Source organism: Larus michahellis, chromosome 8 (assembly GCF_964199755.1).
Source record: "Larus michahellis chromosome 8, bLarMic1.1, whole genome shotgun sequence".
Classification (NCBI taxonomy): domain Eukaryota; kingdom Metazoa; phylum Chordata; class Aves; order Charadriiformes; family Laridae; genus Larus; species Larus michahellis.
This window is the reverse complement of record NC_133903.1, coordinates 13,222,616-13,294,704: the sequence shown is the minus strand read 5'-3', so window position 1 is coordinate 13,294,704 and position 72,089 is coordinate 13,222,616.

The window sequence follows — 72,089 nt, the reverse complement described above, 5'->3', positions numbered from 1 at the left end:
TGCTTTATAAAAAAAGCGCCACTCATAGCTCCTCTGTGGTGTGTCTGAGAGCAACACAGGCAGAGGCTCAGGATGAAGCAGGACCAGCTCCAGGGACCTTGGCACCGAGCACAGCTACCGACGGGAATAAGGATTTTCCTCACAGGTCATTGCAGCGTGCTCACTAGTGAGGGACGGATTTATGGGCAAAAAAAGTCAGCGATGGATTTGATTTGGCAAGAAGGCAGGCAGTGGGATGCAGCTGTGTCTCCTGAGCCCCCAGGTTCTGCTCTGAAAAGGGGTTATTGGTGCTGAGTGACAAAAGATTTATCACAGCTGCATATTTTCTGTTCTTTTCCATTATGTATTAAAAAGCTTTTGGATTTTTACCTGTATATTTTGCATATCACTCTTCTTAGATCTCTGAAGCAATAATATCAATATTAATAGCAAATAATTGCATTCTTGTCTGTTGAAGGCAGGAAGTTCCTCTGTGCTTTTTTTAGGGATTCCTGAGCATTAATTAACATTTATGTAGCACCAGTTAAATTATTCTAATTCTATTGTAAAGGGTAGTTGCTGCACAGCAAATAACATTACAAAATTTTGTCCAAAGATAAGCAAGGTGAACTCCCACTCAATGAAAAGTGTTACATGATGTACAGTAACATTTCAGTGGGAAGCCCTCAAACAGTAAATTACATAGCACTCATATCTCTTCTACAAAATGTACTTTTCAGTACTCAGGAATTTTCACAGTGGATACATAAATTCAAGCAACCTTTAAATTCCTTCTTCCTGTACTCATGTAGGTGTGAAAAGTCAGGATGGGAATTTCTTTTGCAATCATGTCAAGTGAGGAAGGAAAGTTGATACATATTTATATGCATACGCATGCATAAACACCATTTAGCTGTTTCAATTTGCACTTCAGTAAAAAATTCTGACTATGAAAACTTTGTTTTCACTGCCTCAGAATGAAATCTGTCTTAGGAAATCATCGATCTGTAGGGAATCAGCTATCTGCCATTTATCTTTGAAGGCTCCTCAATGCCATTATAGACCTGATCTCTTAGTGACTGTCTTTCTCTACACACCTAAACCCACCGCTCAGAACCACTGCTACTGGTAAAGTAGCTTTTCTTGCAGCCTTCAGCACCCATCCTTCCCACTTAATGCTTCATTTCTTTTATCATCCTCATAAAAGAGGATTTCTACTGAGTGCTACAAAGTTTCCTCAGTGCTTCTCTTTGCAAATTTCTCTGTCTGTGGTCTAATCCAAGGCATTAGGTCACCCGCCATCAATCCTAACAGTGTAATTGGCTCTTCTGGTGCTGCTCAGTATCGTTTTCCTTCCTACTTAGCGGTGAAAGAAAACCCCGAGGGCCTGCAGCTCCTCTCTCAGGCGTAAGCACATCAAGTGCATGGACTCTGGAGACTGGGCCACCTGGGGATGCCTCACCTGAGATGTTCCCTGTCAAGCCATAATCCTGAATGCAAATGTCCTCAGGCAAGCCTGAAACACCTTCTAACTGTTCTGTCCCTGAGGACGAGAAGGTTTTAGACATGGGAAGAATTAAAAGTTTGAATTAACTCCACCTGAGGTCAAGCCACCATTGGAGTGAAAGAGAAGAATTGTTTTTCATTGCTAGTCACAGGTGCTACATGCCTGATGATTAAACTCAAAGAACTGGAACAGGCCATTTATGAATATATATTTGACCTTTCTGCTGCTGGAACCCAAAAGGTTCACGTGACTCGAACGTGCAAAGCAGTTCTGATAACTTGGGGAGCACCAGCTGGGTAAAAACAAGCAGGCAGCGCATGCTAGAACAAAATTTGCATTAACCATCTATGAGTCAGACAACACTGAAGCACACGGTTCACAGGCCCAAGGAGTAATACGCAAGATCAGGTATTAGCTGGTGTCTGCTAAGGACAGGCAAATCACACAAGAATCGAACATCAGCTCCTTCCCCACCTGTCTGTAACGGAGCTCTCAGGCGGACTGCTGAGTGAGTGGCAGCTGCTGGAGGACTCACATCACAATACTTAAATGTCAGAACATTTTGAAATCATAAATGACATTTTGTAACTCCGAAAGTGTTGTTGCCAGCATGGGGAGTGCTACGTCGGCAGCTAAAGGAGTGACCATGCGGTTGGAAGTGTAAAAAGTGCAAGAGAGTATGACTGCATTACATTCATCATATACCATGAGAAAAAATCCTGACCCAACCATCTCTACACCTCTGAAACGGGCAGTGTCACCAACCTGAAAGCCGTTATGAATTGAGTCATCTGCGAGAAGGAACTGAAATAGAGTGAAGTGTGATTGAGAACTGAGCGCTGTTTAGAGACATTTTATTTGATGTCTAAAAAGCCAAAAATTCACAGTAGGGATGAAAAAGTGTGTAACTTCAACAAAAGCAAGCTGAGATCATAGAGGAAGTAAGACAAAAAAACAGCAGTGAAACTGTAACAGATGGAAAGCAGGCGACTGTGAAAATTGTTAGTATATATTAGCAGCTAGGAGCTATCTATGAGAAGGAGAGAGGCTAAATGACACTAGCAGGAAGTTTTGAACAGCTGAGCTATAGGAACCGATAAAAATGACAGATATCCTGGCAATGGTACATTATTGCATGAAGTCAGGAGAGCCGTCAGTGGCGATGCGGTGAAGATGAAGCTGAGCTGTCAAGAGAAGCTTTGGGTCCTGCCTCTCGTCCCAGGGTGGTTTCTGGGTTTTACCTAACAGCTCTTTAATGTAACGCATGTAAGCAGTGTTCCCAGCCCTGACCTCACTTCTCCTTGGGTAGCACTGACTGCTAAGCCACAGACTGTGCCTCCTCAGAAGTCTCCCCTGTGAGTCTCTTCTGCCCTATGAGTCCTTAAACTTTTTCTTCTTGCCCTAAGAATGTTGCATTTTCTTCAGTCCATGGCAGCAAAACATTGATGTGATGAACAACTACTTGCTTCAAGAGAGCCTGCTGTGTGGCTTGGGAGGTCGGGTTGAGGGGGGAGCTGGGTTTGAGCCTCTGCGCCTGAGGAGGAGCTGTGCCACCTCCCATCCACTACACCAGCTGGGTCACAGAAGATGGATGCTGGTGCCATCTCCTCCTCTTGCAGCTACGCTTTACAATAAAGCAGAAACAAATCCCATTGCTGCATCTTGGGCATGATTTGAACGGGGGTTAGGTTGGAGCCAGGCTTGTAGCTGCTCAAGCTGACCTATGTGCAAGGCTGGCAGCATGAGAGCAAAGGGAGAGCTGGGGTTTGGGGTGAGAGAGGCTCTGTCATACCCAGCTACTGGGGCATCAGTCCTGAGCACAGTCAGCTCCGTCTTGGCTGGAGTCAGGCTGTAAATGGGAACGGTGTATCAAGTGTATGTTTCCTTGAGAGGAAATTTTTCAGAATGAGAACAATCAGCCATTAGAATAATCTCCCCAGGGAAGTGGTGGATTAACCAACATTGGACACTTTCAGGAAAGGGTGCTGGGCCGTCTTGTCTAGACTGTGCTTTTGCCAAGAAAGGCTGGGCCAGGTGATCCTTGAGGTCCCTTCCGACCTGGTATTCTATGATTCTACGAGTGTTTGCCAGTAGTCTTTAACAAGTCAGGTAAATCTCATTTTGACTGCACACAGCTATATGCATGTATATAAGTATATACGTGCATGTGGGTGTAACTGTAGAAAAGCATGAACATACCCAGATAGCAAGCGTATATACACACGCACTCAGAATCATCATAGGCTCTTTTTTGATTGGTAAATAAAGGACACACATACAAAGTCTGAGAATTCAAGTAAATTAAGTCTTTAGGCAGTCTTCTATGCAATAGACGCAAGAACAGGAGAAAACAAAATCTGGAAGGAAAAACACAAAATAATTACACATCCGTTATGAAGTCACAGAAGCTGGCTCTATTTAAATACATATGGCTGGCACTAATCTAGCAGTACAGGCATAGATAGAGAAGATGCACGGTTAGTTTAAGTAGAGACAGTAAATACAGAAAACCGCCGTTCAAGAGGCACCCCAGTCCTATCAGCAGTCCCAGGGCTAGTGGCTTTTTCTATTTTAAGCATAGAGGGAATTTCACAGGAGAGGGCATAATCAGATGAAAGTGTAAGCCCTCCAGACAATAAACAAGGTAAAGATATAAATCTGGTCCTGCTGTCCTACTGAAGCAGAGCTCCCATTCTTCCAGTGTAAATTGGTCTAAGTGGAGCAGCCTTACTGAAGAATTACCATGGCGAAGAAATTATTTCTCAAAAAAATGCAGCATTCAACAGAGGGGGCTAACTCAATTTCTGCCTTAAGTCCGAAATCTGTTTCGGAGTTCTGCCTGCCCAAGAGCTCAACGCCCCGTTCTGCTGCAGCTCTGTCTGAGGGCACGGCTGGCGATGCTCAACCATCCTCTCTTTGTAGCACAGCTGCAATCAGACTCCTAAGAGAGGTTTAGCTCACTGATTGAATTATTAGTTTCTGACTGTTTAACAGTAGTCCCCACTTCCAGCCACCCTCAGGACATCCTCAGGACATCCCAGGTGAGCTGGGTGTCTCTGGCTCTCCTCTCTTGCTGGATACCTGTGGCTGCGCCGGAGATTGCTATTTACTGCTATTCATTCAGAAGACCTGCCCACGCAAATAGTGCATAAGATAATAAAAAATTCAGTAAGCTTTCAGAAAGAGAACATTATTCATCTGCTCAGAAACATCTGGACATTTCAGGAGTCCTGCTAAATTTAGGGACTCTACTCAACAAATCTAAGTTTTTACTCAGGGGTAAATAAGCCATTCTGGGGGCTTTGCCAGGCATCTTCTCTCCCGCTCTTGTCTCTGTACACTATGAATAATGCATCTTCACAGCGCACAAACCAGCAGCATTAGCTCCTTGTTTCCTTTCATATATTTTTAGGAGCTCCCGCTCTCTGCTCCCAGTTACAGAGGGGCCGATGGCGATGCGGCACTCGCAGCCAAGTGGGCTACAGGCCCAGCAGCCCAGCTCTCCTCCAACTGGGGAAGGGACCCCGGTCCCGCAGGCAAGAACCTTGGGCTGCCAAAAATAGCATAGCTGCGCTGATTGCTGGGGAGGTGCTGCTGGGTACACGAGGTTGGCCATGGAGAGGCAGCTGAAGTCTGAAATGTAGGACACCGGCCGGGGATGAAGTTTGTTCTTATTTAAAACTACTGATGTCAAGAGAGAAACAGAAATCACAGTCCATCTGAGAAGAGTTTAAAAGCTGAGCCAAATCCCCTGTAACAAAAGGAGGTTGGAAGTATATGCCAGGATCTGAAGTAGCTCCATAAACACTTCCTCACAGGAAAAGGAGAAGAAAAAAGAAAAAGATTATTTGAATCCCTTTTTGTAAGTATTCTCTCCAAGAAAGAATCTACACCTAAAAAAGTGAAAATGTCACATAACATTTATTGAATCAGTATGGAGAGGTCGTCCTTTCCTTCCTTTCCCCCTTCACCTCAGATCCCTTTCTGGATTTAACCCTAACAGACCAGGGATATTTTGGCTCTGTCTTTTCTTTATGAACACTGCTGTTATGAAGTCATTTCTCAGACTGTCTTCACTTTTTACAGTATTTTATTCTTCAATTATATTCTTCATCATCTTTTTATGCAGGAAACAACTAGCAAATCCACTGGGGTTTTAAGAAGTGCTCAGAATTGGCTTCGCTTTGTTAGCGTTGGTAGGATTAGAGATGCTTTAAAGCCCACTGCTTCTGAAAAATGCGCTGCTCACTCTGCTTTATGTATTGTACAAGTGACCCAGGCCTTACACTCTGCTCTTTGAAAAGCAGTCCCTGAAAAGAGTAAAGCAGCTGGGCTTTGCTAAAGAAGAAATGTTCTTATCATTTATGTTACAATGATGAGACACAGGATACAGGCAGATTAAAATATTTTTTCCTGACTAGTTTTTGGCAATCAAGGACAAAAACACAGAGTCGTATCCTGTCATACTGCCTTTGCTTTGGTGCGAACACCGCCTAAACCCACATAGTGATTAATAGACTATGAATGCATGGGTTTAACTGGTAATTATACATATTATTTGCATAGTATACTTCAGCCCATGTTTATCTTTCTTGCCTTTAATATTTACTTCAAGTAGAGACAGTAGGTAATTAGTCTTATAAAACTTCTCTGTCTGGGCAGATTAAATTATAATGGATCAAAAAATACTGAATTCAGCTTTGAGTTTGAGTATCTTTAAAGCAAAATGATAACATCTCTTTTAAGAACCAGTCAGTCTTCATTAAGGACTAACAGATATTTCCGAGCTCTGCTTGCTCAGAGTTTCAGCTCTGATTTTTCTGCCCGTCACAAATGATGCACTTACAGCAGCATGAAGTTTGGAGGGCCTGGCGCAGAAAGTGGGGTTGGAGTATTAAGGGTTGTCCCATTCCTGTTATTAGCCTGTGCCCTGCTCTCTGCAGTTACAGAGAGGATTTGTTTTCCAAGTCGTGATCTAGACTAGAATACAATTTTTCTGAAACACCAGCAGCGTTAGGTCAGTCCCGTCTTTGAGCGAGAGCACACAGACTCCTGTGAAGCAGCAAAGGATGTCTGCTTCTCTTCTAGGAATACTGGTCGTGAGGCATCAGTAGATTTAATAAATTCCTTTCCTGCAGCACGACTGATCCCATTGTGTCAGAGCAGCAAGTTTGGAATGGTGACAGGGAGGCATTCAGAGGGGTTCAGAGGCGTCGGGAGCGGGTGGCTCAGAGCCATACGGCACTTCCAGCCAGCCCCTCTCTTGGAGTGCTCTGGGAGCAGGCACCAGAGTGGTGTGGTCCATCTTACCACTGCCTCTTCATGCTGCATGTGGGATTTTTCCATGCTGGATCCCTCGGCTTAGTATGTTTTACCTTTCTGATGAGCTGAGAGTTGGGCTGGGTGACAGCACACCTTCTGCACAGTCACAAAACTGAAGTCAAATCCTAGTTAGCAAGGAGCTGATTTCAAAGAAAGAATAAAATGAAGCAAAGACCCCCTTCTGCTAGAGATAGCGCAGGATGTTTTTATTCCTGAAAGACTTCAGGTGCCCAAATCCTGCTTTGAGGAACATGCTCATGAAAGACTTGGAGCAAGCCATCAGAGAGGGGGGTGACTGTCTTTTAACCTGCAAATGGGTGCAGCTGCTGCCATTTGCAAGAGAGAGACGTGCAACACATCTGATTGCAGCTGCCTTAGAAAATGGGGCATCTGCATGAATGTGATAATTTTCTCTTTTCAGGAGAAAAGAGAGGAAAAACACAGGCTGGGAGTAGAATGACTGGTATTTACCTGAGCCCTGCATTCATGGCTCAGTTCCTAGTCTGTGCATACTATTCTGTTTCTAAGCGGTAGAGCTGCTAGGAAAATAGAACAGCTAAAAGAATGAAGTCCAGTTAGATTTAATTTCCCCTTTGAATGAAAATTTGTGCTTTTTGCGAAGAAGGAATGTGGATTTGAGTGCTTTTGTAAGCAAAGGGCATGCCTACTCCCTTTCCTGTCCTCAATGGGTAGATAAAAAGACAGACAGACAGATAGATAGATGGATGGATGGATGATTATCAACAGTTCTTTGCCACATGGGACATAAATATTTCCCTCTTGGAAGCTGGAAGGTGTTTTAGCAGCTGTGAAGATGGATAGCAATTCGCTGGGGGAGAGCAGCTCTCAGGCATACACTGACTGTTACTAAATGACTATTCCCAAATCCCTCCCACAGCCACCACTGACGTCCAGGCAGCTCTCGCAGCGGGTGAGGGCTAAAGCACCTTTGAGGGGCTGTATTCTCATTGGAAGTGCTGCGGTATCTCAAAGTCACTGGGACTTTTGTATCATACGCTGCACACCAGTCACTAGTCTTCCCCCAGCAAATAGTCTTACAAGGAGGGTTTTTCATCATAACGGCTTGAAATAGCACGGCTTCCTCCATTACAGCGCAAGTATTGTCTTTAGAAACACTGTGGTTTGATTTTAAGGGAACATGGGAGGGGGGCAAGGGGAACAGACTACTTTTCCACTGCTAATACAAGACTCCTCTGTCTTCCTGTCTGATTGGGTTTGGTTTTGCTTCAGTGACATTTTGTTTTATTCAGAAGTGTTTTTTTCAGGGGAGGGGAGATGTAGGTGCATCGATGCATCTGTGCTTCACTGCTAGAAAACAGCAGATGCTTTCAAATCCCAGAAGAAGGAAGGCAGCGTGACAAATTCAAACTGGAAAACATCCTTATGAACAACCATTAGAAAAAAAATTAAGTGGTATTCAGGCTTGAAGTTAAAGAAAGTTTTCTAATCCTATTGTCCTTTTAGGCAGGTTTTTATAATATCAGTCCAGACTACAGGAAAGTTATAATAAGTTCAAAAAGAAAAAAAAAAAAAGAGAAAGAATTCAGTGGATTCTCAGAGATGTCATGCCTGAGTGGGCTATAAACTTTCAAAAGTTGAGTTTCTTCATGGAAAGATGTCATCAAAAGCAAAGGTACTAGCAAGCCTGTTCCCGAAGATAAGGATAAGCTTATTTCATAAACATTTACCCTATGAAGAAGGTGCAGCAAAGTGAAGTCCTGAAATGATAAGGGACCCCTGATTTTATGCATGCCTGTCATCAAAATTGAAAATAGTTTTTGGGTCTTGTTGTTCAAAAAAGAATTTAATGCTCACAAATATGAGGGTTATCAGGCTTTTTTGAAAAATCTTTCTGTACCCAAGAGGGGATTTATTTTCCTGTTCATTATAACACTGACACAAAAGATACCTTGTGAGCAAAAGTCCCGAGAAATTACTTTTAGGGCAAAGTAAATAAAAAGGGCCTTTCTAGAGTTTGCTATGAGCAGGACAAAGTTGATGCTCAGAGGAGGGGGGGAAGTGAACCTCTGCAGCCGAGTGAGAGGCTTTCTGCAGAGGAAGGAGAAAGCAAACAGGACAAAGACGAACCCCCACATATTAATTTTTAAGCCATGTACCTCTTTCATCTCATTTAAGAAAAATGGTGGAAATCCTCTTCATCCAAAAGGGGAGAAATCCCTTCCTCTCGTATTTCAGAGATACTGAAATCCGCCTGGAGGTCCGTGACTCCCAGAGAGAGGTGGGAGAGGAGGGCAACGGCAGAGCTGCTTACCCCCATCCTCCTGCCCTCAGAGGGTATTTGTATACTGCCGGTCACCATCAAGGGCAGAGAGTGCTGGCCCAGGAGCTCCTGGTAGGGAAACTCCCCCGCCTGCATGCAAAAATTGGAGCTGAGACCACCCAGGTCTCCATACGTTTGGTCCTTCTCCTGCACGTCCTGCCCCTCAGCTGCAGCAGGGTCTGGCAGCCCTGACAGAGAGAACCCAGCTGCGAGCCCCCCTCGGGCTGCCCTGCTCGAACCGCTGGGGCAGAGGCAGCAGCAGCGTGTCCGTGCCTGGCATTGAGCATCCTGGAGCCCCCAGCCCTGAACAGCCTTTGCACGGTGTCCCCCTTAGGGTCATGAATGGCAGTTTTGCCTGGAGAGAAGCACTGGGAAAAATGTTTTGATTGCAATTAAGAACAATAACTCTGGCCCAAAGCTATGAATTGATAATTGGCAGTCCAAAATCACCATTGTGTTTTCTCAATAGCAGTGCCTTTGTCCTCCTCATTTTAGGTGGTTGCTCTCTGACTCTACCAGTGCCATTCCCAGGTCGATATTTGGCATGATCTAAATCAAAAGAGCAAACAGAAATTTCATTCAATCCATTGTATTGCTAACATTTTACAGGCTGACACGACCTGCCCATGATGTCACTAACCAAGAAAAGGACTTTAACAGCACCGTGCTCCAGTGGCATCACACTTCTCCGCTGCCAAGCTGCTTTTGGAAGCAGCAGATGTGCACTTGCAAAATGTTTTAGGTGCAGGCAGGTAAGGTGCATCGATTGATCTTTAAATTTTTCAGCCTCAGCTAAATTCCGGTCTTTGTACTTACCATACAACACAATCCAGGGAGGGACTGGCATCTTTTTTTTGTTTAAACATTTTCTTCTGAAAAGTCCAAGACTCCCTGGACTCTCCAGGGACTTTGAATGTTCTCAAGCCTTGAAAGTGATATGATTAAGTCTTGAGACAAGAGTATGTGCACAGAGCTAGTTTTTCCCTTTTTCTTTTTTTTCTCTCTCGTAAGCTGTAGATGTCATGTGTGGCCTGCCCTCATTGCTCCAGCATTTCTAGCCCTCCTTGCGCTCTGCTGGCCTCTTGAATTCACTGTTACCTGGTCACAGGCAGTATCAGAGCTAAAATGTTATGGTGAAAAGAAGTATTTGGTTTACTTGGTTTTAATATGGCATTTATGTGGTTATTTAATATTAATAAACACAAAAAAAAAAAAAAACAGAAAACCAACACCCCAAAACCCAATGAACTGAAACTTTCGGTTTATCTTCTCTACAATATTCACTTCTGTCATTCCCCATCCTTCTCCAATAAACATCATATTTTAAGGTATTCCCTGTGAATCTCAGATTTCCATTGTCCATCCTGGAAGGAGGAAGGTAGAGAGGACCAGTGTTTCATTTCCGGATGGGTCATTACCCTTCATTCATTTAATCGATTTACCACCTAAGATTTTACGTGACTGTTTTGGTGTGCCAGAGCAAAGCTCTTCAATGATCAAGAAAAACCACGCTGGAGAAGAATGCTAATACTACTCTGCCCTTGATAGGGTGGTGACTGGCAGTATATAAATACCCCCGACAGAATGACAGAAATCGCTCTTCTATATTTACCAGGAGCCCTGGGCCAACGCGCACAGTGGTGGGAACCCATCTGCTCTGCTGCAGTCATTTTATCAACACATTACTATTTAACAGCTGAGGCTTTTGTATTTTTTTAGCTTGGCGTGTGCAGTGAACAGGAATGCCTTTAATAGCAGTATGACAAAACCACAATAAATCAGAAAGGTGAATTGTAAATTAAAAGGTCTAGTGATTCATCTGATGAATCATATAAAGGAACAAATTAATTTAGGTATTACTTGACCGTTCAGGTTTCCTACTACAAGCCTGACATCATTAGCTGTGTGTTAATGAGTCCTCTCCTCTAGTGCGTGCAGCAAACGCCGTTGAGGAGAGGAGCAGGGCCCTGGGCAACTCCTGATTTGGGGGGCTCGGGGCTCTGGCTGGGGCACGGGGAGGGTTTAGACCAGAAACGGGGTTGGCTCCAGAAGACACTGTACAGCCCCAGCTCCTCTGGGTGCACGCGGGCCCCGCGGGGGGTGGCGGCTGTCAGAGGGATCTGCTGTAGCTGACGTTTCTAGTCACTGCATTTCGGATTTTATTTATAATTATTATTTATACGTACCAGAAATTATTACACACTATACTGCTGAGCAGCTGCCTTTTCCAGCCTTTTGGCTTTGTTTCCCATGACACTGCTTCATTTTTCTTTTGGATATTTGCTCACATAAACATTCTCTCCTGTTCCTAGAAGTGCTACTTTTTAACCCAGTGTTCAAAATTGGCTGTCAGAGCACTGGAGACAACAGCTGATCCCATATGTCCCAGAATTCAAGAGGTAAATCCGCCGTGCACCTAAGTTTGAAATACAGGTCAAACGTCAGAATTTATTTCTGTCTAAAACTTCACCTGAGGGCAGTGCCTATGTGAGTATGTAGGTTGATGAGAAAATGCAGACTTACCTTTTATTTTCAAACCAAACTTCTCATGCTTCCCATTGCTCCAGACACCTTTGCCTAACACCACCTCAACACAGAAAGGCCCTAAATACTTAACTTCAAGCATATGTCTAAATTCACCAGTGTCTATTGAAGAATTTAAGTTTAGTTCTATTAACAGAGCAGGGCATTAATCTCCATTATTAGTAAAATGTTAATTGCACTCAAGGCACCAATGTTTTAGACTCTGTGTAGCTGCATGAGAGTCTGGAAGTGTTTTATCTGCAGGCAGAGTATCAGGATGGACCGACAGCAGAAATGGAAGCTCTTTCATCCTTTCCATAAAGGCAGTAGTATCTCCCCCCTCCAAATTTTATGCATTAGGTCCAAAAAAAAGAGGCATAAACACGTTGTAAAAAGACAGCTGCTTTAAAAGCCTGTTTCCCCAAAGATAGTTCGTGAAATATATTGGTATGAATTCGTAATGTCTGAGCAGTCTCAGCAGAATGAAAGACTGAAAAGAAGACTATAGCAGCGAAATATAATTTCAGAATTCAAGTTAGCCAAACGAGGCAATTCAAGGTTTAAGTGGTACTTTATGTTCTCAACATTTTCCAGAGCAACTTTCAAAAACACAAAGGTAAGATAATCACTGTTGCAGAACCACAGCTTTCTCTCAGGGAAACGGCTTCATTCAGTCCAAAATTCAAGTCTATCTGGGTATTTTTGTACAGCTGTGGCTTTTTCTCCCCCTTTGGAAGACAGCAAAATAAAGTACTGCTGGATGAGTCTGCAAGCAATTTTATGATTTTTTTATAATCCCAATAGTAATTTATTTCAAAAATGAAAAATGTAATGAGCATGTAATGACCTTAAATTAATGTTCATTTTAAAACTCAAAGAAAATACAACCTTTATCAATGAGGTGATATCACTGTTCCATACTTCTATGCTTCCTGGAAATTAATTTACTGGAATCAGCTGGGTTTGATTTTGACAGAATGAGCTGGAAAATGCTTTGAGTGCCGCAAAATTAAAATTTCTATAAAAATGCCTACAGAAATGATGCAACAATAGCTCATTTGCAGTTCAGTTGTCCAATATATGTGAAGCCTTTGATGGGAAAAGGGGGTGGAAGTAGAAAGAGAGTCTAGTTTAACAAGTTTTCCAAGCTGTCTCTGCTAAATTCATGTGCCCTACCAAAACCAGAGAATCAGTGTATAAACTGTGAGATCCTTTTAAATCAACTACCAACCCAGAACAGCAGACCTGTTCCAGGGTATAAGTGTCTGATTTTAATTAGCTGACACAACATTTTCCCCCCAATTCATCACGGTCATGTTCCATGTGTCCTCAGCTTTTACTGGGTTTCTCAAAGGTGAGAATGATTATCCCTGATGAGAAGTTTCATTTATGTGTTAGGATGGTCCCTTTGAGACAGCCCGCAGCAGGACATTGCCCACCGATGTGCTTGTGAAAACACAGATCTGGAGTACGAGGGCATTGCTGAAGTCTAGTAAAAGTAATTTTGTCCTGGATAAAAATTCTCCTTGCTAACTGTAAAAAATGTGTATTAAACACAAGGTAAGAGACACCTTGGAATAAAAAATACAAGCATGAAGGTAATTTTCTGGGTGTTACGTGAGACCCAGGTGAAAGGAGCAGCAGGGAAAGGGTGCCCTGGAGACGGCAGTGGAGCAGCCCACGGGGTGCGATGCTCAGCTGGCTGCTGAGGACAGGGCTGCACCCACCGTCCCAAGAGAAGCAGCAGCGATGGGGGATGTCACAAAACCTAGAGCAGCAGCACTCCTTCCCCGTGGCTGATAGGGCCAGGGAGCTGTGAGTCCTCTCCGCACTTCAGAGAAGTTCCTTAACCTTGGATATTTTTTTTATTTTTTTCCTTTCAGGAGAGTCAGCATTATTTCCTTCATGGTCACTGCTGAGCACTACATAAATCCATATCCACACTGTGATTAATGGCTCTTTAGTACCAAAGGAAGGGGTTAGATAATGCTTTTAATCACTGTCAAACTTCATAATTTTCCCACTTTCTTTTCCTGTCTCCTGTGAAGCTTCTTCATGGCAAAACCTAATGAAAGCTGCCACTACATGTTGGATGGACTTGCAATGAACTTCAGATGATACATATCATACCTTTAGCCCATCCTTCTCATGGAGCTACTGAAAACTGGGATTCTCTGTAAAAGTGTGAGGAATCAGCTTCTGCCTGTTTCTGTTCCTTGGCCAGGGAAAAAATACAACACAGAAATAGAAAGTCAATAATGGCCTAATGGCATAGATAGTGAAGGTCTTCTTCGACAGCTGACAGCAACAGCAGCGCTTGATGTCTTCTTTGGCTTCTTTTCACTCATATGTGGCAATCAGCTCAGGATGGAGTTTAGGTTTCATAAAGTATGAAAATGAAAGAACTTGCAGATAGTCACAGGGCTGAGTTTTCACAGACTGGCTGAGTCTCTCATGTCTCGAGATCAGGGAGAAGCAGCGTCAGACACAGCCGCGGGCACAGTCCTGCTGTGACAGACTGGGAGAAAGCCCCACGTGCCCCGGGCCACCCTGCCAGTGGCCACCCATTGCGGATGGCCAGCAGCCACCCCGGGGTGGGCACAGCCTTGCGTGCAATGCCGCTGCGGATCAGGCATCGGACCCGCACCCTCAAACACAGCCAGACATGGATTTATCCTGCCTGACTTTAGGCTCCCCGCTGGGATGCCAAAATCACCCTCTGGTCACTGCAGCGGGGAGAGCTGTGTCTGCAGCGAGCAGCTCCAAGCAATTTATTTTGCTGGCTTTTTTTTTCTATTGATGTGGACAACATCAGGATGCCAAAGACAGATGGGTCTCAGGAGGGCTGGCTGGGCGCTTACAGGAGTGTGTACCTTTGGAAATGGTGCCCTTCTGGCTTTCACCTCTCACCCTCCACTTGGCTCCTTAGAGGCATAGGATGGTGGCCGTTATTCCCTTAGCCTTTCACTCGGCATCCAATGCCACGCTCAGGGGCACCAAGGATGCTGCAGCGCAATTATTTAATTTGGAGCTTGGCCAGGCCTTCTGCCCAGCCAGGCAATGGGAAGACAGGCTCTCACTCCCACTAACAAATAACTAGCAATCAGTTACTTCTTAGTTTTTCAAGGGAAGGCAGTGTAGAAAGGGTCCCACTTTTTAGCAGTTTTGTTGTGAAATTACTGGTCCCGTTTTAATTTTTGCATTTGCCACCATTGGCCTTGTGTTTTCAGGGAGAGACCCAGAAGCATAACTGTCGTATGTCGCAGACTGAACTCATTCCTTTCAAAATAATTTCTTTTTGATTAAATGTCAGTGGCAGAATGTTTGCAGAGTCTTGTGAAACCCCTAGGTTGTTTTTTTTTAAATATAAAGACATGATTTCTATCACTGGGAAAATATTTGCTAAACCCCAAATTTTTGACTAAAAACCTTCCCCATTCTCAAGCAATTCTTCATTTTCAAAAGCACGTCTGAATGGCTGAAAGTGGAAAGCCATTCCTAAACTTATAAAAATTTGTAATAACTCTAATTGCATTTTAATATTTGATACGCTTTATAATTGCAGAGAAAGCATTGACACCGATGCTGAGCCCGATATAACTCTGCCATCTTTTACAATACATGAACTGCCCTACAAGAGCATTTGTATGACGACAATGATCGTTGTAATTACCCCTGATCTGAGATGGGCAGTAGTGACATGTTTTATTCAGGCAACATGAATCATTAGTGCCTTCGCAACAGCCTGTAGAGAATGAGAATATTTATTAACTGTAAAAGACTAATGTCTGCTCTCACAGGCTTTCATTGGTGCCAGCTCAGGTCAAATCTGTGTATGGACTGCAAGGAGACACAGCCAGTCAGGGAAAAATATAGCGAAAGCTAAAGTAAGGCCTAGAGCAGTGTATCAATAGACCATGCACGCTTTAAATTCAGCCTCGTTGTCTTGGAGCTTCTTAACGATATTCACCAAGTACTGTGTGCGTATGCATGTATGTATATATATATATATATATACTGAATACAAATATCCTGAACACTTTCTGCAGACAGTTTTTAACCTTCACATGTCCTCACCTAGTTAAAAAAGATATTTGATATTCCAGCTTTAAACAGCACTGATGGCTGATGTTTTCTGTCTGGACACATAGGGTGAAGAGGGTTATTTCTGTTCCCCACCTGATGTATGCAGTGACTGGTGTCCAGGTTAGTGCAAGGGTAATTTTCCAGAAAAAAGAGCTTCAGGTAGGTGTCTAAATACAGTCCTGCTCTGAAAACCTGGTGGATAAAATAAATACCTTCTCAGGCAGCGTATGTGTGGTGCACACATCCATCTCCCCCGGCTCTGTGCCAGGCTGGCTCCCCGGCGCAGGCCGGCAGGACCCGGCAGCCTGCCCTCAGCCCGGGGAGCGCAGAGCCCCAGGACACTGGTGTGGGACCAGCACAGGATCCCTGCCGCTCACGATGCTCCACCAGACCCCTGCGTGACGGATACGAGCACTCCATCGGCTGACTCAGGTTTTCTAATCATTCAAAGGCAAACAGTTAAGATTGATCTATATAACTCTCCTAAGATATTTTTGCATTTATGTTTGCATAAAAAAACAGTGGTGGAGTACAGTGCATTATACCTGTGCCCCATCCCATGCTGCAGAGACGCTGGCTGATGAATCGTGCTTGCAGAAACCATTAACATTTTTTCCAGTGTGAGAATTTTGTCCATAATACTATCTTCTATTTTATGAAAGGCTATTTTGCGAGATTACAAGACAGCGTTTTTCCTGTATGCCTGAGGTGGATGAAGTGCACCCACATCCATGAGCCTCTTAGCATGATATCGGAGAGCTCCTGTGACTGTGGGTGCTCCTTGTCAGGATGAAGTGGCCTCTCTCAGTAAACATTTTTAGCGAGAAGATGTGTATGTGACTAGAAACCGTGTGTCCCCAGGCAGCCACAGGGCATCTTGATGCCACCACTGTGGGACCAGTCCAGGGATGGCACAAAGGAACCGTCCCCCAGACGCTGCTGCGTGTTGGGCCGGCCTGGCATTACCTTCTACTGTTTCGAACTGAGCGGCTGACAAGGGTGACATGTGGAAATTTTTGCCTTCAGTTCAATGTGGTTCAGGTCAAAGGTAAGAAAAAGTCGAGACTCTGCGCGCTTTGCTGGGTGGCTGAGTGTCCATTAACATCTCAGCCTTTCGGATGCCTCGGGCATCTCTGCCAGCAGAAGGACAGACTTAGTCTGGAAAACAACTCTCTGCTCACCTCAAGAGGCAGGTTCTCCCAGCTGTCCAATCTCCCTCAATACACAGAGACGCAGTTGTTCACGGGGACGTGGTCAAGCTGCGCTGGCCATGCTGCCCTGCATGGTGCCTGCAGCAGAAAGGACGTCACCTCCTATGTCACCCAAACCCACTTGTGCTATGGGCAGGAGCTGTACGTGTGTTCAAATGGCCTCTAGCGGCTGCAGCAAGACCCTGCTGGCAGCTGGAGGAAAATCTGGTGGCCTGATTGCACTCAGCAGCCATAACCGTGAACGTGTGGTGTCCTTGAAGGCTGCAGTGAAGCAGCACCAAACTTGGAGCAAAGGGGCAGCCCCAATAATCTCCTTTCAGACCTTTTCTGTGGAGTTCCATGGGCTTAGGACCGAATACATAAACTGTATGGCTTTGGCTCTGTGTTTGTAGCCAAAAAAAGGCAGCATTGATCTGGTAAGTGGGCTGGGGGCTGCAAGGGACCCCCACGTAGGCAGCTGGAAGCACCTCTCCTTTCCCCACTTTGAATCCTGCCCCGTCCTGCAGCCCCAGCAATGCCCGTTCGTGCTGGGTGATGCTCCGCACAGGCTTTGCCTTGCCGAGGAAGAGGAGGCTCATGGAGTGTCTTTGAAGACAGGATCAAAGCAGTGAGGAGCCATACCTCTTTTGATTCCTTAATGGGCATTTTTCATGTCAGCTCCCCTCCTCCCTGGCTGTCACGCCGTGGAGCACACATGCTGCAAAAACATTTCTGGCTTCAAAGCCCCCCATCTTTGGCAGCCTGTTTTCTTTTTCTCCCACTGAGCTGGGAGAAAATTACTCCCTGGTAATGGAGGGACCATTAGGGCTGCTTACCTGAGCCATCCGCCGGCAGCACCATACAACGCTCCTGTTCATCCCAGGTACAGGCAGGGTCGGGATGGGGGGGCAGCGGGGACCCCTGTATGGTCCGGCCTCATACCGACCCTTCCCATCCCAGTGCTTTGGGGAGCACAAATGGTCTCTCTTGGCTTAGAAACCTCTTGAAACATACAGAGGAACCCATCTTCCTTGTCACAGGTCGAGGAACCATTCTTCCTTCTGTGGCAGTTCTTGGACCTGTGTGGGGAAAAAAGAAGAGACAGTTCACGTTCACTGGTGAGCAGCCTCTTCTGGGTGCTTTGGGGTCTCTGGTATCTAACGTCTTTTTAAGGGGATCATTTCTTTGCCATTAACATTGTGTGGGGAACTTCCCTGGGGGAAAGAAACTGCTTTAAATGCAAACAAACAAAAAAAAAAACCCACCCCACCTGATATTATAAATTGAAAATTCAGATCAGTTGGCTATTTTTATCAAAATGATTTTCCACTGGAAGTTGCTATTTTAATTCTTCTCTTTTTTTTCTTTTTTTTCTCTAGAACTCGCAATGGAAAAAAAGAGTCCTACAAAGTGAAAAGCATTGAAACACAAGTTTCTGCATGTAAAGTACTCAGAATATTCAGCTTTTTAATGCAGGAGTTGCCCTTTCGAAGTATCTTAATTTCATTTTCAAATGCATTTCATTTTTTATGTATGATAATTGCGCATTATTTACCTGTTAGCAATGACATACTATGACCTTATACTGGATTTTGATAAAGAAATAGATCTAAAAAATTCACTGATGATTGGAAGTAAGAAAAAAAATCTGTTGTAAAGCATATTTTTGAAACAAATTTTGAAAATGTGAGGGTCTAAGTTTGAAATTCAAAGTCAGTTTGAATGACTAACACAGTCCAACATTTTCGCAGCACAGCTTTCTTCCTTTCAGCAACGGGAACAGGCGCTGCAGCTGACAGGAGAGGAAAGTAGAAAATTCTCCAAAGAATAATATTGTAATTCATCCTGAAATAAACGTTGAGGGTCTGTGACTGATTCCTGTAATGGTAGCACAAAAAAATAACACAGGTAAGTAGAAGCAGTTGAAGTAATCCATTTGAATGCATCATGATGCTGTTAGTAAGTATTGATATCTGCCAATCAGCAAAATAAAAATTCCTATTATGAGAAAATTGCAAATGTCATAATAGAGCTATATTTTCTGCCTTGTTTCTTGGAGGAAAAAAAAAAATGTATAAATTTTAGAACTATAAAAAACCCCTTACAAACTCGGGATCTGTATAAAATTCTGATTAGCTGCAAATGTGAAATGAAGCAAGTGTCCCTGACGATACCAGCAGACACCGAGTTGTGCACAGGATCAGCTCCTTGCCTGGAAACCCCTCTCTCAAAGGGGAAACGGGAGGAGAGATGTGCTCCGTCTGAGCAGGCTGGGTCACCAAGAAGCCTGTAGTACTTGGAGACAACATCAACTCTTATTGTCCGCTGTGAAATAAAGCCCGTGGGGATACCCATAACTGTCCTCCACAGGTATGTTTTTAACAGCGGCTGCTCACTGCACGGGAGGAAAGGGCTCTGATACCCCCCAAAAATAGTTCGAGTAGTTCTTCCAGTGAAGGCAACCAGAGCAGAAACCACTGAGATTTCCTGGCTCTGCTCTGGGTTAGGACACCTTCCCTGAAGGCTGGGAGGGGAGCTGAGAGCCACGCCATTTCTCTGGGGTCAGTCTTGAGGCTCGCCTGGGGTTTGGGGGCTGAGCAGTACATTTTAATGCATAGAATTTTTTTCCTTTTTGAAAGAGCAAACAATTTCGATGTACTGATAAGTCATCTGTTGAGTCAACATCGCACCACTTTGTGATGGCCCAGAGAGCCATGGGTGCACTATTTTGCTAAAAATTAAACTCCTAATCAATCCTGTTTATTAAGAAGAATTACGCATCCTGGTCGGAGCACTGCACGTCACCTTTGGGAAAACTGTAAGGAAAGTCAGCGTTTTCTCTCTCAGACAACCAGCTCTTTTGTAGCTGTGGTAGGTGGAAAGTGATGAACTATCAGCTCTTGGCTCTACCTTGCTTAGTGACTGCTTTTGAAACTTTGTGTCAAAACCTTAATGTCATTTGAACAGAATTTTCTGAATTTAATTGACACAAACACAATATAGAAGAGTTCAAACATGCAGGAGGAGACAGGAGGAACGACAGGTAGCCCTTGATGGACTGCAAACCCATTAAGGCGTTGTGCTGAGTAGCAAGAATATCCCTCAAGAGCGACGGTCGTTGCCAAAGGACCCTTTCAGGGCTGCCTTCCCTCAACGTCCTGCTTTGTGTGGAGGTGCAGAATAGCAACAACGCAGCATCATAAAATAAATAGCTTTGTAAGTGTATTGTGAATAGAGGATGACATGCTAGGGCTGTGCAGTCATAAAAACGATTTAACGCTTTCTTTCTCATGAAAGAAAGGTTTTTAGGGTTCAATTCATTGCTGAGCTTATGGCTAACCAGATGCTCAAGCACATGTCTGCCTTTTTTTTTTTGTCAGGAGATCGGATACGCGTGTCCTCAAACCCTGCTCGTACGGGTAAGCAGCAGCATCGCCCGGAGCAGGTACTTCAGGTTGGCAAAACTGTTCTTCCTGAAGAAATAGCTTTGGTGGTGCACAGCCACCACCTTTCTCACAATTAAAAGCAGAAACGCTCAAATGGCTCTTTAAGCAATGCAAGTCTCCATCGCCCCTGGTTTGTGTAAAAACCTTATCACAGACAGAGGGGCGGGAGCAGGTGAAACTGGGATCCCTTTCTGATTCAGCCCCTACCCCTGGCTTCCCTGCTGCTCCCATCTGCCGGCTGCTGGAAGCACCCCTCAGCCCAGACCTCTTCTCATTACATGAAATTTCCCCCCCGAAAGTTTGACAGCATCCCTTGGCTTCTGAAAAGCCACCACTCTCCACTCAGGCTGACCCAGGCTCTGTGATCTGTACGCGGTCAGTGGTGGCAGAGCCAGGATCCCCAGGGAGGGCTACTGAAATCGTTACGCTAAAGCCAGCGGCAGCAAAGGGCTGTCCATGTAAGCCTCTCTTCTTTTTACAGTACTTATAGCCTTATATACCTATATATAGATACATGTATATATATATATATATCCTAGCCATTGATTTTTAATAATTTAAATTACGCTGTAGAAAAGTAAAAAAATACAAATTGGCATATCTAATATTACTTTCACTTGCTGGTATCTTCCACTAAAATGACGCAAATAATGGATTTTGTTTCAGTGGGCCATACTTGTGTCTAAACAGTTTCAGAACTACCTAATGTTTTCATTTGACCTGAACAGAGTATTTCAGTCCACTTGCATAGTATTTAGTTCTTTTTAACCATCTTATTAACATTTAGGTAAATTTCAAGCTGTTTTATGCTTAATAAGTTGCAGAATTTAAATCATTCACTTTGAAAATACATAAATAGAACATGTAAACATTTCCAAAAAATATGAATGACTATTATTTCCACTGAACCTATCCACTGAATACTTCCTGACCTGGGCAGTTAGTTCAAATCCCTTCACCTCCCCCCCCTCGCCCCCCCTCCACCTTTTTTTTTTAGGAAAGAAATCAGAGTCCTCAAATTCATCAAAGTCATCAAATTATATTCACTGCCCTGCTTCTGTATGTATAATTCATTTTTCCAGAGATGATTTCTTTTTCTCGTAGTTTTACCTAAAAACTCAAATACTGAGGAGAATGTATTCAGAGGATCTTCTGACGCTGCTGTCTGGGGCTGCTGCTGCCTGATGGACCTCTAAGCCCTGGCCCTGGCAAAGCTCTACTGAATGCGCTTTCCTGGGGAGAAGCGTGATTGTCGATACGCTTAACATTGAGCATATGCTTAAGTGCCTTTCTGAGTTGCTGCCAAACGTCTGCGATGCTCTTATCACTCTGCATTGTCCAAGTTCAGAATTTAAAAGAATAATTTAATGGTCGGCACATCGCTCGGCTTTGAAGGCTGCACAGCTTGTCGTCAGCCTGTGACAGGTTCCCAGCCAGCCACTTGCTCCCGCTGCTCCAGGAGCTCTGTGTATGGCCAGATCATCAAAGCCAGCGGCTGCCAGGCCATTTCCCAGCCCCTGATGCGAGATCGGTCTCAGCCAGGAGACGTGAGCACAAGGGGGCCTCTGCCAGGGGCAGGCAACAGGCACCCCTGGCAGTAGCTGATGCTCTTGCACCTCCCCAAAGGTCTGGCCCTATGGCCCCATGGTCTGGCCTTTCTCCTCACTCCCCCTCATTTTCTGGATGGGTAAGAACTGTCACACATGCAAGAAAAAATCAATTGCCTCCTCGTAAATTTGCAGAAGTACCTCTTTCTGCCAGCACAGATCCCACCACGTCAGGATTTCTCTTCACCTCCTTCCACCTTGAGGATGCAGGTCATGGCTGGAGGCATCACCTGGTTGTCTGCTCTGGGCCAGGTGAAACTGTGCACCATCTAAACGCCACCACTCAACCCCCTTTTTTGTGTACTCTCTGTCTTAGCAGGTCTCTGTCCCTCCAAAGCATTTCCTGAAAAAGCACGTGCTTGGGGGCGCAGCCAGGCGCTGGGGACATGGGCTGGCCTGGCTTGGTGGGCTGGGCAGGACATGGGGAACCACTGCACGCTACGGGATGAGTCACCCAACTCAAAAGGTAAGTGAGGAGTGATGAAAGGTCCACGGAGGGCTGTCTGGAGAAGGCATGTCTGGACTTCACAGGTGGTTTAGGGGGAGCTATGTGAGAAACAGCCAAAGTGCACAGGCAACTGACGGGAGCACTGGGGACTTCTTGGTCTGTGTGACCTTGCAAGGGCACAGCACCAAGCTGCCCATGTCAGTGATGCTACGTAAGGCTGAGGTTACCTAGGGGACAGTGTTAGAAACACCAGGTTTGGGTACGGATGTAGCAGGACAGGGACCAATGGGGAAAAAGTAATCTGGGGTCATTTGTAAGGAAACTGGGATGAAGGGAAATAAGGCGTGCAGCTCATCGGTTTGATGCAGTTTTGAGGTCCCTGCCAGGTACGGTCACTACTGCAGCCTAAATGAGGAGGACAGACACAGCCTGTGGTCACACCCACACCGTGTGTCACACCTGCTTCTGTGGTCACGGACCAGGGACGGGGAGTGCTGCCCAGGGAGCCACCAGCTTGTCCATCCTGTGACCCCCCCGCCAGCGCCTTCTCCAGCCCAGGCAGCATCCACATACCCACCACTGCTTCAGGGCAGGTAATTTACATCTGCTTCCTGAAAAAGTCTTTACTGTAACTTCTGACTTGTTTTTTTAAAGAATTGTAGCTTGACAGAAAATAGAAAAAAGAAATGAAAATTCAGGATCTGTCTCATTCATATTTGCTTGCAAATAATAAGCGCTGCGGAAACACTACCCAGGCAGAACAGAGATTTATTTTCAAGCGTGTGAGCAGTTTAAGGTCATTTGCTTAAAATTAAATGCAAGAAACAACAGTGATGCTTCTGCATTACTCTCTCCCTTTAATGCCACTCTGCGTTTAATCCGTCTTACTGTTCAATAGAAATAGCTTACTCCTACGTCTGAGGAACTGATTGGGTTAGAGCCTGCATCTCAAACACCATCCTGTCACCAGCAATGAATGCCATTTTTAGATCTCTCATTCCAAAGAAAGGTCAGTCACTATTTTGAATAATAGAAGGAGAAAATAGTCAGTCCAATGTTCACTTTACCCTTTCTCCATCTTTTAAAGGGGAAAAACCAATCATCAGTGTGCCAAGGTAATTTCTAATGTTTTAATATAGTCACACAGAATCAACAGAATCTGGCAATAAGGTTTTTTTCTCAAGATGTGATTACACATTTCTGACAATAGCACAGTAGCGTTGTGAAGGACATCAGATAAGAAATGCAGCCAGTTGAAAGCTTCTGAATTGCAAGTTCCTTACAATATTTTTCAGAAGAAAAAAAAAACTTTCTGCAGAAAATAAGAACAATAAAAAACACAACTACTGAGCGTTAACATAAAGCTACCAAGTATACTCAGCTTTGACTTCATAGGGATTCATCTCGTTTAAGGGGAAGTGTCCTTCAGGGTCTGGTATATTTAATTAGAAAAGACAAGCCCCCTCAGAAGGTGCGTCCCCAAGATAGGGACCGGTATTGTTGGTTCCTCACCTCTCCTCAGTGGCTCTCCAGGAAGCCTATGGAGGCTAGCCCTTCAGCCTGGCCAGCTAACGTGTGTGGCCAAAGTGGGACCACATCAACACCACCAATGGGTATCGCTGGCAATTTGTGGTGGAAATTCACTGGCAAACGTACTCTAAAATGCCCAAGGTTTTCAGGAAGCTACAGACTTGGCCAGTGGAAGATCTCCAGTACCTCCACAATCACCTGCTGTCCACCCTTATTGAAACCTTCCCAGTCAAGCTTACAAACTAACTGACTGAGTTTTCATTTGAGGTTTTAGCGTTTACATTCTTTGTTTTTAACTTTCTGCCAGCATTCCCGAAGGTTTTGGAGGTAATGATCATGAAATTACCCAACACTTACCTCCTTACAGAAGAGACAACATGCGGTTTCATGGCCACTGGCAATGAATTGCTGTCAGCTGGTTTTGTAGAGACTTTTGAGTGAAAGGGCGAGGGGAGGACTCGGTGGAAATGCTCTGTCACTATGGTTCGGGCTGAGAGCCTGTGGACACAAGCCTTGCGAGACACAGAACAGAGCTCATTATTCATCATATAAAACATTCCGTGTGAGAAATAATAATACAAGAAATAAAACCATCACAGGTGTATTTATGGTGGTGACATACACTTTTTGTTACCTAAACTAAAAATATCCATAAAGGAAGGTCATAAACCTGAAGACAGAGGAAGAAAACTTCAATTTTGGGTAACTTAGAAATCATTTGTCAGGCTTAGGGACAAAAAAAGGGGGAAAAAATAAAAAGTACAGACTGATATGCCTGAAATTTTGTATAAGATGATTTTGATTTTGCATGATAAAATCAAATAAACACATGACATTGTTATCACTTGGGGCTTGAAACACCGTAAAGGAGCTCCCTGGGGCTCCTTTGATATCACCTGCTGTGAAGGAAACATCTCTGTCCTGCCTCCAGCCCAGGGGAGGTAAATCAGCACTTAAACAGACTCCTTTTTGGCATGTTGGATGTCACTTGAAAATACAGCCTGCATTTTCATATAAAATACAACCTTATTTTCCGTGAAGGCTATTGAACACAGCAGCTTAGGGCAGCTCTATGGGGGAAACATCAGCTCTGCTGGACAGTGGGCAACCTTCACTGGGAAAATAGCTTACCTCATCGCTTCGGTTTCATCACTCGATAATGAGATGCTTTTTCCCCTTCGGTTCTTATACGGAGCTCAGCCAGTGCAGATGCAATTTCCTCACGTGCACTATTCAAATAAATTTCTCCCGAGAATGAAAACATGAATGTTGCAGGGAAATTTTGAGCATTTGGGAGCATATTTAAACTCTGGTCGAGATCTGGCTCTTAAGTATTTCCCCTCTTCGTACAGCATGTTCAGGCTCTTGTCTTTATCCTTCTCCTTACATATTTCAAAAAAATCTGTTTTTTTCATTTCTCTAGATATAAATAGCTACTCGACATATTAGACGCCTTAGGGTGCAGTGAGTCGTGATTCTGGATTTATTTGAAATACTGGTATATTCAGTATCAAAAATCTATAGTTTCAGCTACCATATAGTAAATAGAGACTGTTAAGCAGGAAAGAAATAGAACTCAGAGAGGATCCATTTCAACTTAAAATTGCCTTTTGTCTGGACCCCAGGTGAGCGTGTCACACACCGGTGCAGTGTGTAGGGCTGACACCAGCCGTTCTGTCCCAAGAAAACCTCACCTGCTAATGAGCAGTCTGGGCAGTGACTCAGTGGTAAATTATAGTAGACTTTAGCTCTGCATAGACTCTACAAAGCAAATTTATTCCAACCGTTTCATATTGAAAAGCCTGATTACCATTTACCATATGATGCCTTCCTATCACTTCAGCAGTATCAAAAGGCTTTATTGTAGATGAGATCAAATAAATATAGCAAAAACATGAAAAAAAAAGAGCACAGTCATATCCTGACTGATAGCATGCTCCTACAGACTATTGCCACCAGTTGAGAGTACGTGCCAATATTTTTATGAACCATCATTACAAAACATAACTGAAGCAGGCTGGAAGAAAACAGCAACCTAGAAGTGGTGTTTAAGAAAGCCCTGGGAAAGGAAAAGAACAGAAGAGGAGAGCTGCTGAGCTGAATCAGCATGTGGGCTGTAGCTGGAACAAAAGGATTCTTCAGTTCATGCCAAAAATACTCATCAGTGCTGCTGCTTTTTTAAGCTTAACATTCATAGGTGACTTTTCTTGTTTCTGAACAGTCCTGTGGGAAACCACACGGGTTCAAGTATGGGTGGCTGTCAGAGCCCTCACTTTCCGCTCGCTTCAGGAGTTTACTGGGGAGAGGAGTTTGCTCCTTGGTGTCAGGGTGAGGAGGTGCCCTCTGAGGCTCTGTCCTGCCTCAGGACCACCCTGGGCTCTTCTCCAAGGAACTCCTTGCTTTTAAATACAGTCCAGCCCTTTTTCTTCCTCTCTTGTCTCCCTTCACAGTGTTGGCAGATCCTCAAAGACAGCCCAGCAAGATCAACATCTACTAAAGATCCCAGTTGCTGAGGTAGCTTCCATCTCGGTGGGGCATGGGCACAGTGGTGTTGTGTTTTAAGCGACTCATTATGCAACATTAAATATTATTAAAACAACCAAAAAAATCATACGTGACCAAAAGAATGTTTTTCTTGTCACATAATTAAGCTGTGGGACTCATTATCACAGGGATTCACTGAGCCTAGAAATTTAACAAGCTTCAGAAAGGACTGGGCATACGTATCACTAAAAAGGGAAAACTGAAATCATCAGACTGAAGAAACGCAAAGAATCTTCTCACGTTTCAGGTTTAAATGAACATTTAAGAATTAGGGACTAGAAAGAGGTTTTCTACAGAGGCAAACATGACACCCACCTACCCCAGAGACCTCGGTGGGATGGTTGACTGCAGAGCTGAAGAAATGGGTCTGCGATCCACACTGTGCTGCTGGCCTCTGCAAGCTTTGTGTTTCGTCTAGTAGAGAAGTTCCTGGTGGCAGTAAACCAAGGAAAAAATGAGCAAAATGCAGGAATTCTATGTGTAAGACTAAATATTTTTATGGTATGGACAGGAAAGTGTGCAGGTGCTTACCGAAGGAGGATTGCACCCCATGTTTCCTATGGCCTTGGCTGGTCATTTAACAGGGGAAGCAGCCCCTGCTAAGCCTCTTCTGCCGTGGTGTGCTAGTGAGCTGGACAATATTTTTGCTGTTGTCAATGTAATGCACAGCCAAATTCCTTTGTGCCTTCAGCAGGCATCTAGTCAGTGACGTACATCGAATTCCTGTGCAGTACTCGCTGCCGTCCGCCGGCACTGCTCGCCGATTGTCAACGACAGTAGGTTTCCTTGAGAAAAATCACTCGGTAGACACGATCCTCTTCTTAGATAATCTATAGGTGACTCCATGCCATGGTTGTTTGTGTTTTTCCCAGCTATGGTAAGCAAACCTTATTTAGAAAGCTGAAGCTAAGCTTGCTTCTTTCAGCACTTCAAAGAATATGACCAATAACAACCTTTTAGAACCACAATGTGTTTGATATCTTGCTAATCCTAAAGTAAATAGATCTAAAGAGCCAGCAAGCTGAACCATGCAAAAGATACAGCATATACACTTGCAAAAATCAAGGTGTTCTTTTATTCTTCAGCTAGAAAACCAGGTTTTGCATCTGAGCAAAGTAATAATAATAAGCCAACAATTTTGCCCTCAAAATGTATTTGCTTTTAAAAAATGAAACGAACTTTTTATTTAAGTAACACTGTTCCCTGGGAACAGGCACAATCTTTGGTGTTAAAATGGCATTTATGTGAAGTGTTTCCTCATTTAAGGGCATTTAATTACCTCAGGAGTATGAAACATAAAAATTAATATACCCGTACAGAAAAGTTGAGAGAAAATAATGTCCTTTATCCTTTGCTTTGCTGATTATGGGTCACTAGCAAATTAGATTGGGCTCTAATTCTTCCCGAATGTGAAAACGATTCAATCAGTTACACCATGAGATGATATTATTAATGCAATCACGGCTTAAAAGAAACTGGCCCTAAAGGGAGATGCCAAAATGAATTCTTCGTGTAGTAACAAAGGAAGCCAGAAGACTCCTTCACAACGAGTCACGTCTGCACTAAAGACAAGCCTGACATTTCATAAGCTTCTAAATAAGTATGCTGGAAATATTACAGTTTCTATTTGTATATCTAACACTTGCTACAGGCTCCAAAGGCATTCACAGCATCACTAAAGGGATGTATTAGATTTGGCATGACACCAAGTTACAAATATAAACTGGGAAAGTATAAAACAGTAAATTATTTCATAATATATCTACCGCTAAGGCATTTAGGTACTCTTCCATCTTAATTAAGGGCAAGAAATTGTAAAAGGCTTCAAGGAAACATTTAAGTTTTCCTAATCAAACCATAAAATTAACCTACGGAACATATTACTGCATGGTAAACTACTGATTTTTTTAGGAAGAAAACACTGAGAGGGTCTGAAAAAAAATAATTTAGGTTTTCTGTCCCTCCCTCTCCTCTCAAAATGTGGGATTTTTTAACCCAGTCCCAATTCAGAAGGTGCAAGAGGGTAGCACATCTCCCAGCAACACCAGCTCTCAGACTGGTACAAATGCTGCCAGAGTCCTCTTTTTCCACTGCAGCCCTTTCCAAGCCTAATCAGTTTCCACGGGCTGTAACGAAACGACTACAGAAACAATGGGCAGCTGGGAAGAAGAGGCCTGCGAGGGCTGCGGGGAGGATGGCTGTCCATCCTCCCGTCCCCAGGCAGACCTGGGCTCCCTGGGCTCCAGGCGCCAGCCTCGGAAACAGCAGGGACGCACGCTGGCGTGAGCCCGTGGATACGATACGGTGTCAGGTTTTGAAACTGCAAGCTCGTGATTTATAGGCAAGGTGGTTTAGGTCATAGTAGAGGTTTCTAAAGTGAATTTGTAGTCATTTATTTTCCTCCTCCTGCTCAGTTCTGTTGAGCTGGACTCAAAGCATTAACGGAGACAGATTTTTATCATCAAAAGATACGAGAAATCGCATCAATGGAACTGGCTGATATTCATTTATGCTTTAACAATAAGAATAATGCATTATTGCAAAATAATAAAGCAATAATGATCATAAGTATTTTCCAGGCATTCATTTTAGATGTCAGCAGCTACCTGATAATGTCGTGTTCTGTGATCTCATGAGTCTAGGGGTCCAGGGCCTCCTGCTCCCAGTCAGTATTTCAGAACAAGGAAGGTATTTGCTGTTTATCCTTATTTTTGTTAGGAAATTGCTTCTGACTAGGTTACAAAAATAATGAATTGGTTATAATCCTGGTCACGGAGCTTTTGAAACCAATAGCAAGGCTTCTGCTGACTGTAACTGAAAGAACTCCAGGTTTTGAGACACCGTTGCATCATCTGCAGAGCACAGGCTAAAAATACGTATGAAAGGATTACAATGTATTTGTGTTTAATTTTAAAATGTGTGGAAAATCACCTTAATGCAAAGAGTCAGCAAAATGTGTACGTACAACCTGACTGTTCAAAAACCAAGGTTAACTAGTGTTTGGGAGATTTTTATAAGCTATGGCTCCATACAGGCACCAATTTCTCCCCTGTACCAAGGTTATGGTTCCTTTGTCGGTTCCTTTTCTTGTTTATTCAGGATTTGAAAAAGATATCCAAGAGCGGGGTTTTTTTTGCCTTCACGACTCAGCTCTTGTTCAAACACAAAATATACAGACATTAATTTTTTAAAGTTTGTTATTAGCAATATTTAACAAACACCAGCTCATCTACGTATTTCGAATGGAGTCTAACCTGTTGCCCCTGAAAGACATGGGAAGTTTTCCCCTTGGCTTCAGTCGACTCTGGACACTATCATTTTGTGTTGGGTGCTAATCCTGCGATAGGATGCATCTCCACTTGGGAAAGCTAAATGTGGTATATATTTGTTAAGTAGTTCTTTGAAATAAAATATGATTTCTTTTCCCTCTTAAATTTATAAAAATTTAAAATTTTAAAGCTTCTAACTTGCTTTGCAGGCCGAACCACTGAAAGAGATTAGAGCATAAATATATACGACATTGACATTATTACCAAATACGTTCATTAGCAGCAATACTATCACAGTGAATACCAACTGAATTAACAGTGACAGGGCAGTAAGTGAAAGTGTTCATACATTTCTTTCTCACAGCTTACAAACTCAAGATTTATTCCTGACCTTTGGTGTAAAACTTGATGATCGCTGGTAAATCAAAGACAATACCATTAGTATTCAGTGCTACAACTGAGACCTTTTCACCCTGGAGTTGTAACAGATAATTTTCGAAGAATTTCTTTGTGGATTAACATTAATTATCATGCATACTTCATGAAGAATTAACATCAGTAGGAAATTAGCTCATTTCCATTCATGACACTTTGCGGTTTATTCTTGCCATCTTTGTGACGATGAGTTTACATGTTATAAGTTGTCTGTTTAGAAATTCACCACTTCCTCCTTGTTCTTGGGCAGTCGTAGCAAGGATCTGCCACCAAACATCTCCCCTGGGCTCTTTGGGTCCTCGGGTAGGCTCCAGTGGGCTGAAGACACCTGAAGGAAGGATTTAGAGGTGAAACAGGGACCAGCTTCCAGCCTTTATGCATTTTGTGTATTTAATCTTGTAGAGGAAAGGACATTGTGTATACCAGTCAGGTTTGCAGGCTTGGTCCTTTTCATTTTGTTAGTTGAACTTACTGTCTCGCTCTGGGTCAGTAAGGAATTATTTTTCCAAAGGAGCAGATCTCAGCATTTTTTCGATAGAAAATCCTGAAACAGAGGGGCTAACCCCTATTTAACAGTTCTGATATTCTGGAAACAGGCTTGCTTCACTTCATTAGCTGCCATGAACCTTGAACGAAGTCCATAGACAGAGTAAAAGGCAGAGCTTGGGCTGATTAAGGTTTTCAATTTTTGGACACAAACAACAAACGACAAATCTTGGCTAATGATAACCATAAGACCAATAGTGAGATATGGATGCATGGGAGTCATTTCAGGTCAGATGCACTTTAATGAGAGGAGACAAACTGAGCCATTTCTTCCATGTCGGGCCAACGTAACCGTTCTATAACAAATACTCAGGTGCAAAACCATCACAACACCGTGAGACTTAGTCCTATATCACAACAAAAACAATCTGCAGAGTAATATACAGCTGCCTAACGAGGAATGAAAAACTGATCCCGAATTACGTATACGTGCCTTGCACTCCTATAAGCCTACCACCACCACCACCTATGTGCACAGTACCGACAGAAGCATTAACACCACCTTCAGCAGCAGCAGCTGTGGGCTGCTTGAGTGTGGGAATACTACGGGAGAGGGAGGACCCCGCTCACCCTCCTTGGCCATTCAGCTGCTATGTCTCCAGTATAAGGTGAACATTTAAGGGAATCACTATTTATTTTTTCCCGTCTTCTTGTCTTTGAGTTTGTTATAATCAGTCTAAATCAGAAATCCTTCTCTCTAATCATAGAATGTTTTAGGTTGTAAGGGACCTTAAAGCCCATCCAGTTCCAACCCTCCCTGCCCTGGGCAGGGACACCTCCCACCAGACCAGGCTGCTCAAAGCCCCCTCCAACCTGGCCTTGAACACCTCCAGGGATGGCGCAGCCACAACTTCTCATCTAAATCTACCCTCTTCCAGTTTGAAGCCATTACCCCTTGTCCTATCACTACGTGCCCTTGTAAAAAGTCCCTCTCCAGCTTTCTTCTTCCCTCTTTCTTCCAGCCTCTAGAAGGTCTCCCCAGAGCCTTCTCTTCTCCAGGCTGAACCACCCCAACTCTCTCAGCCTCTTCACAGGAGAGGTGCTCCAGCCCTTTGATCATCTTCATGGCCCTCCTGTGGACCCGCTCCAACAGGTCCACGTCCTTGTCCTGAGGACTCCAAAAGCTCTAGCTTCAGTCCACCTGGTTGTGGAAGGAAAACCTGATGGCACTCAGGGATGTTCCTGGTGACATGTATTCTTATATCTTTATTCTAGTGTTGTTGAACAGTCACACCTCAAGTGAGGTGTTTCCAGGAGAGGAGGCACAGGGGGAAGGAGGGTACAGCAAGCGCCAGGAACTTACACCGAGGCCACTGCCGAGGTGAGCTCTGCTGCTTGACAAGTGACGAGCCTGATGACAGCGGCTTTCAGTGCTGCCCTCAAGGTTAGAGCTGAGCAGCAGAGCAAGGTCACCCCAAAGTTCATCTCACACGCCGCTTCAAGAGGCATCAGGCAGCAGGACCAGACAGCAGGGCTGCTGGAGACCTTCCTCTGCCCCGCACTCCCATGCTGCTGTTCTCATGCCATCCCACCATGCTGGAGGGGAATCGGACCTCAGCTGTGCCCAGGTATCTAAGTTAAGCAGCAAAACCCCGATCACAGCGTGCGGGCAGGGTGTGGGACGGGTAATTTGCCTGCCTCTCCCCCGTGCTGTTTTGTCCCTTACCTGCCTCAGCTTTCAGGCATTTGGACGCTCTCTATAATAGCAGGACTTAAACATGACGGCAATCTGCGTGCCAACACCAGCTCAGTGAACAGCTACGGCACACGGCAGCAGTAGGAAAACAAACTGCTATTGCACTGGCTGGAAACCCAGTTTTATAGCCACATAATACCCAGTCCACCGGACCCCTGGTTTCTCCACAGAAATGAGCTATGAAAGAACCCTTCTATTAAATATATGAAAAACATGAATTTTCCTTTTAGTTAGCCAATTATTACCTTTCTTTACATAACTGTTTATAACTGCATAGACCCTTCAGCCTGTATGTGCTCTGGGCTGTGAGTCTCCATGCTGCTACAGGTATGTTTCTTGGTCACCATGATGTCCTTGGGAAGCTTCTGGGCAGAATACCTTTGCCTCTTCAACATACTTTTGGGGTGGGGAGGTGAGTACAGGGGACAACAGGACTTATGAAGTGAGGGCACCCTTATCCACAGAGGAGAGAGTTTTTCAATCTCTGAAGGATGGTTTTGCGTTCAGTTCAAGTTTTATGTATGCTTTGGTTCAGTTTTCCCTTTTTCCTTAGCTGGCTGGCTTGGCATGAGGAATGAAAACATATGTGTTCAGTGACCTTGATCATCCAACCTGTGTTTTAATTCCTGCCCTAAGAGGACTGTAGACATAACCAGTAGGTGATCTGTAGAAGTCTCCTGTAAATATTTTAAAGTATTTGTCAAGGCCAGCCCAAACTTCCTCGGGTGGTTTTGCTCTAATGCTTTTCCTTATCTCTCTTGGCTTCAGAGAAAATGTCAGCTCGTGAACTGTAATAATAGCCTTTCCCTTCAGATTTATTTTTTTTCCTCCCAGTTTTGATCTAAAAAATCCCAGCACTCAAGAGGAAATTTCTCACAGGGAAACTTTCTGTGATAGCTACAAATTCTTACGGTATCTCTCCGTCAGAGTGCCTGTAGCGAGGAACCACTGCAGCCTTTCAGCTGCTCTTCCAGGACTCGCAGAGCGGCTGGGATGGCTCTCCCGTGTTTTGCATTGCTGAACGGAGCCTGATGATGGCAGAGTTGCTTAGCTCCAGGCTGGCTCGCTGTAGCCATCACTTGCAGAACTGCTTACAGATGAATTGATAACACTGATGCCATTTGAGCTCCCTCTCCTTTACAGCAGAGATCTCTAATCCGCAGCAGTATTAAACATACTGAAAAAGGGGGAGAAAGAAAAAGAAGAAAAAAAAAAGGGACAGAGAAAATTAAAAGTCCTTCAATGTCATTTCAGTAGACCAAGGTCACGGTGGGGCCAGATGCTGGTTACAGCTCAGCTCAAGGGAGCAAAGGTCTCTGGAGGGCTGACTGCACCAGTGCGGGCTGCTCTAATCTCCACGGGCTGCTCACAAAAGGCAAAGCCGCTCCTGGGGACACCTCCAGCATCGGAGCAGCCAAACCACGTCTCTTCCTCTGCAGCCTTTATGTTCTCAGCACAGGGGCTTGCTCCGGCAAAGGGTCTATCCCAGGCGTTGGGGGAGGATTTTTTTAAAATATGAAAGTATTGAAGTAACATAAAATGTAACTAGTAAACAGAAATGCAGGTACAAAAGATGTCACCTTTTTGAAAGTTATATAATAGTAAGGAACTGCAGAGGCCCTTCCGTCCGATGGCAAGGTCCTTGAGAGTTGGATCCTAAAGCAGGAACACCGTAAACATCAGCCATTTATGCACATTCCGCTCACCAGCACTGGATGTCTCTTTCTTGATAGACCTCACTGCAATTTCCCCCAAAGGCTGATGGTTTTACATTGTTTTGAGTTTTATTTCATTTCCCTATTAAATGACAGCCTTCTGCAGAGCCTAGATGAGGAGGGCCACAGAATTTCTAGTAATGATTTTACAGACTTGCAACCATTTGAACAGAAGAGGCAGGTGCAGACACTGAAGTACATTCCACTGAACTGCCGTTGCAGTCCGGAGTTTGGTTGGCGCTGTATGAGGAGTCTGCGAACAGCTTTGTGTGGGAACCTCCCAGGAGGTTTTTTTACAGCTAACAACGTCGCTTAGTGCTACAGAGAAAGAATGAGATTTGCTGATAACATTTCTCTTTTATCACGTCCATTTTCAAAATATGACAAGTAAATGATTTGGCAGAAACAATACCACAATAATTAGTGATAATCAGAAGTGTAAGAGGATAAGGGAAATCTTACAGTGTTCTTGTTACACATACAGACCCAAACTCTGTTCAGAAAAGAAAAGATAAAAAGCATAAAATAGAAAAGAACCAAAACGTGTACAACACCTGCTAGCCACGATGCATGACTGCCCAGGGGTACAAATTACACAAACCTTTTCTCCTGATTTAAGATGGAGCAGATGTGTTGGAGGTTATTTCACTGTGTCACTGCAAAAGTTCCTGCAAATTATTAAGGTCTCCCACCTCCAGAAAGCGTAAAGGGTCTGCTGGGCAACTTAAAAATACTCTTGTGAGCTCCTGGTCCTGCCATGAGGGAGCACTGCCAGGACACCCCAGATGCAGGCAGCCACGCACATGTCAGCTGTGACCAGCTCACAGAGCAGCAGTAGCCCATTACTGGAAGGGTTTGAGCGTGTGCCTTGTGTGCTGCACAGCCTGGGCACACTGGGTCCTCTCCAGCTGCAGGTACCTGCGAAGCCGGAGAAGGAGAAGCTTTTCCAGCCAAGAAACTGGCTGGCAGTTGCTCTCCTTTGGCAGCTCTGCCCTTGACTCTAATTCTAGTCAGGCAACTGCTCGTTTAATCCCATAGCTTCAAGCACTTTCTAGGTGAGTCCGCAGGATGAGCGAATGTAGACAAGCTAGACATCATAGAATCATTTTGGTTGGAAGAGACCTTTAAGATCATAAAGTCCAACTGCTAACCTAGCACTGCCAAGTCTACCGCTAAACCGTGTCCCTAAGTGCCACATCTACACGTCCTTTAAATACCTCCAGGGATGGTGACTCAACCACTTCCCTGGGCAGCCTGTTCCAATGCTTCATAACCCTTCCAGTGAAGAAATTTTTCCTTATGTCCAACCTAAACCTCCCCTGGCACAACGTGAGGCCATTTCCTCTTGTCCTATCGCCTGTTACTTGGAGCTCGATGCCAAAAGCAGGAAGAGGCTAGAGAAAAACGTGATTCCTGTGGGTAGAATCAATTAGGATTTGGGGCAGTTAGCATTTCTGGGTCTGCACTACACAGCACCCCTTAAAGTGTAGGATCTCTATCCATTGAAAAGAAAGAAATATATAGCGTTACCAGCTTCAATTCTGAGGAAAGCTACTGCCATAACCACATAATTCTTGCTTGAGATGCAACTGGATCTGCACCTGTGCTCCCTTTGCTAGGCTGTGTAGTTTGTTTTCCAACTTTTACAGGTGCTAAAGAGAACAAATCTTCTTAAATCTCCCTCTAAATTGAACACCCACACACCGGGCTTCAGATTGTGCTCCTGATTACTTACGTTTAGCTTCCAGGTTGGGAACTCTCCCAGTATTCCTAACACTGGGTTGCAAACGCTGCAAATAATTTTTTTTTTTTTCTTTGAAAAGGCATTTAACTCCAACAGCCATGAATGACTGGAACTCACTTTATCGAATATGTTTCCCAGTCAGAAATGAAATTGGCAGTGCAACCCCTCCACCCCCCAAAATTACTTGGCTAAAGTAGTAGCCAGCTGAACAAGCAAAAAAGCAGAAGAGGATTAAACCAAATATGGAGCTCAAACAGACGGGTAGTTGAACCCTTGAATGTTTCAATACACAGCTGATTCGGCAAAACAGATACACATTCAAATTGAAGCATGTCACTACAAGAGAAAACCAGGCAGCGTAATCAATAAAGTGTGCAGCCTGTCCTGGTACAGGAAAAGCCGCAGCTTAACAAGCCAAACAGAAAGATGAACTGGAAATAAAAAGAGTCATAGTGAGGAAAAACAGTGAAATCAAAATATGTGAGTTTGAACAGTTTCATTCGCCCCGTACAACCCCATTAGAAATGCTCAAAGGCGGCACTGTCAAAATGGCCAATGCAAAATATTCCCATATTTCCTAACCAGAGCCACTATTTCCCAAGGGAAAGCCCTACTGCTTTTGCTGGGATCTTGAAGCCCCAGTGGGAGTCACGTCCAGGAAAGGTAACTCATGGAGACAGGCCACTGTCACATAACTTCTTGGCACTAATCCCTACAATGCGTGACCAGAGGAGCTCAGAAAACAAAAGCTTGGGTTTTTTCCCTTCTCGCTCACACAGTTGATGGGAAGTGGGATATTATTTAATTCAAGATTGCAAGTTCATTATTTTTACCTAGGTACAAGTTGTTTTATTATAGTACACAGATCTACTATTCTCTGTGAACTACGCAGAAGTGGATTTGATTCACAAAAATACTTTTACTTCACTGAATGCTTTGAAAAATGGTATGCCAACACAGAGCCGCAGAGAAATTGTTGAAGAGATTCACATTCTCACACTCACATCCTCCTCACAAGAGATTCTTACTCTTCAGCTGTGACACAGGTTGGGCTGTCCCAGCCGCTCCGTATTGTTCCTTATGCCAGCCTGGATATTGGACACTTTGTGAGGAGCAGAGGGCTTGCTGGGGAGGTGCAATGTTTGTCAGTGCCTGTGTCCTTGAGGTCTGAACACAGACAGAAGCTGCTATTCCATCACCTTCCTGCCAACAGAGAAATCTGCTCAGAGAAACCTTCTCACAAGAGCAAACCTTCTTCACAGAAAAGTAAACAGGAAAGGCTGGGAGAGCAGCTGATTGAAGGACACGCCAGTGCACATTAAAATATTTGCTAATTGCAAATATATTGTCCCACTGTGCTGCTAGCTCCAGCTCTGACTCACATGAAATGTCAGTTGGCTCCAGATTGAATTTTGCGGTTAATAACCTCCCTCATCACTCGCCTACCAAATCTGCCCAGAAGAGAGGAGACTGCAGTAACGCCAAACACTGATTTCTGCTTCCTCGTCCTTATTTCTTCCCTTCTCCACTTCCACGTTATATTGCGGTATTTATGATCTGCTTAAACCAGGCTACTATGCTGAGTACAACCTGAAAACCTAAAGAGTGAGTTAGTATTTAGATTTCATTTGTAAGTTAGGGAAGAACCTTGCTGAAGTTGATTAGACAAAGATCACGTGCAAGATTTTGTCATTTGCGGCAAGTTTTCTATCGGCACAACATTGCCATGAATGAAGAGGCTGGACATCGCCCAGCAGCCCCTGAGCAGATTAATCTTTCCAAGCAAAGACAAAGCAAAGTTAATAACTTGAACACGTCAGACAGCAAAACTGCTTCCATGTGAAAAACGTTTACTCACATGAGTTAAACTCTCTGGTTAAAAATCATGGTGTAAAAATAAACACAATGAACGCTGGCTGATGATGTTTGGGTTTGGGTCACAGTGTTTATAAGGATAAAGGAACATAAATTCCCACCTGCTGATTGAAACTGTTTCCCTTACTGGTTTTGGATTAGTCTTGGTTCAAGTACTGGAGAGATGTTCAAAGAGAAATGTTTATAAAAAAAGAAAAGGGGAAAAAAATGTTGAAAGCAAACCAAGAAACAAGGCTGCCTTTCCAATAACAAGGAACTTGCAATTATTGTTCAAATCAGGTTCATATTTGGAATTGTGGTTCTAATCAAATAAGGTGTGTAATTTCAGGTACACAAATAATCCTCATTTTTAAGGGGATTTAAATTTCACTGCTTTCATAGGCTGGTGATATAACAGTAAAGTGGTAAAACTAAATTACTGTTATCATTTAGTGGTATGTATTTATTTGATCTTAAAGTTTAAAAGGCTGTGGGTTTTTTTCATAGTACTTCTCTAACCACCCACTTATTTTTTCCTGTGTCTCTAAATCCAAGGTGGGTGCTTACAGCAGGACAGGAACGTGGCTTCAAAAGAGCTGATTAATGTTAACATTGCACAGTATTACGTATTGCCTCTTTTCACATAAACTACATTGGAGAAACAGGTAACGTGTAATTTATGCACAAGAACACATCTGCATCCTTTCTGAATATAGGTTTACAAATCCTCCTCTGTTTTTAATCTTCAAACTGTTAAAACTGTTCATTAAATATATTGTCTATACACCTCTTTCAACACAGATTTGTCAGTGTGTGTAAATTATACATAAAGCGCACAGTGAGATAGATGCATAAAACCTGCAGTTTAGCTAGGTAGACATAAACATTCAGTAAACTTTGCTTAATTAGTCACTAAATCAGTCTTTATGCCCTTGTTGACTGACTGATGTTTTTAAAATATTACTGACTCCTCTTAAAATGTCTGCCCTTGTTATTTGTTGTTTTAACAAATATTTGATGCCATAATCCGGTGTTTAAATATCCACTGTTGTAATTCAGTGCTAATAGTAATGCTGAGATGACAGAACTATTAAACTGGATACAGAGTTGTCAAATTTTAAGACAGCAAAATACTCACCTGTGACACGTAGCATATGGCAGAACCCTGAGAAAATCATCAGTGGAGTTAAGAATAAATAGAAGCTGTGTTCCCTAAAAAATATAATCTGACATGCAAGCATGGATAATCTTGAAATGCACTTGACAGTCTGTGATTTGAGTCAACAGATTATAACACCAGAGGCACGCAGTACTGCGTTTTCAAATAACAAATTACAGAATAGCTCTTAATGCTGAACTCAGTGTGTAAACAAGCTGCTCTTTCTATATACTATGTAAAGAGTTTGTTAAAATACTACAGCTAATTATGCTTCAAGCATTTACAGTCACATGTATTTATCCAGTTTTGATTTTTTTGGTGCCCGTCTCATAGTTAAGCAATTTTGATGTGCACTGCTTAAAATGACAGTGTTTATTAAACATTTTACTGAAGTAGCACAGAACCAGTCACTCTGCTTGTACAAATAAGTCATCAGGAGCTGCATCATATTTCCCAGCGCACAATGTGTGAACCTCAGTTATCTATTCCAGTGACCTCTTGGGGTTAGAAAGGCTCCTTAAGGCAACAGGCAAACAACTAGGCTTCTAAAACCATTTCATCCCCCGTATCTTGCATTCAGGTCAGGGATGGGGTCCCCGTACATCGCATACAACACAACAGTGTCATCATCTGTTTGGGTAAGACCATTACTATCATCTAACTTGGCTCAAGAAGACAAGGAACTGTTTCAGTTCTTCATTCAGACACTTTTAAGAAAGCAGGATTTACAGTTTCCTTATCTGACATTTCACCATTAAATTTCAAGACTCATCATAGCAGTACACGTTATCCAAGAGTTACGTAGTTTTATACACAGAATCAAAGCAAAGAAGGATTTGGGAGATTGTAAAATAAATCTGATTATATAGTTTCTTGCCAAGAAGATTCACAAGAACCAATTTGGAGCAGCTGCTTGTTCCAGCTGAGACTCCCAGTGCTCCAGTGAGAGCCTCTTCCCAGCTCTGCCTTTACTCTGTGCTGGCTCTGAGCAGACCCGGACACACAGCAAACCCTGTTGGCTAACAGCTGACGGATGTCTTCATCTGATGAATGCAGCAAATCTGTTTTGGTACCTTGATTCTGTGCTTTAGATTCAGTCTGGTCACACAATATCCCTCCTGCCTTGCAGTGAATGATGCAAGACGGTACAGACTCGCACAACACACCTCTCCTCTCTTGAGAAGAGGGAAGACATCTCACTATTGTTTTATCCAATACCAATTGGATAAATATCAATTCACTCCAATATCAATTAATCATTTAATTGGAGACTTTCCAGCATGAGAAGGAAATGTTCTGCCTCCCGCCATGCACTTCTTAGCAAACACAGATTAGAAATGTCATCTGCCTGAATTAACCTTCCCGGAGACAACTCTGTACCTCTCTACTTGTACAAGACTGAAAGCAGATGACCAAACTAAACACCCCTCAAACAGCAGTTCCCACAGCGCCCAACATAAGACCATCACTGGCAGATGGTAGCAAGAAGTTAAATTACCAACATTTCACCTCACGTTGCGAGGTGCCCAGCCTTCGGTAGAGGTGCTTGGTCTAAGGTAGGCAGGGAGCAGGGGTGCTGGATGCGATGCACCCGGCGGTGCCAGCAGCCGCCCCGTCTCCCCCCTTTCCTTACAATGGTTTGCGTCTTAACAGGGAAGACTATTCGCACTTACACTAAAGCCTTTACCACTGTTCTGGGAGTATAAAAGCATCTTAAAATGAGTAGATATCACTGTTCCACCAATTTAAAACCACTTTTGACTGTCAGAGTGGTATAAAGGAGTTTTAGTGTAAATAATAGTGTGGTAGTAATCTGATCTCATATCCGTAGGGGGGCTGATTCTCTTCTCATTTACATCAGTTTTATTTTCATATAACTCCATTAGTTTCAGTATTTATTTTTGCATGAGTGACAGCAGAATTATGCCCAGCATAATCACACATGAAGTGTAAAAATCCAACTTGACTAATTTCTAAGTATTAGCCACAAATGCTAGAAGCCAAAGCAGAATCTCAATGAAGTAATCTCCCAGTCTGCTCTTATTCTTTTTCACTCCTCCATATCCAAGTTGGACATGCCTCCGAGATACAGAAGGAAGCATGAGGAGGGAGCCAAGGAAAAGTAGTTAAGACAACCTGGCTTCTTCTCAAATTTAGTGTTCAAATAAAACTAGATTTGAAGAGACCACTTGGGAAATTGCGTATTCTCTGTGGAGTTCTGCCTTGTTCAAAATGAGAAGGAATAACGTCAGCACAGTCTGAGAGAGTCTTGGTAAGGCAAGGAGCTGGAGACGGTTGTTCAACCGTTCAAATGATGAAACCCTCACAGACAACATTTCACCTATTTCTGGTTGCTGTTGGTTGGGTTGAGTTTTTATAGCTCTGTACATAATGACGAAAAGTTAGGAAAGGGCAAACTCCCCTCCAAGCTCTGTTATCACCCGTGACAGCAGGTGATGGAGCTAGTGGTTAGGAATAAGGGAGGCAATCACAGGCACCTTTTGGTACTGCTCCTGGAAATAAGAGGGGCCAGGAACCATGGCGTACCACCCAAGGTGGGGCTCTGACCCTCCTCCTCAGACCGCAGTTTTGTAAGTGCCAGTCAGCCTAAACTAGCACAAGCAGCGATTTCTCATCAGCTGTTTATTGACTGTCCCCTTAACTTAAAGTTTTTGGAAGCAGGTAAATCTGGATAAAGTTGCCTTGTACCATAGAAATAACTTTGCACTTCTGACTCAAGTAATGACACACTGTCTTCGATAATTTTTTTCTGTTTCTTTCTCCCTTCAGTTTTTAAAGAAAAAGCAATGAGCCCCTCATGCAGACGGCAATTATTGTGGGCCACAGAGCACAGACCCAGGACAGAGTTTGTGGGCTTTACGCTTTCAGCAACCTGCTTTTCTCTCTTTTACTTGTGAAATAACTGCTCCACCACCGCAGTGTTCCTGCGCTGGTACATGTCTGAACTGTGCTGTCTGATGAGGTATCCAGCAGTCTCTATGTCTGACAGCGATCAGTGCGTTCAAAAGCCTGCCCTGCTAAATAATAGATAAAAGAGATGAACCACGGTGTGGTTTCAGTTTTGAGCGCTTGATACTCTGGAGCAACAAGCGTTACATTTTCAAGGGTGTCAGAAAGAAGCAGGGAATCCGAAAAAGGAAAGGAGGAAAGTGGCAAGAAGAAGAAAAAAGAAGACAGGAAAGAGCCTGACCAAGCAGAAGGCATGGAACGGAAACTGTGGAAAGTATTAAATAACGTTGGTACGCGCTGGTGTTCTGCAAAGCAACAAATATTTCTGCGGTGAGTGCAGAATCCCAGTGACTCACCTAACGGGAATGACGGAATCCGCATCCCCTCCACCTATCTCAGCACTTCATTCCAGCTCCCATTTATATTCCTTGTAAGTGCAATCACTGGACACCCTTGAAGTGTTACAAATTACACAGCGCTTCTTAAATCAATCCATTAGGATATTAGCATTTTCCTTGCCAAGGCAGTAACAAGCAGCGCCTAGCTCTCTTGATGAAATTTGCCTCATAACTGCCTTGTAGCACTTATTAATACAGCTATTTGACAATTTGTCATAATCTTTTTGTAACAAAAAAACAGCTATTTCTCAAAAATCAGGGGTTTAATTAAACATTAATTTTCTCGATAGCTCAGGTGGGGGGTTGAATACAGAACATTCTGTTTCATTTTTTATCACTTTCATTTTACATTCACTGTTCCCATTTTAATCATAATAATCAGAATCTGACAGTATTTCTAAAATCAAACATAATGAAAATTAATTACTAAAAAACCTGTTTGATTACAAACTTGAAAAATTCCCACAGCTATTTTGTAGATTCTTTAATAATTCAGAATCAATCTATTTTTTTAAGTAGGTAAATTGAAATTTCAATTAACAATTAAAGACATTTTAATGACCTTTGACCTTTTCCCTCTTTCTCTCTCAGACTCACAAGCTTTTTATATACATATATGAAGATATATAGATGGTAGAAAATAGGTATTTATTTTAGATAGAAAAGCACATCTGTATTTTGTTAGTCCTTCAAACATCTTGGCATTTCATTCTTTGGTTTGCCTCTTCTTTCCTGCCAATACGTTATCTTTTGTTTTTGAGAACAGTAACAAAAATAGAATTACTCTTTAAAAACATCTAGCTATTGTTAATGTTTTTTTTTAATATGTACCAACTCCAGTCTTGTCTTTCTGCCATCTGATGTGTCAAGCTTGCTCGTCCTACCTCTGATGGCAGACGTTCTTTTCTCCAGTGTACTATTGGGTTGGGTTACCAGCAAAGATAAGCCTTTATGAGACCCATGAAAGATTCAGAATGGTAAATTTCACCAGTCTTTGAAACCAAATATATGGAAAATGCTGCGATAGACAGAGGAACAAAGACTCATTTCTTGTTCAGATAAGAGATTTTAATTTTTGCTTTCAGAAAACATTGCATGAAGTAACTAGGTCAGAGCTATGCTAAACCCACACTTCGTTTATCTGATGTGTGTGCTGCATAACAGTTCTGTTTAGTAGTTTAGATTTGACCTGAATTAAATACGAAGCTCAAAAAATATAATAAAAAAATAATAAGAGATCTGACTTACCATGAAGCCAAAGCTTCCCCACTAAATACATGGCCACCTTCTCCTTGCTGTTCAGTTCACTGCAGCTCATGTCACTCATGTCCAGAGGTGCTGCAGCGCTGGAGTCCTCCCCTCAGCTGCAGAGACCTGCAGCTGGAAATGGCAGGCTGGGACAAACACGTCATGTTCGTGAGCAGGAACAGTGTCTTCCCCTCTCTGGAGGGGAAAAAACATTTAGACTCATAATTTCCAAAGGAATCAAAGGATGCTTGGTGAAGAATTATAGCCCTTTCTTTGAACCAAGATACAAATAAGTAGTCACATGAAGTACACAGCTCTCATAGAAAATTCTTGAGGTAGATTCACACCAAAGGTGAAAAGTAAATTACAGTTGGAAGTCTCCTAGCGTGGACCATTTCTGAATGTGTACATGTACTTACAATACCCAGACAAACTGCCAGTTCTTTCCATTCTGCAGTACCGTGAGAGACAACCAGCCCTGAGGCATTAGACAATAAAAAAAATAAAAATAAAAACAAAAAAATAAAATAACAAATCCTTTTCTTCGGAGGGTGATCTGGAAATCTTTAACAGCAAGTAGCAATGTTTTGCTATACGTGGAAGTGGTCTGAAAAAAATGTGTGTAAATAGTTGAGCACGTTAATTATAATACATTGTATACTAGGACGTTATGTGTTCCCCTTGGTTTAGTAGTTGCAATAAAACTTTTCTACACCTTGTAGACAGTTAATTTCCATGAACCATCTCCTTACAAGGTGGTTACTTCCCAGCATCTCTCGTTAATCTACTGCTCCAGGTCTCACACTGTAAAAGACTGCAAATAAAACTCAACAGACTTTTTGTAATTAATGCCTTTGCGTGAGAGGATAAATGGGGTCACTTCTGGCTCTCAAACTGGACCTTCCATGCCACCAGCTTTGATTTTTTATTTCCTCTGCATTTTAAGGATGTTTTGGAGATGTATAAATCAAGAGTAGGGTGGATGCATGCACTGACTACTTGCATTAACATATCTCTGCTGGGCAAAAGGAACAGGAGTGAGAACAGCTTTGCCTGCCTACCAGAAGTGAATTAGCATTGAGTAAAAGACCTATGCAAACATCCTCCACTTTGTTCCAGGCAGGGGACGTGAATGAAGCTGGGACTAGAGCCCACCAGGGTCCTTATGTGCCACCTGTGTTTGTCTGCTTGGCCTCACTGCCCAAGCACCTCTTGCAATGGCCTTCAGCGAAAAGCAAAGAAATCTGCGTGTCGGCAGGCAGGATTTGCTTCTCCAGTGCAGCAGCCTTGAAGACCTGGGCACAGGCACTGCGGACACAAATCTGCTTTACGTAAGAAGAAAACGGCAGTAGTGGCATTTTCACCTATTGCATCATCTCCAAAATGAGTAAATAAGTCATGTTGCTAATGTCCTTTTAAATGATATGTGTTTGTGTGTTATATAATGAACAAGCATTAAACAGTACTTTTTTTTTTCATTTTAGGGGGAGGCAGACAGTTTTGCTTGTAATTCAAACAAGTTTACAGTTTCTTCCCTAACAGTCAAAGTAGGAATCTGCAGCTGAAAAAAGGGGAAAAAGTGTTCTTCGTATTCTGTGATGAGGCGTTTCTGAATTAATCAATCTCCTTGGCGGTTTTGGGGGGTTGGTTTGTTGCTTTCTTGACTACGATTAGCTGAAGGTCTGACAATTAACTATCTGAGTCCTAATCTACCAAACCCCCCAAAGGAGACTAATCAAATACCTGGGAACTGAAATTCAGCATTCTCCCAAGCACTAAAACCAATGGAGCCAGGAGAGACAGTGGTTCGGTGGTGCAGCTTTCCCACCTGCCCTTTCCTAGGAGCTCCCTCCAAGCTTCCCCTTCCTTCCCCCTGGCCTGCAGGGGCTCATTAGCTCATGACCTTTTGTTGGCATCCCCAGATGCTCCTCTATGGCTAAGGAGTTGACCTTTTCTCTGCCTAATTGTCTAGGTGATTATCATAAGTTAAGTTAAACACTAGTTTGTTCACAGGTCGGGCTAAACTTGAAGCTATTGTTTTCTTTGCCAGCCATGCAGAAATACCTCTATATTTCAAAGCATGTCCACTTTTTCCAAGATCTATTAGCTCGTTGAGTAAAAGATATTAGCTGTCTCTTCAAATCTGGCCTTACTGTTTTCTCTGACAATTCAGGCTACATCCAGTGATCTGAGTGTCAGCTTTTGCCCACTGTTTCCTCTTTCTTGCCTTAAGGTGGCTTCCTGCTCGCTGATGTTAGACCTGCTGAACTGCTACTCTGAGACCTTCTCCTGAGGGTCTGAGAAGGTTCTGAGACAAGTTTCTCCATTGGTTGACAACTGAGCTGACAACAGTCAGTTGACAACAACTGAGAAGTTTCTCCATTGGTTGACAAAACCTGGATTGAAAGCAGACCTTCCGAATGCGGCCTTTGAAGCCCACAAGTAGATTCAAATTTTATGATGTATGACTGTGAGCAGATTATGACAGTAGCATTCAGGCTTGCTCTGTTGACACGTCATGGTTTCTTCTTTCCATTTAGTAGAGACTATTCAAAAGTCAAGCTGGACAGTTCATTGGGATAGTACATGTTGTTAAAGTATTTGCTTCTTCACTGAATAAACACCATCTTAATTAGGTCAAATCCCTAAGGAATTACCTCAGCAAATTTCTTAATTAAATAATTATGGGTATCTCCTTTCAGCAACAGAAACCAAGAAGGAGTTGCAAAACTGATGGGTTGTTAGACTTGAAAGACTCACCCACCCACCACCCCTACCCTCCCGGCCCCCCCAACAAAGTTTTTTCCTGCAAAAAGAGAAAACACCAGGAAAGAAGAATTTTTACATATGTCAACAGGTGATTAAACATTGGTACAAACCATCAACAGGAAAATGTAATGTATCTCTGGAAACCCTGCCATACTCAAACACAAGAAGCTTCACTAAATACAGGAATTCTAGGATGAAACAGGTAAGATTATATGATCCTAAAGTTCTTTCTAGTTATAAATGCAATTCATTTTCTTATATAAGATTTATCTGAGGCATCATCCTAGAAAAATATGTCACTGTCAGATTAGCTTGGTTCAGCACTAGAATTTAATATTCTTGTCCTCAGGATAAGTGTGATTCTCAACATGTGGGAGTACTCTAGAAATTCCTAAATCAGTGCCTGAGTGACAAAAATGGTGAACATTTATAACATATATAGGGTTTTTCATCAGGAAACACCAAATGGTATTCATGAAGGAATGTGCATGGTTAACTCCATCTTAGAGATGGGGAAAAAAGAGGCCCAGGGAAGTTTAGTGACTTTTTAATGGCTACCCCCACCTCACCAGATCTACTGACGGACCCACCCCCTGTCCACTGCTCATTTTAGTCTCAGAAGATCATTCTTTAAGTTCGCAAAAAAATAAGAACAGTCATCGCCCAGTGATGGCAAAAGACACCAAAGAATCACAGTGAAATGAAGATGTGTGAAGATGAACAGCAAGCAGGTGCTAAGGAAAGGTCAATACAGGCTTTCTCATGACAGTTTTGCCAAGAAAGAAAATCAGCTGTCTACTCCCCCTGTCCTTAAATCCGATACTACTTGTTCCCAATTCAAACTTCTTCCAGGATATTTTATTCAAACACAGTTGGCACACTGCTGCATCTGAAGCACGTCCACTTTTCATCTCCCATTCCTCAGATTTCTTCATTGCAAATGAAATTCATTAACAGTGGACATTATATTTATCCTTTTTTCTGCATAATCGTGTTACTCCAAGGTAAACGGCTGGCACCTAACACACTTCTCAGTTGAGACGCTCTCTGTTGTAGGGTTCCCAGATCTGCTCACATACCATCATCAGGGGCAATGTCCACGTATCCAAACATTCCCCTAGTTGGGGTTGGGAACCCCAATTATAATCTATTTCTCTTCTGAGATGTGAGACAACAGGAAGCATTTATGGATCTCTGTGATTTGTGAGTTGTAAGGATGTTTACGGAAAAGACATCCTGCCCTGCCACTTTGGTTTCTATCTCTGGAGGCAACTCTGTCTCCAGGGGTTTCTCTGGCTCACGCTGTAAGCCTGACTGTGTAAGAAAACAGACTTCTGTTGGCTTTGCACCCAATATTATCACAAAGCATAAAGGTGGATAGTCAACTGAAGTTAAAATGTAGAACTTTTTCTTCTGTAGAAGCCAGCAGCTCCCTGTGTCTCTTCATATCCTGCTTCATGCTGCTGTAACTGAGATTACTTCGCCAGCACGAGTGAGAGGAGTTTCAAACGCAGGGCAGGATAGACTAAAATAAAGCAGAACAGGGCCTCCAGCTGGGAAGCTATGCATATGAAAGACAGGGAAAGATATATATGTAATAAAATAGCTATTTCTCCACAATAAATATACTTTAAAACATCAATTAGAGCTTGTCATTACAGGATTCCTGCATCAGATGCATTTCAGGCAACTAATAATTATTAAAAACCTGATTATTGAGTTAAGTTACTTTTCATTAAAATGTTCTCACCTATTGGGCATTTAATTAGCACACAATAAATTATCCATTTAAACAGCAATTACTTTCTTGAGTCAAGTGCATTAGAAGCAGTTATTTATGGACCTCTTGATTATAATAGATCCAAGAACCTCACAAAACTACAGTGCATGCATGCATGTGTGTGTGTATATCATCCCCGCTAAAGTAACTGCAATTACAGGAGGCCAGTCAGCAAAATGCAAAAGCTGGGCTGAAGTTCTCTGCAAGACTAACAGCTGTAAGAGCTTTCTTGATGGCACATGGGTGGCCCAGGTTTGCTGGAGGAATGAGGAGAGAGGGACCCAGCCACTGAAGTGCTGGTGAGAGATAAGAAAACAAATATTCTGGGTCAGATACAGCACAAAGGGCAATGGTTATAGGGAGTTGACTGGAAAAATACAATGAAATCGTATCAAGATATTTCCAAGTACAATGCCAGTGACTCTTAACTAATCTGCATCTACCCAGTGGGCCCGTGGCAGCAGAGCAGGATGCACAGGATCCAGCACAGCTGTTTCAGGCAGCTCTGAGAGGCTTCTAACATCTCCACAGGGATGAGCATCACCCTGAGAAGTGGAAAGCTTCACGTGAGGATTCCTAAAGTTTTATTCCTAGACCACAGTATCAGGCAGACAATCTTAACAGCTCATGTAAGGAACAGTTTAAGGTACGGCGGAGATGATAACAAAAAGTCCCTTTGGTTAAGGTGGTTTCATAGAGACCCTCTTTTTTTTTATCCCTGCCCAAGCATAAGAAGCTGGTCATGATGCTCAGAAGACAAAATCAGAATATTTAAACTGGCGTAACATCCACCAGTGCTAGTGAAGTTAAACGGGTTTGTACCTCTTCACCTTGTCCACATCTCCACCCTCCACACTTTAAAAGCTAAACTAAGTTCAGTATATACCCTATCCTGACGTGCAGGGACAGCGTGTGCCTTTCTCCTTTAACCTAACAGCCACCCAGCCAGTCCTGAGCTAGCAGTTACCAACAGCTGATAACACACCTGTCCTGACACTCTCTTATGCCTGCCGGGAGCATTGGGTGAAAAAGTAGCTGGTACTAGCTATGCCCAGAACATCCTTTTACCTGCAGATGGGAAGGCCCTTTCATCTTAGTTTTCTGCCCATGTTTACTCGATGAAGTTGTAAAATTTGATGAGACTAAAACAGCCCCCTGGAACAAATGCAAAGTATAAAAGAGCACAATTGCCAAGTGTTGTATAAACAATGAACAAACAGACACGCGTGTAAGCAATTTGGTAAAGAAGAGGATTTGGAGATCTACAAAAATAAACAGGCCCAGAACAAGCCGCAGACATAATTAAATCAGTGAAATGAAATATCAAATGCTGGCAGCCCATAAACACTCTGATGATGACAATAATAATAGGGACTCGGTGGATGAAAAGCAAGAGAGAAAATTGGTCCATTAAAATAATGGTGAACAAAATGAGGGCCATGCGATGGAGAGAAGGGCATGTTAGACATTAATTTTAAAATTTTGTCTTTTTGTGAAAGGGAGAGAAACTTGGAGAGAGACTTTCTAAGGCAGTCATTTCTTCTGCATCAGTGAAGGGTGAAGTGCCAGCCTTGGAAAATTCAGTATCTCTACACAATAAGCCAGACTCTCAGCCAGGCTCTGAATTTGGCACATCTCCTTCACTCACTTTCAAAGAGGTACATTAATTTGAAACAACTCAAGAGGTGGATTAGTCTATAAAAATCCAGAATATGGACCACGTACTACAATACTCGTTTATCCACCGAACAAGCATTGTTGCATGGGCTTTTTCCCAGCTGGGAATAGGTATGGATTGAAGTATGAATTTTATTCCCATTATAAACATGCTGGGAATAAGTATAAATGCATATAACATAAATTAGGGATAGGAACAATGTATACTTCCCAGCAGGGCCAATTAAAAAATCTGCAAGTCCAAAACCATCAACTTTGTATGAAATTTATCCCAGTGAAGCACAAAACTAAATGGAAATATTTGTACGAGGAAGTACTGACCTTTGGAAATCTGTGTTTGATTGAAGATTGACGATGAAGTCAGGCTATCTTGCTTGGCTTACACACATACACATCCGTGGAATACCCTGGCTATCACTTCCTGATATTTATAATATTCCTCTTTCCATTCACAGGCTTTTACCAGCTGCTTGACACATGGCCCTGGGAAGCAGCTTCAACACCAGCCATGAGAGACTACAAGTAGGGCAGGGCAGGACGGCTTTACCTCAAAGGATGCACCTGCTTGCTATAGCTCTGTGTACACATACACCTCTCTTAAATCAAGTACCATGGTAATAAAGAGTACAAAAACATGATGCATGAACATCTTTCTAAGTTGACAAGGAATATACATCATTTAACCTGATATTTGGTTTATTCAGCTCATCTACCATTTGGGATCTGCTTGGTGTTTCTGATAGCACAGAAAGTAAATACAGAAGAGATTCCAGTTTCCCTGCTAACACACTCGGAACGCCAAGAGATATCATCACCAGTATGCTCCGGTGAATGCTGTTAAGGGGTCAGGATGGAGATGAACGACTCAGATTGCCATTGTCAGCTGCAGTAGAAAGGCAAAAGGCAAGCTCTGACTTCTGCATCCCTATTCATTTCTGCTCCTCCTGTGCCTTTATCCTCCCACTCGCAGCTATTGGTATGTAAATCATGGCATCCTGTCTGACATCTGCAGCTGAAATACCAGCCAGCGTGAACTGCTGTTGCTCCTCTGGGCCCAGTGGAGGCACACTGATTGACACTCATTTAAGATCTGGGCTTTGCCTGTGAGAAGCACCCTCCACTGTGCTAATTGCCTGCGCAGGGCCTCGTACAATGGAGCACGGGGTTTTGATCTTCGGTTAGGAAGATACCAATGTATTAAAAATGTGAGTATTGTTAAATGTAAATTATATGTTATCGTGGAATACTTGAAATCAGCAAAAAGATGAAGCAACATCTGCTTTGTCGAAGAATGAAGGAACTCTGTGCAAAGCAGCTGTTTAATTATCTAGCACGATGTCATGTAATGATTTATACACCGTACTCTTAAATCCCAAATCAGCTCAGAGCGAGGAGTTGCTTTTAGGAACTAAGAAGCAGAAGTAGCAGAGACATGTCCTGAATTATCAGCTTTAACATTAATAAATAAATAATTCTAAATAACACCCACATTTCCTTCCTACCTTCCACTCATCCTGAAAACACGTAGCATTTTCACTCAAGCTAGTCAAACCAAAGCAACATCTTTGGGATACAAACTTGCAGTGAATGTATTTATCACAACTTAATGAAGGCTACAGCATTAAACTACCCTTTTCAAAGTTCATAACGGTAATTGCACTAGCTCTGGGTATAAGCTTCTGAACTGATGATGAAAAGAGTTGATGAAGCCTGACTCCAGAACACCCTCACAGGTTTTTTAATAGTCTTTGGTACAAGGAAGAAAGTATCATTGATTAACGATCCAACGAATTTCCAAGAGTTAAGTCTTAAGAATTACAATATTTTTATCATTTTTCAAAATATTTTCTTAAATTTCAGTGACAGTAAATGGGAAAATAGGTCCACACAGCAGTCTTTATGTGGGTGATGTAAATGCAAGATCGGTATTTTTTGTGTTCTGAAATATTGCATATGGCCAGTTAGGAAAGGCCAGAAATTTACCTGATGAAATAGTTTTGTTGAAAATCATGGCCAGTAAGTCCAAAATATTTCACGTGGAAGATTTCTAGATAGACACACTTTTGTGGGATCCAAAACAGCCAAAAGGGGGTTTTGCATCTCTTCAGCAGACCAGCCGAAAGGACCACCGTGGCAATGCAGGAACACAGACAGCTCGGGTCTGGGGCCTGGGAATGTTCCTTGGCACCATTTAATTTATTAGTAGGAAAACAGCCTTTGAATCCAAGAACCATATCACACAGGACTTTGACTTCCCAGGTTATTCATAAACGCTTAGAGACCGCCATTCAGACTGTATTTGACCCAAGGTAGCTGCGAATCAGTCTGAGGGATAAATCATGCAGCAATTTGAAATGCAACTGCTTTTGGCTTCTGTGAAGTCGTGTGAGCTCACTGAGATGGAGTCTTAACCAGGAGGCTGCAAAGCAGAGACCCATCAGAAAGCCTAATGCGTCTCAGTCTCCCTCCTTGCAGACTTCCCAGCCTGCCTGAGCCAAGACACGTCGGATGCAGAACCAGGTTTACAAAGCTGGAGAGCCAAGTCCCTCAGCATCATGTTTACCATATTGCCTTTAAAAATACCTGCCTGCTTTTGTCTAGTCATGCACAATTTTGCAGTTTCTACAAATTTAGGGACTATTTTTCCCTTCAGTGTGCTGCTTCTGTTGCCCAAAGGTATTCCCCCCTAGACCTTAGAGTCTTCTCATCTCAGCCTCACCATACTCTTTTTCCTGCCCTGCCCCCCTCTGCAATTACTCTTATTCCACTTATTGTCATTTGTATCCTCCTTATTTAAATCCATGTGACAATAGCACGGAACTAATATCTTTGCCTGAAAATATTTGCTACAAATATGCCAAAAGGACCATATTCCCTGTTCTGTCTGTTCCCTTGAGGAAACATACTCATTAATTTGATTTCCAGCTTTCATTCTTTTAAAGGGAACAAATGACAATTATTGTTTACTTTGAAGTGTGATCTTTAGCATGAATAACTCCCCAAAAGAAACATCTGCTTCGCAGATGAGTTGTGACAGCAGGCAATATGCTTCCATATTTTGCATTCATACTTGAGTGGCAAGAGCTGGGACTCACTGTCCAGCCTCGCAGTGCAGTCCCAAGAGACCAAGATCACATCTCAAGAGTGCTTCTTGGATTTTGTGGGTATTTTGTAGCATTTTCTGGTGTTTTGAACTATGGTTGGCCCTGACGTAGTATCTTTGTGCCTCAAGAAGGGCTACCTCAAGAAGGGCACACGTCAGCTACCAAATATTTCTTGGCCTTTTGGGAGATGCCTAGCCCCAAAATGACCTGCATGTATGTCCAGGAACCCTGGACACCAACGTTTTCATGCATTTTGTCTTTAGCTACATTGCGCACTTCCTATTCAGCACGTGAAACAGGTTTCTGCCTGTGCCCAGCAAAGCTTGGCTGGCAGCCCATCAATCCAGCTTGTTAAAGCTACTGTCTGTGCACTGGAATGAATTTTAGCAACAGCTGGACCTGAGCCAAAATTTATCATCTAAATTCAAGTCCAAACTTCCAGGCCTTTTAGCATCCTTGGCTGACACTTTCTGAGCTAGCTGGTAGATTCAGACTCTGTTTTCATGTCATTATTGGTACTGAAAATGCAAAAAGCACTGCAAAATAAAGATCAAACGTAGAAAAAGATCAGGTGTGCTAAACTGTGAGCTCTTTATGAAAGGAAGGAAGGAATAATCTCTTTCCTTTGTATGTCAAATAGATAGAGTATTAGGACACAGAACATTCAAGGTACATATCAAGAAAAATACCTCACAGATATGGAAGAAATAAATTGCCTGGAGGCAGAGTGGTCTCCTTCACTGGAGATCTCTGAAGACAGGTTAGACAGACAGCTGTCAGGACAGGTGCAGTTCTCCTGTTTGGAGGAGGAGAACTGGATGGCCTCTTGAGCCTGGAATTTTACAATTTCATCTTTTCCAGCAGCAGCTCACCCTGTGCTGGCACTGGAAGGAGAAGCTCATACTGGAAACATCCTCCTGCAGGAAACTCCTCACCTTTCCTCCCCTTTGCTTTACCATAAATCCACTGCTGACCCTTGGAAGCTGTTGCTATCTCATGACTGAATAGATAAGGAACATTTGTCATCATCTAGTGCAGAAGTGAGATTTGATCTCTATCACCTTCAGCAGCCTACCAGCCCCCAAGCCATACGACCTTCCCATCCCACCCTGTCCCCTGAAAGGGGCCTGGCAGGGGATTACAGTTACAAATTTCGATTTTAAAAAGAGAGAGAGAGAACAGATGGCATTTATCATCGTATGCTCGTTCTTTTCCATTCACACTCTTCTTCCAAAAGAAAGCAATGGATATTTTACCTTAAATACTAAGCTGTACTATGTGACCATGAGTACACTACCTTAGACCACCTTTATGCAAAGTGTTGTGGTTAGGAGTTTAGACTCCTTATAAAGCCATTTTCCTTGACATTTCCCAGCACTCCATACATAACTGTCAGCAGCCACAGCACATCTCCAGGACAGTGCAGTACAGGAGCCACCAAGCTCTACAGGCTTTGCTGAGAATGTGTGAGAGCCAGAAAGCCCTCAGCTCCCACAGAATTTGAATGGGAGTTTGCAACACGACCTGCTTCTCCAGCAAATACTCAACATTCTTTTCTGATTGTTTTAATACTTGTTATTTTTCCCCCTCAGTGTGTCTGAGAAGTCGCTATATTTAAGAAAAATAGCAACATTTAAAGGTAGAAAGTAAATAAAATGAGAGGCATACAATATACACAAGCACACTCTTACCCTTTATTAACAAGATGGAAATTGTGCACTAGGAAATATTCCTCATTGACTGCAACAGGGTGCAAATCTTCCAGTCTTTTATGGCTGCATTTCATTTAACTTTTTGTTGTTTAAGAAGCTAGAAAGAAAATCTAAATCCTGGTGGTTTGTAAAGTGCTCTATCAACACAGGGAACTGCAATGCTTTTTGAAATACACAAGAGCAATTAGAAAGCTGCTGAACATACAGATAAGAAAACATCTTCTTGTTAATGCTCCCCATGACCCACAAAAGCCCATCCTCAATACAAAGCTGCCACTACTAAGATATTTCAATATACTTGTAGCATTGTTAGAAGGTGCGTCATGGAGCTGGATGTTCTTTATTAAACTTTGAAAATTATCCTCTCTCTCAGAAAACCCAAGCAGCACTAGAAAAACACAAACCATGTTTACAGCCTGACAGCAGCACGCTTTATGAGATTCATCTTTATCAGATTTTGAAATTCAAATGGCTAAACTGTTGAGCTGTCTGCATATTTGATGTTACAAGCAAATGCTGCAGGAATAGATCCTCATCTTATATAGCTGGTGTAACACTACAGATTCTAATGTACTTATTTACTAGCTGAATTCTTTACTTACTTACATATTAGCTGAAGGTCTCAGAACCTGGTATATAAGGTAACTAGCACTTTTCACATGGAAACTGAGTGAATCTCCTATTGGAGTTCCCCTGGGAACTGAAATCAAAAACAACCGGCAGACCTCTCTCTCTGTCCATATCATCACCTCTCTATGAATTGACTGTCCTGGTTGTACTTTTCTTGTATTTTGTTAAGCTTATTTTGCATGGGTTTATTTATTTTTTAGTCATTTAGTGGAAGTGCACATTCAAAATAGAACTTACATTGAAAATATTTTGTATCTTTAACTACATACAAGGGGTTTGCACATAGTTAAAGCTAGTCCGAACTGCTCACTGATGTGGACCCAACAACAAAGACCTGGTCCAAGGCTCAGTGAAATCACTGGAAATGTTTCCAACATCTTTTGAAAGGTTCAGATCTGGCTGTGTAGGAACTATACTACCCTCTGTGCCTCATCATATTTTGATCACAAGAGAAAGAAAGGAAAAATCTGAGCTGATCAGAACACGTTTGTATAAATACGTACGTTTGTATCCATATGTCCTTTTTTAAAACCATATGGTTCTTCATTTTTATCTGTAAGGGGAACTTTGGGTTTACTATTCATTTTGATAAAATCTAAGCTGGAAAACTGCAGAGAATTAAATGTTCTTCAAGGACACTTGCAATTGTACAAGAAATAGAGAAACTGTTCTTGCAATGTGACTAAGACCAAGTTTTTGAGACAAATGTAGGTACCCTGAACCCGAACGGCCTCCCACAACCTAATGGCATCAAAAACATCCACGACAAAATTCCACTGGGTCTTAGTGGGGGAAAGATAGCATTCACAACTCTAATATAAAGTACCGGGACACTTTATGCCTTTAAGCAAAGTAATCATTTGAAAACAGAAGGGGGATCAGTAATCACACCTTTACCAGTGATAAATCTAGTAGGGATTAGACCATTTTCCAGGGTGAACTGAACTCAAGGCACTACTGCCAAGTAATTGTGATGAGGGGCTGCACTTTGGTCCTTAGACACTCACTTTCTTATTTTATCTGCTCACTATGCAAATAAAACAAGGCTCTGTCACGGAATATATTGACTGTGATTAAAGATATGCTCCACAAAAGCGACAGAAAAGCATCAGAGTCATCTGGAAAAAGAACTAGTGTGGACAAGTCCCGAGCTTTGTAAATTATGGTACCCTGGAAAAATTAGATCTGGGGTAATTCATTTTACCTTTTTGTGTTTCAGTTTTCTGATCTGTAAAATTGAAGGCAGCGATACTCATCTCTGCATTGCAGCTCCATGGCTCCTGGATAACAGCTGCCTTGGGACTAGCCAGCTCAGTAAGCAAGAGGAGCAAATGTGAAGGTGGGCATCTGCCTACTGCCTCTGCAGAGGTAAACAAGCTGCCAAACAGCTTGGTCATAGTCCTACCACTGAAATATCTCAGTCATTTTAGGGTGAGAGCAATAGATACAATAGCAAACAATACAGTGATTTAATTTTCTTTTTCCCTACACCACATAACCATTTAGCTACTTCTTCAGTTATAATATTGAGTTATGCAGCTCTTTCAGGGTTTATTTCTTCACTCTGATTCTCCAGAGTGAAGAATATGTCGTCCAGTAGCTTTCAGGTATTTCCTTGGGACTGCAACAGTGCCACAATGGGCTGTAGACAATCATGAGTTGATTTTAAAACAGCCAGCTCTAGTACCTATTACAGGCTTAAAGTGGCACCAGGAGCTCAGCAACTTAACACCAAGTACATTTTATTTTGCCTCTTGAGCAGCTTTTGTCAGCCACATTGAACTCCACACAACCATGGCTTCAATTATCCAACCTACCTAATTTATAGCACATTGCTGCGATACAGAGATACCTTATGGGAGCTACAGACTAACAATCATTAAAAGTCTCTCACTCATGTTTTAAGGAGAAATGAGAACTCTTTTCCTCTCCCAGTTCTCCTAATTCTCTAGGGCTGTGTTTGAAAAATATCTAAGTAAAAATAGTCACTTAATAAATGGGGCATTCTCAAATTTATGAGCCTGAACCTCAGCTAAAACTGTCCAAGTAGTTTGTTACCGGCTTTGAATTCATTCTCGCAAACAAAATAAGTTGCTCATGGCAGTGACGTGCTTGGAAATGCGGTCAGAGCTGACCTAAGAAAAGTGTTATAAAAGTCTTTACTCATGATTACATGCCACAACTGCTTTTGGCCCTTATTCCCATAGCATATTTCCAGCAAAATCAAATGTAGACTTCTACAAGCATAAGTTGGAAATCATCCTGCCTCACCAAGCTTGGACCTGTCCCTTAAGTAGGACAGGACTCTGCTGAGACCGCGTGCCTGGAAATGACTGTGGGCAATAATTTCAAAGAACCTTGAGAGATTTACTTGTATAGTTAGTGTCTCTTAAGAGAGATGAAGTTAATTGCTACAATTGCTTTATTTATGAATTTTAGAATTAATTTTAATCCAGGCTTTTAAAAAGTTTTCAAGGAATTTTATTTTATGGTTTTCGGGTCTAGAGCTCTAGAGAAAAAATTCTATTTTTAACCCCTGTCATTTTGGTCATATTACAATCTGAAGTTAATAATACAACTTGAGCAGGTATTGGTGGAAGTAATAGTTAACAGTTCACAGTAAATCCCAGCCGCACTTACTGAAAAACAAATAATGCAGCAAGCAAAGACAAGAGTAGGCAGGTAAATAAAGATGATTTGAAATTAACTTTGTTAGGAAAAAGAAAACCAAACACGTTTCATTATAGTGAAATTGCAGTGCTTTGTAAGACTTAAAGTGCAGTTTATCATAAAGGAGTGAGCTGATTTACTGTATTACTGCTGGTGAATAGCAGTACAACTTCATGAGGGACCAAATTCTGTTCTCTAGCATCAACGCTATAAAAAAATCTTTTAAATGGCCATTCACTGGAATTTTCACTATTTTTACTTTGTTTAAAATAGAAGAACTACAAATGTGAAGACCAAACTAAACTGAAAGGGTGAAATATTCTGCAATTTTGAAGTGTTTGATATATTGAAGCTTTAATATCTTTTATTATCGCTGCAATCTGCAACTATCTTCTTTCATTAACAGACCAAAGTAATCAGTCTTTCCAATCAACTCCAATATAAAGCATCCACGAGCACTAAGATGCAAGTAAAATGCATATGAGACAAATTGTTTTTACCTGTACCAGGTAACTCTCTAGTGAGGTCTCCTTTTCTGAAACATCATACGCTTGTCTTTCATGCAATAGCTGGGCATGAACCGTCCTGAATCATCTGAAGTTCAGATTCATACTTGATCTTTGCAGATGAATTTGCATGCAAAACTGTGAAGCCCCCACTGCCTCTTAGACAGGACAAGTAGCTCACCAGCCCCAAAGAACACTGACCCTATCATTTAAAAATTAAATTCTTTGTGAAACCAGCTGTTCTGGAGATTTTAAACAGTACTGTACATGCAAAATAAATTATGAGAAAGGACAATGAGATAAGTAACAGAAACAAGGACAGACAATTATTTGGGCAAGTGCTGGCAAAGGTGGCAATGGACCACCACATAAGGCCTTGGTGGGATGGGGGACAGGGACCGCTCCAGGCAAGGGAAGAACAGGAGGAGCACTGAGGTCAGACAAGGGAGAGAGATGGAGGAAGGTGCTGCAGGTCAAGAGAATTCTCCAGTGTCAAGTGGGAATAAGAGCCTGCCTGTGCGTGAGACAAAACCCTGTAGAGGGGAAGCACTGGGTGGCAATTCTAAGGCAAGAGAAAGGTCTGTGAAACAGGTGACAAGACAGGAAGCTATAGAGGACTGAGAATATACATGTGGAAGATATGATCGGAGAACCAAGGAAGATAATTTGTGCTGGGGGAGATGAAAAGGACAGAGCTGACAACTGACTCTCACTTCATCCTGTGCTTAAAGTTAAATACATGCTTAAATTCTTCAATGAACTGAGCCTTCTGGAAGGATAATCTTCTAAGTAGCCAGTAAGGAACATTGAATTTCCTTTTATTATATATATGCACAATCCCAGAAGGATAAAGAAACCAATATTTCTTTCCAAGACTGATTTTATTCTCCTCTTGAACACTTCAGTGAACTTGTTACAGCTGTCCTGTCCAAGCGACAGAAAAGTGTGAGGCCAACACAGTGCCAGGGCATTAATGTGGAAAGGGTTTTAGCAGACAGAGAAATAAGTCCTGACGATCAAAGAAAGAGCTACTTTCGATCATGCCTACTCTCACCTGCAGGTAAGCCTCAGAGGCCAAGAATCATGTAGGAAGATGAGATGCATTTTCATTGCAGCTAAATCTTTTGAACCTTTTTTCCTTTTCTTTAAGATTTTTCAGACATTATCCTTTGTGTTTCGATAGCCTCAGATGTCGCTTTGAGACTATCCCATCCTGTTCGTGTCACAGCAAGAACGAAAAGAAAAATGACATATGAAAGTGAGGTTGTATAAAAAGTTAAAAGCGATTCCTAGTCAATTAAATAGTACCTAATTAAAATTAGTTTCAAACTTCAGAGATTTGGATTCAAACTCTTGCTCTGCCACAGCCTTCCAGTGGGTGTATCACTTAGGTATCGCTGGCCCTCCTGGACCCTTAAGCCTTGGTCTTAGAGACAGCGTAGTGAAATACTGTGTTTAGACACTGTTTCCTCAGTGGAAATTTTACAGAACAATCTCTCATAGCATCTTGGGATAGGCATTTTAGTAGCTGCCAGCAACAGGCAAGAACAACATCTCCATTTGCCTTTTCAGCCACAGTGTGAAAGAGAAGCACCTCTCCGCCGTGGTCGGCCAGTGAGTCAGCTGCCACAGTCTTTGCCAAAGGAAGAGACCCAGTGCCAAACCTGTGAACGTGCTGATTGTTCACGAATTGTCTTCATTGTGCTTCCTGAGTGGGTGACACTGCACGGAGCGCATCTGACCCATACACTAACTGCAGTATTTTTGTATTATTTTGAAATAGTTCTGTTAATTCTTCCCTTAGAGATATCACTCCAATAATGTACTCTCTGCCTGACCTCCAGTCTTAAGCAATTCAATGATTTATTCTAATCCTTTTGCATCCCCACTGAGGGCACTTATAAATTAACCCAGCATTGTGTTTAGAGTACTTGGGTTGATTTATGAAGATGCCTACAAAATAAATGTCCTTGCAGACCGACAAGTTTTTTACATATTTTCATATATCAAAGAAACGAATTGTGATGCTTTAGAAAACACAGCAGTGGAATTTCAATCAAAAGAAATAATGGAGAATAAAATAAGAGACCCATTTACCAGACAGCTTAGATGTGTGGAAGATTTACTTTTGTAGATTAAAAATATATATGAAACTTTGAGTTCTAGGCTTTTCGTCCTGTAAGACCTTGTGATGTTATCACACACAGGGTATATCGACTACACACAATATACACATTATAAGAAAGTAGTTTTTAAAACCTTTCAAGATCTGAGACTCAATCAGAAAGAGAGAGTTTATTTGTGCACTAATGGAAGGTCTCACTCAAGTGGGCAGTTTGAATCTCAGAGAGCCGCTGTTTTCTGCAAAGATGAAAAAATAGTGAAATGTGAAAATGAGTATGACTTTAGAAACATGACTACCATAACATCACTGAGCTTCTCATGAATGACAGCACTATAGGACTGACATTTCATGTGCTTCTGCAATGTATGCTACGTTTCTATTTAGAGCCCTTATAGAAGTTAGTGATGGAGGAAACGATCCAGAAACTATTCCCACTCCCCCACCATTCTCTTCAGGTTTAATATACCAGAGCACAGAATCAAGTGTTAGAAATGAGCTGAAGTGAATAGGATTGCATGGGCAGAATGTCAAAATGTTTTTAATGATTCACTGGCTAATGTTGCATATAGAAGAGAGTTCAAGCTACAGCACTCAGATCCACACTCAAATTTCCCCAAAGTTTGGGAAATAGTTTCTGTCAACTCCAACTTACAACATGCACTGGCTTCCCTTTAATAGACTGCAATATATTAATGGGTAAATAGATGATCACTGAAAGCCCCTTTCCTCTTCCTGCGTATTGCCTTAGCCTCCCAGCCCCCACTTTCTTAATTCAGGTATATCCATACTGAGCATACAATCAGCCCCAAACACAGCTTTTGCATCGTCTGAATGCATTACCCTATCTTGGGGCCATTAATGAGTCTGACACCTGGTGAAACTCTAGGAGAGGGAGAGATTTTCACGCCTGAAAGTATAAGGAGGACTCAGAACCCTCCAGTTATTTTACACTGATACCGTCTATACTACCAGGCAGAAGTGTGAGGAATTTCAGGCAGGGCAGCCATGGGGCAATCCTATTCTGGACTTCAACAAAACTGAAGCACAAGGATAGTAGTGTGGTTAGTACCCAGCATATTGAAATACATCTGTTCTGGTGCGGCGAATCCATAGTAACCGTTTCCCTCCCTCAGTAGGAGATGGGAGGGTTGAGCATTTTTGGAAGTCAAGCATCTGCTTTAAGGAATCTGATCTATATTGGGAGAGAGGGGTGAGAGAGGGAGAGAAACCAGCAGAGAAAAAAGGAGCCATTTCTTGAGCTTGCCTTTGCCATAAACCCCTGCAACACACCTCCATGATCTGGTTTGCAAAGGTTAGCCTTTCCGAAAGCAGTGTTGTCTGAAAGGAAAGTGCCTACTCATGACACCACCTTCCTAAAAAAAAAAGAGATAAATGCTTACCCCATATGAAGGAAGACCTTGCTCTGTACACTGGGACACACAAGAAGAGGTACCATATGTGCGAGGGCTTGGCTGGGCTCCCATTTCAGTTAGGTGTTTTATAAGAGACATCAACGGTATTCGAGCTATAGGTCCTTGGGCAGTTGTTTTCTCATGATGTTTCACCCTGGCTCGTTTTCCAGATTTTGTCTTCCAAGACTGCTCCGCAGAAAACTTGAGATAGGAGGTTTCTATTAAAAGCAACTCTCTTCAGTTCAGTTTAAAGACCTATTACCATTTATTTTGCTAGGAACTCATGTTCTGCGCAATCAGGAAGTTTGCTGTGGCTTGACTTAAGAATGTACTTATTAAAACAAAGTCTCTATGACAGAGAGGATTAAAATACCAAAATATTCAAATATATATGTGTTTCAGTAATGAGCAATATAACATGTCTTCTCCGATACCATCTAAACCAGTGGAAGAGATTAAACAGAAACCAGATAGATACTAATGCAATGAATTCTTTCATCAAAAACCATACCAAATAGACACTCGTTTTTTTATATTGGTGGACCACAAGTTAATTATTGACTCTAATCAATACTTGGTGGATAAAAGCTACGCTTCATATTACATCAGTAATACCTAATAAAAAGATACATAGTAATTAAACTTCTAGTTAAAGATTGCTGCCTGGATAAATGTGGCTTCAACTGGTTACTAATACAAAACTCAGGCACAATTATTTCTAAGTGTTGAAAGCTATCCACAAACAGATTGAGGTTTGAGGAAACACTGGAAAAAGCATCCAGAGGCTCACAGAATTATACTTAACTTCCAGGGAAGTACTTGCTAAGGTGGACTTGAGCGTATGCATGTCTCTGGGGTATCTCTCGACCAACTCTAGGTTCAGATTTCCCAGATTCCATGTTTTACTTTGCCCTGAGGAAGCAGAGACCTTATGCATTCCCTAGGCACAGTAAGACATCACTACATGGACCATTCTAAAATTCTAAAATAAAATTTGTGATATCTGATTAGTAGACTTTTTTCAGTCATACAGCTCTGTCACAACCCCAAATACTCCATCATTAGCTATTCACAATAGCAAGACAGCACACGTTAGACCAAATGGTGGGTTTAGATGGGTATAATGCATCTCGGTCCATGATTTTAACTTGTAAAGGAATACCGTGGGTGCCTGTTGGAAAAAAAAACATCTTTCCCGAACTCCTAGCCAAGAATATACTTAAATGAAGTCCCATTTTGAGAGGGATAGGTAGAAACTCTCCAACACAAAGAGTGTCTTAAAGAATAACCACTACCTGATACTTCATAACCTAGAAATATCATTCATTCCTTTATCCTAAAGCCACAGATTGAAGGAGAGTTTTGATAATGACCAGGATCTGGCAGTTTAATTTAATTGCAAGTTGGGTACCTTGGAAAAATAAAAACCCCTCACTGACTTGCAAGCTTGCAAAATTTACGTTCAAAATAGCTCTAGAAGCTTGTAAGCTCAGGGCAGATATAATTAATGCAGCAAGTTTAGCTGGAGCATCATTGTGGCTGCACAGATAAATTGATTGTTTGGGACAAGTGAGCAGGATGGAACGTTGGGTCTGCCACCGGCTTCACATGGAAGGGCAGCTCCCTCAGCACGCACAGGCTGTGATACCAGAACACGCAGCTTGTCCAGACTCCAGGGACTAGGGTTCCTGTTGAGTTAAATCAATATATTTGTGTATTTGGCATAAGACAGGTGTTACTGAATATTTATCCTACTCTGACCCCAGGAGTATTTAAAAACAGCTATATGGAACACATTTCCACCAGAAAATGTGAAAAGCCAAAGTAGAAATTTTTCGAAGAGTGATTAAACAGATTTCTTCCAGCCTAATATCACGTCTCAGGTCATAACCAGCATGGAGTACCATGAAGAAATCATCTCTAATTTATACAATAAGTGAGCATTATATGAGGAAAACTGGAGAACTGTTTCTTGGACAAAAAGCTATATTGATTTTCATTCAGTTTAATTGCGTTTTCTTTTTCATTTAAATGTTGCCATTGCCATCATAGATGAGTTAGGAAAACGAGCATATAGCATTGTTCACTTGCTTCCTCACTTTAGCAACTTTTTACTTTATTCTGTCTCCTTAATTCAGCCTATTCCCTCATTTCGTAGCTTTTTTTATTGTTCTTTTACTTCTGCTGCTCGTGCAGCAAACATAATTAAGTGGTCCACAACAATACAACACCTTTTTCTAAAGGTTTGTAACAATTTTGAACACACCCTTATGTAAAAGCATTTCAAAACTCTTTCTTCCAGTTTGCATTGCTTTGGATTTGCCCGCACCATATTTCATCTAGCATCAAAGAAGATGTATTTCCTCTCTATAGCCTGCAATAACCGGCATCCTCCACACTTAAATTTAGTCCAGCCCCAGTAAGTTTATCTGTTTTAGAGAGACTGAGTTGCTATCTCTATTAAATGAACAGGCAGCAGGGTATGCATACTATTCTTGTTTCCTACAAAGTATTCATTTTCTAATTTGACCCATTAACAGTATTCCTGTAACTTTTACAGCATCTGTGTTTTTTCTACAGAGCTGGTCATGGTCTATTATTAAGTTTTTCATTAGAACTGAATTCCTAAACTAATAAAAGCTAGGAATTGTCAAAACATTTCATGCTACCATGTTTAAAATATAACACAAAAATGTAATTTCCTTCACACTCTTCTTCCCCCAAATGTCATTTCATGCCAGGATAAGCTTTTACCCACAACACGATCAAAACCTAAAACGAAATATTTTTAAGTTCAAGAGCTTGAATAATTCAATTAACTCATTCCATAAATATTATGGAGTTTACAAAGGCATTAATGATTTCAATTCTCACATATTTAAAAAAAAAGTCTAATAAATCAGAGTACGGAAATCCTTTTTCCACTGCTCACTGCCCCTCTGCTTCAAGTTTCTTCAACATCTCCACATGTTTTCAATATGCTCCTGCATGTTCAGAACAGGTTGTAGTTAGAATTTCACACAGATCTCCTGGATCTTACTTGATGGCAGATGTTTTCAGGCTTTCATACTATGTTAGTGTGCTCAGGTGTAAATCTGTCTTTCCGTACAAGGTTTTCAGAGTCTATTCCCCCTCTGGAGACCTTCTGCTTGGCATGCAATTCACAGTAAACTGTCAGATTTATATTTTAACAACCCTACGTTAGGATTTATGGGTTTTGATCGACTGTCTGTGAAATTATGAAACAGAGAATACAAAATCACAGGACAGAAGGGACTTCCAAAAAATGCCTAGGCCTTTCCCAAATCCAAATCAACTCTACCTAACCATTCCCAATAGAAATTTGTATGGTCTTTCCTCTAGCAGATCTGTAATCTCTTCCACAGTAATATACTCCACTGTTTTGATATCATCACTGCAAGAAAGACAGTCTTACTATCCAACCTGAATTTCTAACCTGATTTTTTTAGAGGTAACCCTGAGTAGTACCGACATACTCAGTAGTGCTGGCATTTGATTTCTTCCAAGCATGGCTACATGCTGTGTCTTGGTAGCAGTGTCCATGGGAACACGAGCATCAAGGAGCTATTGGGGGAATAGGCTGTGGGATGCTCCTCTAAGGGATTCGGTTCATACACATCCACATTAAGGACTCAATACAATAAATGGGGAACATTTCAAACAAATTAAGAGTGATATGACAGGGATTATCTTCAGCAAAGTCATACTTTGATGATGCTTCTAAGGCTTTTTATCACAGAAAGAACTTCATCTTCACGGCATTAAAAAACAACCAACCCTTCAACCATGGGATCATGAGAAAATGAAGCATGAGAGAATGACAACAAGAAGAATGTGGGAAAATGCCTGATCACCAGGAATCAAGCTGAAGACACAAATAAGCACATCTCAGGGGCTCACAGGTATTTATATGGCAATAGCTTCATACAGTTCAATGTATCACACGCAGTTAGAAATGACAACATTAAATCAGGCAGACTTGTTAACTAAAAAAATCTTGCTCCTGAGAAATTTTGTCTAGTATCATCCGTTTAAGGTGATATATAGCATGGATAACAACAGCAGACAAAGTAGGGTGAAGATCGCAACAGTCATACAGTAAATGTACATGAAAGATATTTCCACCAAAAGGAAAGTGTGATCTTCTGGCAAGTCTGACTTGTCAGTAAAATCCTGTGACACAGACATGAGAGTATCTGGTTGCAAAATGATACAAGAGTTCGGAAAAACTCAGACTGCATGAAGCCCTTATCTGTTTGAGGCTTCCCGAAGCTTAATTTGCTGAGACAACAGGATAACATGGAGTCCACTCTAACAGCCAAAGAGAAAAATAAAATGTCACTTTCTCAGAAGTGCGTGGGTGCTTCTGTTCTCAGTTAAACAGTCAACGTAAGTGTAAATATCCAGGTACAGCCCTTTCCTTGCTGGTGCTGGAAACACCACCTGCTGAGACTCCCCAGGGCTCTGGCCCTCGTGAGCTCCTCCGGGAGGCCAGCTTGTGCTCCCAGCTCCAGCCCTGCCTCTGCCCATGCTCTCATTGCACAGCCCAGCTGCACTCATCCAGCCAGCCTCTGCAGCACCAGCTAAGGCCCCAGTCCCCACAATCAAGGATGGGAAGTATAACCAGAATGGTTAAACTTGAGCTTTTCAGCAGATCTTTTTCTCCCTCTTTCCTGCTCCCAATTTAACCACTGCCCAACAGCCCTGGGTTGCACTATCCCCAGCCTCACACACACACGTGCCCAGGCGTTGTCCCTTCCCATCTCTTTTCTCCCTGCAACAGATTATCCTCATTTTAGCCCACTGAAAACAGGATGAGCCATGCAGTCCTTGGAGCACCAAAGCCCAAACAGCACAGATGCCCCATCTGCCACCATCTGTCCTGATCTCTGGAGCATCCATCAGCTCTCATTTGTCATCTGGCAGCTTTTATAGGGGCAGCACAAAGCCAGGCAGAAAGAGGGGCCTCTGACACCTCCAAATTCCCTAGAGAACATCATCAGGGTGCTAGGCACGTCAGTAAGTGTGGCCAACGGAGCAGCCAGCTAGGTCACTGCAGCTTGCAGAGAGTTGGCTGCCAAAGAGCATTGCTCCAAAGAGCACAGGAACCCTTGCTACCCTTAAACCACTCAGTTGCTGCTTTGACTTGAGCAATTCATTTATATAAGCGCACGATGGTGTAAATTGCAGCAGGAAGCACATAATACAGCACATTCCCTTCATCCTGTATTGCTTAGCATTTTAGAGAAGCCTGTGCTCTTCTGGGGGTCAGCAAGTGTGAGCTCACACAGGAGCTTGTGTCAGTAGTGCTATGCAGTCTCCAATAATTTAATCGTCTTATCTGTGATGCTGTTTGAGCTACACAAGGTACCTAATAGCACACAGAGAATGGGAAAAAGAATTCTCCTCAGTAGCAACTGAAGTCACTTCACTAACAAAGCACATACTGCAAGAAAAATACTTCCGAAGCATTCAGATTTTATACTGTCTGGCCCTTGAATGCCAGCCACTGCAGGAAAAGCATATGTAATCCCCACCCCTGTATCACTTATTATGATACTCGTTGGAGTTGTTGAGTTACTGAAACAAGTAGAAGCACAAAATGTTTAACTATACACAATAACCAGGAAATAAAAAGCACTGGCATTCCCAATTATCTTGATAGTATTAGATGTATAATTATACAGCTCATCTGTGATCCTGGAATGAATGAGATAAGATTAGAAAATAACAGAAGAGAATCATTGTTTATAGTTAATATCATTGAAATAGAAATTAATGGCATGATAAGGTGGTCCTGCAGTCCAAGAGGACTTTGTCTAGACACTTATATGGTAATGGTTTACTCACAGCCCACCTTTTACCTCCCTAAAGTGGGGAACTTCTATGGATAGGCACATGCATTGCAGTATTCAACACAACATTGTAAAAGTTCTCTCCAAGTGGGGAATCTGAGGGATCTGCTGCAATTGTTTGAATATCTGAATGGGTGAATAGTAAATGGGTTGTTTCTTCAGAAATGCCTTACAAACAATAAACACAATGTTTGGTTTTTTAAAAACAAGCTTTCCAAAAATTTTTCCAGGGTTTTTTATATAGGAAGAAGTTTGTTTATTCCATATTCTTTGTGCAGTCTGCCAGATAAACATGATGTCTGACAGCAGAAATAGATCCTTTCAGCAATGATAAATTTATAATGGCATACAAGAGTTTTGACTGCTTGTGAAGTTCCCTAATTAATTCTTATATAGAGTTCCATTGGCAACAAAATTTATGTTTTGAGATAAAACGAAGCTCAGAGGAGTTACTGAACACTCTGTTCCTTTTTGCGGATCTTGTGTTTAATGTCATGTATTGTTAATCTCTTTGCTTACTAAGGGGGGTATTGTTTATCACTCTGGTGACACAAACTGGCTTTTGTTATCGGAAGGGATAACCCTCAATAATGCTTACAGCTGCCAAGCAGCTGCACACATTTTAGATACGCCCTGAAGCAGCAACCTAAAGGTTGTCATTAACCCCCGCCTGGATCTTATTTCAGGAAAATCACATCTCATGGATTTTCTTTATTCTCCTTTGAAATTGGCCTGGAAAATGTTGTGGCCTTGATTTCACAGCAGACAGAGGTCTAGCGCAGACTGAGTTGTGTGTAATTCCTGATATTACTCTATAAATCAAGACAATGAACATTTGGTCTATAATATTTACAGGATGTAAGTGACCCATTTGCACTCTGTAAATAAAAGGTCTAACGCTGCCCTTTGACAAAGCTTACTGTGATGACTTCAGTAATGCCTGTACTACACTCTGAAAATGAAAATCACTAGGATTCCAGGTAAAAAAAAATCTTAAAAGTTTCTTAAATAGCTATTTTAAGCATTTCATCTGATCTATAGAATTGTACCTTTCCTAACTTTCTCCTATAAGCCATGAAAATTGCACAGAAAAGTGGTGTCCCAACCACTTTGCTCAAGGAAATTCTAGCTAAGATTGACATACAAAAAAGATATTAATATCACACACATTTAACGGGAATTGTATCCTGCAACGATCAAAGCTATTTTTGGTGCAAAGAGATTAAGAGCTTGACAAGTTTTTAGTGTTTAGTTGTAAGACAGAAAAAACATATCCATGGCTGCTAATTCACGAGGGCATACCAAACGCGAAGACTTAACTCTGCAATGGCAAACATATCAGAGGAGGTTGTTGTTGAAAAGGAAATGATCCGACTAGCATGTCCCTGATGAAAGGGCTACAATTCTTCTTTAAGCTTTTAGCAATTCAAGCAGTTTCAACCCCAGTTCTATCAAATTAAAACTTGGAAAATAAATTCTGAACCCCTCAGCAATGCCACGCTTCAGTAAGCATGTTTCTATCGACCACTCCATCTTATTTTTCAAAGCTCTATCTCCTTCCAGCAAAGAGAGCATTTGGTTTAACATAAGTAAGCAAACAAAGTTTCCAAATTTAAAGTGACAGGGCACTATGGCCTGATCTAAACTACACTGAAATCGGAGACTTCCCATTGACTTTAATGGAGGCACTATCAGACCAACAGCCCCTCTACTCTGGCTGCCAGAAACAGCTCTGGGATTTGGGAGCTAGCTTGAAGAATGGGAAATACCTCCAAACACAGAGCAGGGGGAGGCCAAAAGGTTTGGGGGAAAAGGCTAGCAGTGTCTTGATCAGTTTGCTGTTTTATTTTTGATGAGTGGATTTAAACATGATCTGGAAAGGCTTAATCAGAAACTGGTACAGCTAAACCTGGCAGCAGCCAGTGCCGGCATCAAACATTGATGGCCCAGGGAAGAGTACAACAGAGAAAACACAGGGTAATACAACCCCTGGATACCCATCCAGAGTCCAGCAGCCTGCAGCTAAGCCTCCTTGAACCTGAAATGTTTTTAAACAAAGAAAAATTAGCAGGAAGCTGTCCAATCCATTTTGAAACCCATGTAAAATTTTAGCGTCCACAAAGTATAGGGCAAGAAGTCTAAACTCGGAAAGTTTAAGAGCAGACAAGTAAACAGCTGAAGTCTCAGAAATATTGTTAAATGACCTCTAATGCTAAATTTAAATGTCCACATTCTCCCCCACAGGTTTTTTTTTAAAAAAATGCAGCCATTCGATGACTGAAACAATGAACACAAAGATGAAATCCAGCAGAATGCCAAGTTTCATATGAGACGATGATGCAAATATCAAGATAACATCCTTTTTATACTACTTTATCCTCATTACCTATGCTATTCAGCCTGCTTGACCCAACCTACAAAATCTGCCCAAAATATATGTGTATACATTTACATATAAAAAGTTACGGAAGAGCTAATACAAGAAAATAAAAATGACCCGCAGGTGGTACAGCTAATTCTCAAACTGCAGCTTGGGGTTTTTTTAATTTGTTTTTTTTGGTGGGGTTTTTCTTCTATCAAAGACACTGAGGTCAGTTCTAAACTTTTTCCACTGTTGTGTGAAAGAACAGCAGAGCTAATAAACTTACATTCCCTATAGGTTTTTCCCTCTATAATTTTATTTTGCCGTTTTTGCACCACAGTTATTCCAGTTCCTTACAATTATGATGTCCTCTAATAATTCCAGTTGTCTCATGTTCTTCCCCTAGCAACAATACTGTCATCTGCTTAGCACATCCCCTAACTAGCAACCAGGCAAATGCTGCATATCCTATAGATCATTCCAAGCTACCTATATACACTGATCAGTTGGAGGTACATGTTTGCCTATTAACCAGTTGGAGAGCTCTCTAAGCCATTTAAATATTGCAAGGCATTAAAAAAAATATTTTAAAAAAAAAATCCTTCCCCAAGAAGCTGTAGTCTTCAGATAGAAAATGGAGAGAGAGGAGGTAAAGAAAGGTGCCTTCAAATGAGGGAGGTAATGAAGAGAATCATACAGTGCCCTATATTGACATGGGATGCATTTATCCCTCTTTTCCATAGAGAAAGAACTGAAGTCCCACCACTTTCTTTCACATCCTCCATCAAATTTCTCACTAAAATGAAGAGAAACAAGTGAGATATTTGGCAGGGAAAAATCTCAGCAAAGTCAACTTCAGGTGTCGGACTCATCTCCCACCTTCTCTCAAGCTGCCTGAAACTAAACTTAAGGGAGTCCACCACATGTGTTACCTGCTGAAGCACTGAGATTTCAATAGGTGTGCAGCCAGAAAACTTCTCCTTGCATCTGCTGTACCCTCAAAAATTATTTTGATAGGCAACACCAGGTACAGTTGTTCCTGTTATGTTCCTATACTGCACTGTGTAAATTGTGAAAGCTCTCATCAGAGCCTGCATGGGATTTGTCGTCAGTATTCCTCCTTGAATAATTAATCTAGAAATCTATTTCCACACGAGTAATAGTAAAACTCCAAAGTAATGAGAGCTCTCATGGAAGCAGGCTGTGCCTGACTTGATGCACTCAGTCCTGAGAGCAGGCAGTGAACAAGCAGTTTCTGCAAACGGGCCAAACCAGGGTATTTAAGACATACTGGGTTTTGTAGCTCTGCTGCAGCTCCCATTCTTATGAGCTTAAATTCGCTCTCCTGGGCGGGACGTTAGATCTGCTCAGACCATGCCTGCACACGGAAGGAGACGTTACCTGGACTGCAGTGGCACTTGGGCGGGAGGGATGCACCTCTTTCTCCCAGGCCAGGCACTGTTCTCAAGCACATCTCACATTTCTAGCCTGAGAAAGCAGTCCAGTTTTACATGGCGCTGGAGAATAGACTTTCCGTGGGCCTTTCTTTGACACCTACACTCTGTTGAAGTCTCTTATTGTACCTCATGTGCACAGTGAGGCCAGTAACACCTTCTTACTGCAAAGGGGACACAATATTTCATAAATCTGTTCAAGGCTGATTCACCAGTGGTGGTTAAGATGAAGATGCCCAAGAAAAACAAATCTGACACCTAGCCTCCGAACTCTCCCACTGATGGCAGTATGTCCTTGGAAAGTTATTTCAGGCCTGTTCTTTACTTTCTCTGTGCCGCGGAAGTAGAAACATTACTAGCATTTCTTTGCAAGGTACATTGAGATCTTTAGATGGAAAACGTTTTACAGGTGAGAACTATATTATGCAGACACACGCCTTTACCTGCCATCGTTCATTTATAAACTGAAATGCATTTGCTGTTAACCAGCTTCC